General features: G+C 40.1%; 5 protein-coding genes across 6 annotated transcripts in view; all 5 read right to left on the reverse strand.

The window, feature by feature from the left end:
• Nucleotides 1–312: 312 nt before the first annotated feature.
• On the reverse strand, nt 313–3,472 carry mrpl42 (mitochondrial ribosomal protein L42). The gene is made up of 5 exons (XM_057855898.1): nt 3,316–3,472; nt 3,060–3,111; nt 2,900–2,984; nt 1,068–1,231; nt 313–991 (listed from the first exon to the last, which is right to left on the reverse strand). The coding sequence occupies exons 1-5, from the start codon at nt 3,392–3,394 to the stop codon at nt 946–948; spliced, it is 426 nt and encodes a 141-aa protein (XP_057711881.1). The 5' UTR covers nt 3,395–3,472; the 3' UTR covers nt 313–945.
• Nucleotides 3,473–5,327: 1,855 nt separating this feature from the next.
• Nucleotides 5,328–13,451, reverse strand: pwp1 (PWP1 homolog, endonuclein). Its single transcript, XM_057855564.1, has 15 exons — nt 13,266–13,451; nt 11,082–11,140; nt 10,847–10,992; nt 10,690–10,775; nt 10,527–10,623; nt 10,336–10,446; nt 8,380–8,510; nt 8,242–8,312; nt 6,493–6,589; nt 6,360–6,421; nt 6,188–6,296; nt 6,032–6,122; nt 5,836–5,957; nt 5,655–5,760; nt 5,328–5,573 (listed from the first exon to the last, which is right to left on the reverse strand). The coding sequence occupies exons 1-15, from the start codon at nt 13,329–13,331 to the stop codon at nt 5,479–5,481; spliced, it is 1,449 nt and encodes a 482-aa protein (XP_057711547.1). The 5' UTR covers nt 13,332–13,451; the 3' UTR covers nt 5,328–5,478.
• A 4,126-nt stretch (nt 13,452–17,577) lies between these two features.
• ano6 (anoctamin 6) lies at nt 17,578–41,629 on the reverse strand. The gene is made up of 20 exons (XM_057856090.1): nt 41,344–41,629; nt 37,173–37,243; nt 33,801–33,929; nt 27,347–27,412; nt 26,990–27,280; nt 26,812–26,925; nt 26,631–26,746; nt 26,423–26,557; nt 24,977–25,082; nt 24,858–24,918; nt 24,623–24,768; nt 22,733–22,810; nt 22,429–22,657; nt 22,194–22,363; nt 22,031–22,128; nt 21,821–21,951; nt 18,444–18,649; nt 18,171–18,367; nt 17,995–18,100; nt 17,578–17,924 (listed from the first exon to the last, which is right to left on the reverse strand). Exons 1-20 carry the CDS (start codon nt 41,432–41,434, stop codon nt 17,706–17,708), a joined length of 2,760 nt encoding a protein of 919 aa, XP_057712073.1. The 5' UTR covers nt 41,435–41,629; the 3' UTR covers nt 17,578–17,705.
• Nucleotides 41,630–46,208: 4,579 nt separating this feature from the next.
• Nucleotides 46,209–60,384, reverse strand: ints13 (integrator complex subunit 13). 2 transcript variants are annotated; one of them, XM_057853569.1, is made up of 17 exons: nt 59,999–60,384; nt 59,670–59,915; nt 59,518–59,592; nt 59,248–59,450; nt 59,102–59,182; nt 55,137–55,227; nt 54,928–55,056; nt 51,528–51,612; nt 51,366–51,458; nt 51,202–51,291; nt 50,961–51,139; nt 50,717–50,881; nt 47,900–48,054; nt 47,592–47,822; nt 47,391–47,521; nt 47,171–47,303; nt 46,209–46,354 (listed from the first exon to the last, which is right to left on the reverse strand). In XM_057853569.1, the coding sequence occupies exons 2-17, from the start codon at nt 59,892–59,894 to the stop codon at nt 46,318–46,320; spliced, it is 2,103 nt and encodes a 700-aa protein (XP_057709552.1). In that variant the 5' UTR covers nt 59,895–59,915; nt 59,999–60,384; the 3' UTR covers nt 46,209–46,317. The 2 variants fall into 2 exon arrangements, with proteins under 2 accessions (XP_057709552.1, XP_057709551.1); XM_057853568.1 differs by having other exon boundaries at nt 59,670–59,920.
• Nucleotides 60,385–64,457: 4,073 nt separating this feature from the next.
• si:dkey-14d8.1 (zinc finger protein 502) overlaps nt 64,458–71,278 on the reverse strand; it is a 12,593-nt gene continuing 5,772 nt past the window's right edge. Inside the window, exons 6-7 of the mRNA XM_057853732.1 lie at nt 69,595–69,718; nt 64,458–69,515 (exon numbers count right to left, since the gene is read on the reverse strand). Of these exons, the coding sequence (XP_057709715.1) occupies nt 67,891–69,515; nt 69,595–69,718 (1,749 nt within the window). The 3' untranslated portion in view covers nt 64,458–67,890. The remainder of the gene's footprint in view (nt 69,516–69,594; nt 69,719–71,278) is intronic.

Here is a 71,278-nt window from a genome sequence, read left to right on the forward strand (position 1 = left end):
CAGGGAGCAGTTGGATTCAGCCATGTGAAATGAGGCAGACCAGAGGGCAGTGTATCTACCCTAATCAATAAAATTACATGCAAACACTTTCAAAATAAACCATTACAACGACACTTTCATTCAACAAAAACGCGAAGCAAAAACATTGGAAGATTTTTTTCTAATCGAATACTCGAGTTAATCCATTAATCGTTGTAGAACGAAAATTAAATATTTCAAATATATATTTTGCCTTTTGTCATCAGTTCGTCCGGGTCTCCCTTCAGGAAGGTGGCAATGTGCATAAAAACGCAGAGACACGTCAGATGGCTTTTTGCTGGAACTTTTATTAACAATGGGGGACTCACAGCTACTCAACTCAGTGCTGGTCATACTTGCTCAAAAACTGGATTTCACTAATGTTATAAATTACTTTGTTGTCAAAAAATCTAGGCGCATCACCGTTTGAGGGCTTGAAACCCCAGGGATGTGGAGGGGGCAGGCACAGGATGTTTAGTTATACTGTTTTGTTGCTTAGCAGGCAGGCATAGCACTCTCAGTTGTATTGTACTGTAGCCTACATGGGACTATAGATGGGAATTGTTTTTTTATATTGTGTCACATCACATTACGTTCTGTTGAATTTAACTGTCCATTTCAAATTAAATAATTTGAAAATTTACACTGTCATTGCTTGCAAAGCGTTAAAGTACTGCGTATGTTGTCGTGACGAACCGGTGGCGTGGGTGGGGTGGGGGGGCTATAATGATCTCTTGTCCCCGGGCCCCTACAAGTCTGTTTATAGCCCTGCTCACAATGATTGCTATGATATATTTTCAACAAATAAACACCTTTAGAGGATCATTTCAGACGACTGAACAACAAAGGAACTCAACGCAAAATCATGTGCACAAACCAGGTAGTTCATTATAGAGAAAGACATTCATAAAATCGACATAGACACAACTATCTGTCTTTTGGTGGGTTCTTCTTAATGCGCCTCATGCGATACCTGAAGATCACGAGGAAAAATAACAGTGAGCTCCTTTAAAATGACTTCATTTTCAATAAATGGTGCAGCGACTTACTGTCCAAACGGATACCAGCGGTGTTTTGTGGTGAAAAACATCTTGCTCAGCTCTTCCACACTGGGACCCTTTTGGTTCCTCGGCATCTCCTTGCTGAGGTGTGCCTTCAGCACTTGCTCATGAGTCTCGGGGGGGTTGCAGAGCGGGTCAGGCCGCTCGATGGGCTGCAACAGAGCAAATAGAAAGTGCATCAGATAATAATGCAATGACTGCAATGTTAGTTACAGTGGGGCAAATAAGTATTTAGTCAACCACTAATTGTGCAAGTTCTCCCACTTGAAAATATTAGAGAGGCCTGTAATTGTCAACATGGGTAAACCATGCATGCTAAACAAGCTTTTCACACACTGTAGCTGGTATTTTGGCCCATTCCTCCATGCAGATCGCCTCTAGAGCAGTGATGATTTGGGGCTGTCGTTGGGCAACATGGACTTTCAACTCCCTCCACAGATTTTCTATGGAGTTGAGATCTGGAGACTGGCTAGGCCACTCCAGGACCTTGAAATGCTTCTTACGAAGCCACTCCTTTGTTGCCCTGGCTGTGGCCCCATTCATTCTTTCCTTTACACAGATCAGTCGTCCTGGTCCCCTTGCAGAAAAACAGCCCCAAAGCATGATTTTTCCACCCCCATGCTTCACAGTGGGTATGGTGTTCTTCGGATGCAATTCAGTATTCTTTCTCCTCCAAACACGAGAACCTGTGTTTCTACCAAAAAGTTCTATTTTGGTTTCATCTGACCATAACACATTCTCCCAGTCCTCTTATGGATCATCCAAATTCTCTCTCGCGAACCGCAGACAGGCCTGGACGTGTACTGGCTTCAGCAGGGGGACACGTCTGGCAGTGCAGGATTTGAGTCCCTGGCGGCGCATTGTGTTACTGATAGTAGCCTTTGTTACTGTGGTCCCAGCTCTCTGTAGGTCATTCACTAGGTCCCCCTGTGTGGTTCTGGGATTTTTGTTCACCGTTCTTGTTATCATTTTGACGCCACGGGGTGAGATCTTGCAAGGAGCCCCAGATCGAGGGAGATTATCAATGGTCTTGTATGTCTTCCATTTTCTAATAATTGCTCCCACAGTTGATTTCTTTACACCAAGCGTTTTACCTATTGCAGATTCAGTCTTCCCAACCTGGTGCAGGTCTACAATTTTGTCTCTGGTGTCCTTCAGCAGCTCTTTGGTCTTGGCCATAGTGGAGTTTGGAGTGTGACTGACTGAGCTTGTGGACAGGTGTCTTTTATACCTCCACTTTATCTCCATTGCTGATTTCAATTATTATTATTAGTAGTAGTTTTTGTTTTATTTTTATGTTTGTTTTATTTTTATTTATTTATTTTTATTCCGTGATTAAATGCGATCTTTTGTCTTGGTTTTTACGTTGTGTTGATTTAAATGTGATTTTTATGATCTTCATGTGATGTAAAGCACTTTGAATTGCCTTGTGTTGAATTGTGCTATATAAATAAATTTGCCTTGCCTTGCCTATACCGATAATGAGTTAAAACAGGAGCCAAGATACAGGTAACGAGTGGAGCCCCGTTAGATCTCGTTAGAAGAAGTTAGTGAAGAAGTGTCTTTGACAGCCAGAAATCTTGCTTGTTCGTAGGTGACCAAATACTTATTTTCCACTCTAATTTGGAAATAAATTCTTTAAAAATCAAACAATGTGATTTTCTGTTTTTTCTTTCCACATTCTGTCTCTCATGGTTGAGGTTTACCCATGTTGACAATTACAGGCCTCTCTAATCTTTTCAAGTAGGAGAACTTGCACAATTAGTGGTTGACTAAATACTTATTTGCCCCACTGTATGTAGTATGGATTGTACTCATACCTGGGTGAGCTCATATGGAATGTCCACGGGAGGATGATAACAGACAACTGTCTTCCCATCTGAAGTCAAACCGATCTCCACGTCACTATAGCAAGCACAACACATATAATAAAATACAGTATACTGGAGTAATAATACAGGACAACATCACTGAACAAACCTGCAGTCATCAATCGATCGATTGGACGCATCTCGAAATTGAACCAAGCAAGCTGCAAAGTAGAATGCGAAATAATAGTTTTAATCTAAACTTTTTGTCTCTTCAATCCATATTTAGTAGCAAAATGTAAATATATATCTTTTCAGCCAGTCAATCATGTCTGTTTATGCAAATGTCAAGGTTAGCTAGTAAGCTTTACTCGCCATGATTTAGGCAAACGGCATGTATTTTATTGAAAATCAAAATTTGTAAATACCTTGAGGAATCCGTAATCTATTACATTTGTAAACGCATGTTATGAGGCTGCTTATTTTGCTTAGGTGACCCGACGCCATGCTAACATTTTCCGTGTTACGTTACTATGTGTCCGGGTTTACTCGCGCAGCCTTTAGAATGGTTCCGGATGACATTTGTTCCGTCAGAGTGGGTTTTCATAAATTAAGTAAAAATATTAAAAAATGTTATATATATTGTTATAATAATAAAATTGAAATAATTCATTTGACGTGCTTTGAATGTATGAATATCTAACTACATCTTTTTTTCTATTAGGCTGCTTATTTTGCTAAAGTGAGCCGACGCCATGCTAACATGTTCCGGGGTACGTTACTGTGTCTGGGTTGACTCAAAAAGCCTTTACAATGGTTCCGCATGACATTTGTTTCGACAGAGCAGTTTTTAATGGTTACCATAAATTAGAAAATGTGATATATTATTATAATTATAAAAATTGAAATAAATCATTTGACGTGCTTTGAATGTGAATGTATAACTACATATATTTTTCATGAATTTACGCTGTTGTCTTAAAGGTAAATAATGACCATTTTATGGTAATGTAAAACTGATATTTTCTAAAGCAGAGTTTTTTGTTTTTTTTTAAATATTTAAAACCGAGACAAATAACTTTTTTTTGTATTTAAACTCCACTGTCTTGACCGCTTCAACCAATTTGATTACACTTACAGTGGTACGAAAGTCACTTGTCAAAATCACACAGATGAAAAAAAATGTCTGCTTTAACTAAAACCACCCAAAAATTTATAGGTTTTCCTATTTTAATGAGGACAGCATGCAAACAATGACAGAAGGTGAAAAAAATAAGTGAACTCTCTCCCTAAGTGGACTTAAAGGGGACATTTTTCACATTAGGCTTCATCTTTGAGTTGGCGTTGGTTTAATTAGTTGGTGGAGTTGATTAAAAAAAAAAAAAAAAATCAGTGCAGTTTTTCAGTTATTTGTTAGTTTCAGGGCTCTGGAGTGGCTAAGCTATTTTTAGTCAATGGTGCCCGCTTAGCATGCCAGTAAAAAGACGATATTACCAGAACTAACATAGTCAAATAAATGCAAATCATTGTCCGAAATACCCATGCGGCCAAAACAATGTCACACCAAACTGCCGTAATTCATTTCATTCTAAAGCAGGACTATTTTTTTTCAGATGCGTAATGCGACCACGATAGAAAGCGCTCAGTCTGCAGTAAAAACAAAAACAAAAGACAATGTGATATCACTCAAATGTTGCTGTTCATACTATAATTATTGTGGAGGAAAAATGGAACAGCGAACCAACATCAACACCTTGAATGGTGGAGGGAGCGTCATGATTTGGGGCTGTTTTGCTACCTAAGGGCCTGGACAACTTGCAATCATTAGTGGAAGAATGAATTCAAAAGTTTTGCAGGAAAACCTGAGGCCGTCTGTCAGACAGTTGAAGCTAAAAAGAGGATGGATGCTGCAACAAGACAATGATCCAAAACAAAGAAATCTATTTCAGAATGGTTTCAGAAGAACAAAATACACGTTCTGGAGAGGCCAAGTCAAACTCCAGACTTAAGTCCCATTGAGATGCTGTGGCATGACCTAAAGACAGCGATTCATGCCAGACATTCCAGGAATCTGACTGAACTACAGCAGTTTTGGAGCGAATAATGGGCCAAGATTAGTCCTGATCGATGTGCCAGACTGATCTGCAGCTACAGGTAGCATCTGGTTGAAGTTATTGCTGCCAAAGGGGGGACCACAAAATATTAAATGAGATTGTTAACTTACTTATTATTTCCCCCTTCTGTTATTGTTTGCATACTATCCTCATTAAAATGTATGGCTGGTGTTAGTTAAAGCAGACAGTTTTTTTTATCTGTGTGATTTTGACAAAGATCAGATTGGCTAGTGATTCTATGCAGAAATGTGAGAAATTCCAAAAGGTTCAGATACTTTTTCATACCACTTTAAAAGAATAAAATTCACCACCACATAAGAAAACATTACAAAATATGAAGTTTGCATATTTAAAACCTGTATTTATACACTGGATATACAACATAATTGACATCTATTGGGTAAATATCATCATGTCAGACAGATGTGGACTGTGAATTAAAAAGTATAAAGATGTAATCCGATTGTTTTAGCGTCACTATGAGGTATCCATCTGTGTTGCAGAAGCAGCGCTGGATGTTTGAGGTCCCGCGTTCACCACCAAGCGCTCCCGACTGCCGAACACCGCAGCCACTGGAGATAAAAAATATCGCAACCATTTAGAAGATCATGAAAGGTTACAAAAGACTGATTTGGAGTTTTTCTTGGTCATACCTGCTGCAACATCACTAATATCCCAAACCCGCAAGCCATCTTTTTGTCCCCCGAAAGCAAACGTGAAGGGCCGATCGGGGCAACACGACGCACAGAATACAACGCCCTGCACATGCATAAAAACATATTGAGTGTCACACTTCTCATTTGTATCATTTAATTCATTCCACAAAATTCCTACCATTTTCATATCCCGTGAATGCACCAGATTGGGTTTGTCGCCCAAAATGTCCCAGATCTTGACATGCCTGTCTGCCGACGATGTGACTAAGCAGCCTTTAATTTGGCTGCTAAGATCCAAACCTAAAAATGCAAAGTCACAAAAAGTTGTTTAAGTGGAAACAGTACTAATAATTCATGGAATTTTTCATGCGTACCCGAAACCTCTTCGTCGTGCGCCTTAAGCGTGAAAACGGGCTTATCTGCGCGAGCATCCAGACAGTACACAAAGCCATCTTCTGTGCTGGCCTGAAACGACCAAGAATCAGCAGAGATGTTCCTAATATTTGGACCTGAAAAAACTCGTCACCTACCAGGAAGTTACACGGTGAAAAGTGGTTCCAAACCAGGCGTTCAACTTGACCGCTGAATCTCCACGTGCGGCAGCTGTCTGGGCTGCGGCAGTCATACAGAAGCGCTGTCCTGCGAATACGAACCAGTGCGGGTTTAAAACCTGTTTGTTGACACATTTAACATAATACGTACTTGTCGTATGATCCCGACAGGAGCGTCTGTGCCTCAAATGGATGAAACGCCAGCGTCTGAACCTTGAATTTGACAGAAACAGCTGGAGTTAGCCATGGTGATTCTATAACAAACACATAAATCTGCATCATACTTTATCAGTGTGTCTGTGCAGGGTGGTGGCAGGTTTGCCTTGAGACAGATCCCAAAGGATAACGGTGTCATCTGCTGATCCGCTGGCTAAGACATTTCTGAGAAATACAATATTCAAAAATAAGAGAAAATTCACGTCATACAGTGTTGGCCAAAAATATTGGCACCCGTGCAATTCTGTCAGATAATGCTCAATTTCTCCCAGAAAATGATTGCAATTACAAATGTTTTGGTAGTAATATCTTCACTTATTTTGCTTGCAATGAATAAACACAAAAAAAGAATGGGAAAAAAAAATCATTGTCATTTTACACAAAACTCCAAAAATGGGCTGGAAAAAAGTATTGGCACCCTTTGAAAAATCATGTGATGCTTCTTTAAGTTGTGTAATTAACAGCACCTGTTACTTACCCGTGGCACATAAAAGGTGATGGCAATAACTAAATCACACTCCAGTTAAAATGGATTAAAGTAGACTCAACCTTTGTCGTGTGTCCTTGTGTGTACCACATTGAGCATGGAGAAAAAAAGAAGACCAAAGAACTGTGAGGACTTGAGAACCAAAATTGTGAGGAAGCATGGGCAATCTCAAGGCTACAAGTCCATCTCCAAAGGCCTGAATGTTCCTGTGTCAACCGTACACAGTGTCATCAATAAGTGTAAAGCCCATGGCACTGTGGCCAACCTCCCTAGATGTGGACAGAAAAGAAAGATTGTGCGGATGGTGGATAAAGAACCTCGACTAACATCCAAACAAGTTCAAGCTGTCCTGCCGTCCGAGGGTAGAAGAGTGTCAACCTGTACTATCCGTCGGCGTTGGAATGAAAAGGGACCAAACTTCTGACCCAGAGACATAAAAAAGCCAAGCTGGAGTTTGCCAAAACTTACCTGAGAAAGCCAAAAATGTTTTGGAAGAATGTTCTCTGGTCAGATGAAAACAAAAGTAGAGCTTTTTGGGAAAAGGCATCAACACAGAGTTGACAGGAAAAAGAACGAGGCCTTCAAAGAAAAGACCCTACAATCAAACATGGTAACGGTTCCCTGATGTTTTCGGGTTGCTTTGCTACTTTTGGCACTGGACTGCTTGACCGTTTGCATGGCATTATGAAGTCTGAAGACTACCAACAAATTTTGCAGCATAATGTAGGGCCCAGTGTGAGAAAGCTGGGTCTCCCTCAGCGGTCATGGGTCTTCCAGCAGGACAATGACCCAAAACACACTTCAAAAAGAACTAGAAAATGGTTTGAGAGAAAGCACTGGAGACTTCTAAAGTGGACAGCAATGAGTCCAGACCTGAATCCCATAGAACATCTAAGGAGAGATCTGAAAATGGCAGTTTGGAGAAGGCACCCTTCAAATCTGAGAGACCTGGAGCAGTTGGCCAAAGAAGAATAGTCTAAAATACCAGAAGAGCATGGTCTAAAATTCCAGAAGAGCACTGTAAGAAACTCATTGATGGATACCGGAAGCGGTTGTTCACAGTTATTTTGTCTAAAGGTTGTGCTACCAAGTATTAGGCTGAAGGTGCCAATACTTTTGTCTGTTTGGAGTTTTTTTGTAAAATGATAATGATTTCATTTTTTTTCCAGTCTCTTTTGTGTTTTTTCATTGCAAGCAAAATAAATGGAGTTATTACTACCAAAGCATTTGTAATTGCAATCATTTTATGGGAGAAATTGAGCATTATCTGACAGAATTGCAAGGGTGCCAATACCTTTGGCCAGCAGTGTATTTACATATATTGACTGACCGGATGAGCTTGTTCCAGGCTAAATCCAATACTGCGTCGGTGTGTCCCTCCACCGGATCTGCCGATGCGCCCTATAAATCCAACAAAAGAGCAACTCAACTCAAATTTGAATTGCGGATATCGGCGCAATGCAACTACCTTTTTGCTCTTTTTCTTCTTCTTGGCTTCCTTTTTGTTGCCCAGCGAGAATGCCGGTTCTAGGCAGTCCACCACATCTAAGTCCCACACGTCGATCTGCGGCGTCATGTTGCCCACGGCGGCATAGTTTGCTGGATACACAGTGAAACTATATACAACCCATCGCAAAAAGTATGGAATCACCAGTCTCGGACGAGCACTCACTCTGACATTTTATCATGTAGAAGAAACTCAGAAAAAAAGCTTGAAAAAATAAGGAATTAGTCAAAAAGTGCAACTCTTTAGCACACATCATCACCTTGTCAAGAGTCAAGAATCTGCATTGGACAAGGTGATGATGCTGGAACTTTTGTTTGGTGCTGTTCCAGTGATTTACAAAAATGACTGCCTAAAGAAAACATCAAAATTCCCTCAGTCCTTGATGATATGGGGCTGCATGTCAGGCAAAAGCACTGGGGATATGGCTGTGGTTAAATATTCAATAAATGCATAAGTTCACATTGAAATGTTAGACAGCTTTCTTATCCCTTCAATTGAAAATATGTTTGTCGTTTTCCAAGATGACAATGCATCATGCCACAGAGCTAAAACTGTTCAAGCATTCCTTGGAGAGAGACTCATCCAGTCAATGTCATGGCCTGCAAATTGCCCAGATCTGAACCCTATTTATAACCTGTGGTGGAAATTGAAAAAAATGGTCCACAGCAAGGCTCCGACCTGGAAGGATGATCTGGCAACTGCAATCAAAGAGAGTTGGCACCAAATTGATGAAGAACACTCATCAAGTCCATGCCTCAGAGACTGCAAGCTGTCATAAAAGCCAGAGGTGGGGCTACTAATGCTAGAGATTTAAACTACATTCAAATAATTTAATGTTGTGAATCAACCATTAAAGTTGTTAAAATTGCGCCCGTTATTCCATAATTTCCCTCATGTCTACTTTCGACATGTGAAAGTTTTAAAACTGTTTCATCATTTAAAGATAGATTCAAGTCAAGATTTTGCCGATTTAGGGGTATTTTAGATAAAAAGTAATTCGGTTCTCTATAACAGAGCCTTTTAGAGAAGTCTACTGCTTTAAGATGGCGCCTGTTTACTAGCGCGGGAAAATCTGTCATTTCACATCTAGTCTAGATATATGTGATATCTAACATAGCCGTATGTTGCCGTATGTTTGTAGCAACTACCAACTGGGCGCTGTTTGTCGCGGCTGACGGCCGCAGTCAGGTATTATTGTATTTTTTTACCTAGCGGCATTAACTGCACATGATATTTACTCTCGGTCCGTTCCTCATTGCGTCCTGAAGGCCGCGCTGACTGAGTTTTATTTCCGCTTTACCTGGTATAATTCAATAATTGGAATTTGGATGTTTGTGAATCGTTCTCGACTCTTCCATGGCCGAATGGCGAATATTCTAAGAATCGGAAATTTCGCACGCCTCTAACTAGAGATGTGTTTTGTTATTTCTTTGTTTCTCATGATTCCCTTTTTTTCTCAGAATGGAGTGATTCCGTATATATATTTCCCTGCACTTGCTCTATAAAAGTAACATTTACTGACACCACAATGTTTTTATTCATTTTTATTAGTATTTCTGAATGCTAAAGAGTAACCACAGCCATCTCCCCAATGCCTTTGCCTGACATGCAGCCCCATATCATCAAGGACTGAAGGAATTTTGATGTTTTCTTCAGGCAGTCATTTTTGTAAATCTCACTGGAACAGCACCAAACAAAAGTTCCAGCATCATCACCTTGTCCAATGCAGATTCTTGACAAAGTGATGATGCGTGCTAAAGAGTTGCACTTTTGAACTAATTCATTATTTTTCCAAGCTTTTTATCAGTTTGTTCTACATGATAAAGTGTCGGAGTGAGTGCTCGTCCGAGGCTACTTTTTTGCTTGGGGTTGTACTTGCTAACAGATCAAATATAACACTGCGGCTTCTATTTTTACATCGTGTTTCCTCAGGATTCGGATCAAAGTTGAGCCACTCGATGCTTAGCGGGTACGCCGGCAGCAGAATGTCATGGTGCACGTATAGAGAGTCCTCCTCGCTGTTGTACACTGGAACGAAATTATATATATTTGACGATATATTTTAAAAACTATTAGATTATTCTCGTCGACGTCTTGCTTTAAAATACCATAGACCTCCAGATTGCAACAATCCCTGTCAGTCTTCCCGCATAAGATGAGGTTGTCAGTGGGCTTTATTTGGAAGTCGTCTCGCTCATATTGATCCTGAACATGTCATTATGTTATACTATAAAATACCATGCTTTCACATCGACTGAGAGTCTAACTCACAGTGTTTTTGAGCGTGATGTAAGGGTCCTCTTCATTTGAACAGAATACGGTGAGACCGGCCAGACTGTCCCCAAGGTTGGCCGTTGCTACGGTGCAGACAAACGAGATATAAAAAAAAATGTACAAACATTTTAGTGATCAATTTCAAATTTCTTGCCTATATCCTCTTCATCGTATTTATCCAGCCCATATTCTGCAAGCTCATCAACAGCATCATCGTTATTTTCTCCAGGAACATCCCCGCCATCATCATCAGCTACAATACCGCCATCCTCATCTTCCTCTTCTTCAGCTACTTGTCCCCTGATGTAAAAAATAAAATAAAATAGACACAGTTCAGGATATAATCAAAATATGAATTTGATAACTACAAAAAAATAACATCAACGCACCCCAGCTCTTCTCTTGCCTCATTGATGATGCGTTGCAGCTCCTCCTGGCTCAACTCAACCTAATAAATTTAAGAAACATCATCACTGACGGATAAAATGTTTGTAAAGCCTCGTTCAAAACAGTTGTCATACTATCTTGTTGCAAGGGCGTAGGTTTGCATAGGGATGGTAGGGACATAACACTAGCAAATTTTCAGGATTCTCAAATTATCACCAACTTTTAAGCAACCTCATTTGGAATGAGGTTGGAATTCGCCCCCCCGGCCAAGCCACACCGAGAACGGCGCCAGCCGGACGAAGTGGTGCTCCGCTGTTTACCGCTTCCGTGCGCCCCCCGGGAGGACGGATATTCCGTGCGTTCATTTCTGATGTTAACCCTTTGTACCGACTCCAAAAGTTTGAAGAAGACTCACTGAAAGCAGGTTGACAATTTATTTGTCGACAATGGTCAAAAAACAAGGCAAAAACAGACAACGGAGGGACAATTCCAAAACGATTCCAAAACAACGCTACATACAAAATGTTTTCGACCAGCAAATCTCCAGTGTTTTTTAAATCCGTGGTGTAGTAGGCCGGGCCGAAGGTGTGTCCAGGCGTTGCTTTTGGGACCTTCCCTCTGTGGCCGGTTTAGATTCGTGTGCGGATGGGACGTGGTTTCCACAGCGACCGACGCTGGTCTTGACGTCCCAAACGCCCGCTATCAACTTTGTTATCCGGGCTGGCGCTACTTCTTTTGGGACAAAGCGCGCTGGTCTTTGTCCTGATTGCCAGAGTTGGTGCGTCAATCTTGCTCGTGACGTACACGTTGGGCTTCTGTGATAAGATGGCGTTGTGTATCTATTCTGCTTCTTTAAACTATGGTGCGCTATTTATTTTATATTAGGTGTGTTAGAGTAGTGCAGCAGTAAATATGAGAAATGATACTATTCCCCGATTAATTATATTACGTGCGTTCGACTAATGCAAACAGTTAGACGGTGCCTACAAGAAACTGTACCATTTTTCCTTTTCCCCCTCATGAGCGCCAATAAGGTGATTCACTTTACTGTGTTCAAGGGCACGGAGTGAAGTCTGCCTTAACTATAGTTAGATGAATGTGTTAGAGTAATGCAAACAATTATATGGTGTGTGCGAGAACGGTACCTATTCCCTTCACATTATATGATGACTTCAGTTATATAAGTCATTTAGATTGTTTTCCTATATGTTGTAAGGACAGAATTGATCCTACCATTAATAAGTGAATTACAGTACTTTCAATATGTTCAGATTTACACTGACCCCTTTTCACTTGCTGAATGTGCCAGTCTATTTTTTTCCCCTCAAACGCACGTTTGATTGGCTGATGACTTGAAACCCCATACACACACACACACACACACGCATTCACAGCCCAACAGAAATACAACATGCGCCCCCCCCTTCCCTTCAAAGACGAGGGATATTAGGGTTTTTTTCTGCCAGCAGCAGCCACTGTCAGTAATGTAAAAAGATGTCAACATTGTGGAGGTGGGGAACACGCCACTAATTTTGCTACTGTTACAGTGCTTCAAGTCGATTTTACTCACTGAGATTCCTTGAAATAAGAAAAACAGCTAGCTGAAAATAAGCTTAACCGACTTATTTTAGGCAAAAAGTTTGTAGATTTAATCTTAAAAGAAAAACTTGTTTGTCAAAAATGTTCTTAATTCAAGAATATTGTTCAAAACATTATTTGAAAGAATTTTTCCTGATTTAGGTGAAAAATGACCAGCTTTGAGATGCATGGGCTCAATACGAACAAATAGTAGTATTTACTTAAAGTGGAAGAATCTGACGCATTCATCTATTAACTAGACTTTATCACTCAAGAAAAGAGGGTAAATTTGACTAGATTTAACAAGAATTATCAGATTAAGATGTTATAAATTTGCAGTGTGAAAATTAGTATAGGTCACAGATTTATTTTTGCTTTAATCATTTAACCTATAAATCAATTAGGTTCGTATTGGTGAGAAATGTAGCCCTGACCCCCATTTGGTCTTATTAATGTCCTGTCCCCAGAAAAAAGATGTACATTCAGGTTATGCTGTTATATCGTCCCTACCAATATTAAGCCCAAACCTCCGCTCTTGTCTTGTTGACACATTAGCACCCGACAGGCTAACGGGAACGAGCGCATCACTTAGCTACTTCATCACTTACTTTGTCCGGCGATTCCTTGGCAGCCCCCCGCTTCACCCACCCGACACAAGTAATCTGAGAACTCATGTTGTATGCAAGACTCTTTTAAAAGTGCGGACTAAGTACCAAAACTAATTTAGTTGTCAAAAAAACGCACACGGAACTGCCAGCAAGCCATGTGGATTTTGCGCACATTGATGACGTCAGAACACGGCAAGGCCGCGCCTCCCTGTCATTAATGTGGTTATTTTTAGCTAAAGAACACTGAATTATCGTTTAGCAATGCATTTTTCAGTGTGCTGAATCCATCCTAACATATAAAGTTTGAAAATAATAATACAACAATAAGAGCAGGGTTCTTGCACCGTTTTAAGTCAAATTTAATGCTTTTTAAGACCTTAAGAATATAATTTGAGACCAAAACATGTCGGAACAATATCTGATGACGAAAAGAACTAATTTCAGTTCACTGTAACTGGTATTTTTCTCCTCTCATGTGTGACTCGATGGCTTTGACCCCCATTGTCAAACAAGTCTTTCTGCAGACTTTGAACTAGGAGTGAGAACTTCTGTGTACTTTTCGAGACAATACGATTAGCTTAGCAAGGGTCACGATAATGATCTCACTATATCGCGATATAACAATTATTCATACATTCACATTCAAGAACTACTAATAAACTGCTGTGAATTGGCGGCCAGTGAGCTACACTATTCTAATAGAAGATATTGATAGCAACCCTGGCATCTAACGCATCTTCTGGAAATTTAATACCTAGCGCAATTTTCCATTAAATTTAAGACAATTTAAGACCCTGATTATCCAGATTTTAGATTTGAGACATTTTCAGATTTTTTTAAGGACCCTCAGGAACTCCGAAGAAGCATTTCCTCTTATGCCTTGAAGGAATCTGACCTTCGAGCCAGACCGCCGAACCACCGGACCCGGGCCGGCAGGACACCGGCAATCCGGCCAGAAGGGCAAACTCAAACATTTAGTTTATATTGAGTGTGTTCGAGTAATACAAACAGTCAAACAGGTCTACTGGTAGTTCCCAGGGTTTCTAAAAGTACAGTAGGCGCTAGAGCCTTTAGCTACCAAGCTCCTGTCCTATGGAATTTGTACAAGTGAGCTCTGATTTTTAAATGTGTACACCGCACGTTCAAAATCTGTATGTTTTTCGTGCATTGCGTTTTTTTTCTCCGTTCGGATTTTGTCACCGTTTCGGCAACGAGACTATGTGCGTTACTACGTTGGTTGAATGACACGGGAGTGGGAAGAAGAGAAGAGTGTTGTGACGCTGTTGCAAACTCGATGCTAGGCTCAGTGGCTCCAATATTTCCTGACTGTAGCCAACAGCCTACAATCTATGCCCATATATGTGACAATATTACCAAAATATTCATATTATTTTTAAACACCGTTATTTTTTGTTTTTTTTTGTTTTTCGTATGGCACGTTATATAAAACTTTGTTAGCTTAGTCACCAATTTGTAACGGCATAAGTCACTATTTGTAAGATTGCGAACGGCCTCGAGTTAACAGGTATGTTAACCTTTTGTACTGACTCTATTTTGAAAGGTTTAAAGAAGGCTCACCGAAAACAGGTTGACACTTCAGTCAGGTCGACAGCGATCAAAACGGCAAGGCGAAACAAACACTCAGGCGAGGAGGCAAGGTCACCCTTTCAAACGTCAACAAAAGGTTCCTGAGAAAAATGACGATTACTTAAACATTGCCTTTTGAAGGTTCTCGTGGGGTGGGCCGTGGGCAGGAAGAAGGGTGTGTTAGGGATCATTATCGGTTTATGGATTGGACAGGAGGATTCAGGAGTTAAGGTTGTCCGGGCAACGAGAGTTGTGGATTTTGCCACCTCAGCGTCAAAGGAGCTCTTGGAGTCTTATCAGTTGGATATCGGGCGTCCTCCAGTGCTCCTTGTATTGGGACACACTGTCCCGCCATTTGTTCTGGACTGTCCGGGAGAACTGATTGCAAGAGTTGGTGCGTCAATCTTACTCATGACGCACACATTGGGCTTCCGTGATAAGAAGACTTTGTGTATCTTTTATATTTATATAAAATATATATATCATATATAATATAGTATATTATACCTTATATTCTGCTTGTTTTCCTGAAACTATCATATAAGTGCTATTTATTTTATATTGAGTGTGTTCGAGTAATACAAACAGTCAAACAGTAAATACGAGAAACAATACTATTCCCTGAGTGATCATATTAAGTGTGTTAGAATAATGCAAACCATTAGATGGTTCACATGTTCACATCTCCTTCACCCTCTATACTTCAAAATGACATAAAACACATTTTTTCTTAATAAAAACAATTTAATAGCTCTGTATAAAAGACATATATTCATAAACAGGAGCAAGAGGCCGTTTATAGTGGTTATAGTACCATCATAAAGCGTGGCAGCAGAGGTATTGCAGATAACGGTTTTAAAACATGCAGTCAAAAATCATTTGCAGTGCAGCGGTCACACAATAGAGCCCCGTCCGCAAAGAAAAAGTGCATCACAATTACTGGGGATTTCATCATTTTGAAGGAAACGCAATGAAACTTTGGCAAAGTGACTTTTTCTGTAAACGTTCAAAATTGTGACCTATTTAACACTTTTTAAAAAATTTTTTTAATCGCTAAACCTTTTCTCACAGATTTTTTCTGTGTGTTTGTACTGTGAGATAATTGGTGACTTGTAAAGTAAAAATAGTGATTTCTTTGGCTTTCAATAATACTGAAATATGTCTAAATTGAGAACAGTAAATCTTATCTGACTTAGCATTGTATTCTATGTACAGTGGGACAAATAAGTGTTTAGTCAACCACTAATTGTGCAAGCTCTCCCACTTGAAAATATTAGAGAGGCCTGTAATTGTCAACATGTGTAAACCTCAACCATGAGAGACAGAATGTGGAAAAACAACCCAGAAAATCACATTGTTTGATTTTTAAAGAATCTATTTGCAAATCATGGTGGAAAATAAGTATGTGGTCAATACCAAAAGTTCATCTCAATACATTGTTATGTACCCTTTGCTGGCAATAACGGAGGCCAAACGTTTTCTGTAACTCTTCACAAGCTTTTCACACACTGTTGCTGGTATTTTGGCCCATTCCTCCATGCAGATCTCCTCTAGAGCAATGATGTTTTAGGGCTGTCGTTGGGCAACACAGACTTTCAACTTTCCACAGATTTTCTATGGGGTTGAGATCTGGAGACGGGCAAAGCCACTCCAGGACCTTGAAATGCTTCTTACGAAGCAACTCCTTTGTTGCCCTGGCTGTGTGTTTGGGATCATTGTCATGCTGAAAGACCCAGCCACATCTCATCTTCAATGCCCTTGCTGATGGAAGGAGATTTTCACTCAAAATCTCTCGATACATGGCCCCATTCATTCTTTCCTTTAGATCAGTCGTCCTGGTCCCTTTGCAGAAAAACATCCCCAAAGCATGATGTTTCCACCCCCATGCTTCACAGTGGGTATGGTGTTCTTCGGATGCAATTCAGTATTCTTTCTCCTCCAAACACGAGAACCTGTGTTTCTACCAAAAAGTTCTATTTTGGTTTCATCTGACCATAACACATTCTCCCAGTCCTCTTCTGGATCATCCAAATGCTTTTTAGCGAACCGCAGACGGGTCTGGACGTGTACTTTCTTCAGCAGGGGGACACGTCTGGTAGTGCAGGATTTGAGTCCCTGGCGGCACTTTGTGTTACTGATAGTAGCCTTTGTTACTGTGGTCCCAGCTCTCTGTAGGTCATTCACTAGGTGCCCACGTGTGGTTCTGGGATTATTGCTCCCCGTTCTTGTTGTCATTTTGACGCCACGGGGTGAGATCTTGCACGGAGCCCCAGATCGAGGGAGATTATCAGTGGTCTTGTATGTTTTCCATTTTCTAATAATTGCTCCCAAAGTTGATTTCTGTACACCAAGCGTTTTACCTACTGCAGATTCAGTCTTCCCAGCCTGGTGCAGGTCTACAATTTTGTCTCCGGTGTCCTTCGACAGCTCTTTGGTCTTAGCCATAGTGGAGTTTGGAGTGTGACTGACTGAGGTTGTGGATATGTGTCTTTTGTACAGATAATGAGTTAAAACAGGTGCCATTAATACAGTTAACAAGTTGAGCCTCGTTAGAAGAAGTTAGACCTCTTTGACAGCCAGAAATCTTGCTTGTTTGTAGGTGACCAAATACGTATTTTCCACTCTAATTTCGAAATAAATTCTTTAAAAATCAAACAATGTAATTTTCTGTTTTTTCTTTCCACATTTTGTCTCTCATGGTTGAGGTTTACCCATGTTGACAATTACAGGCCTCTCTAATCTTTTCAAATAGGAGAACTTGCACAATTTTTGGTTGACTAAATACTTATTTGCCCCACTGTATTCCAGCACATGAGTAGTGTTTCTCCCTATTGTCCAACATGCTCGCTTTTTTCAAAAATCCAGTTCAATTTCCTCTTTCGCCGGCTTGCCGTCCCCGTTCTTTCCCGCGACGTCATGGGCGGGCTTCAGGCGCTTGGTGACGAGTTTGAGGTTTGTCTCATGCAGGATCACCTGGGTCAGGTATTTCTCCCGCTTGATTTGTTCTTTGACGGCGTACGGCACGTCCGGGATGACGTAGGAAAGGACGAATTTGGTCAGGTAAACGATGTGCTGTCAAAGTACATACGGGAGTAAATCAAAACGGTTTTGTGAGCGTGAAACCTGCTGCATATGATCTTACCTCGACAACAATTATAAACGCCATTTTGGCAGCGATCACATGCCAGTAGTAGATGTTGTGCTCATACTCTTTTGGATGCCCGGGAGGGTAGCGGAAATCTCGATACCTGGGGAAAAAAAGTTTGTTACAATGGTAAGAAGTCTTTAGAGAGGGTGGAGGTTGTTTCCGTTTTATACCTGCAAGTGGTGATGTTGTACGGCGTGCTCAGCGGCCTGCTGTAGTCGGAGAAATCGCTGATGTTGAAGATGGATAAAGAGCTTTCGATGTAGCCTCGCATGGTTTGAGAGTCGTGTTGTCCATACGGGTACACGGAGAACGACCAGTAGTAAACCAACCGTGGGATCATATCGGAGGTGAAGGCGATGATCATAGCCTGCGCTCAGTACCGAAGAATCCACGATTGGTTTCGTATAATTTAGGACAGCAAACTAGCCGACACGGGAGCTCACGTTGGTGGCGACGGCCAGGATCGCGACGCCTTGTAGAATGGGCTGCCAGGCACCGATGTCCTGGGCCTTTTCCGGTACGATACGGCGGAACTGCGTGGTGATTTTCCAGGCGTCCACGCGAATTTCGAATAAGTTGTTGACAAGCGCCAGGACGGGAGCCAGGGGGAAGGAGGCCACGAAGAGGGTGACGAAACCAAACTGGATGACTATGCAAATTGGAAAAACGTAGGAAAAGAAATATGCAGTGGTGATAAAAAGTATCTGAACATTTGGGAATTTCTCACATTTCTGCATAAAATCACCATCAAATGTGATGTGATCTTTGTCAAAATCACACAGATGTATCTGCCTGAACTAAAACCACCCAAACATTTACAGCTTTTCCTATTTTAATGAGGACAGCATGCAAACAGTGACAGAAGGGGAAGGAATAAGTAAATGAACAATCTGCCGATCCAATTGTTGTTGTTTTTTTCTCCCGATTCAATTCCAATCATTCCCGATAATTTTTCCCGATCATATACAGTGCATTTTGGCAATGCATTAAGAAAAAAATGAATAAAACTCGGAAGAATATATACATTCAACATACAGTACATGAGTACTGTATTTGTTTATTATGACAATAAATCCTCAAGATGGCATTTACATTATTAACATTCTTTCGGTGAGAGGGATCCATGGATAGAAAGACTTTGTAATTCTTAAAGGATAAATGTGACTTTGTATATTGTGACTAAATATTGCCATCTAGGGTATTTGTTGAGTTTTCAGTAAATGATACTGTAGCCATCTGTTCTGCCCAAATGCATGATGGGAAGTGCATCCATGACTGTGCTTAGTGGTACCAATTGATATATCTTCTCTGCGTTGGGAAATAACATAGGGTGTTAAGAAAAAGATCAATTACTACCTTTCATCCCCACATTGCTTCCCACGATGTTTCTAATTGTAGGGAGAGGGGTTGTAAGGCTTTAGCCAATTAAACAAAGGCTCCAAAGGCTGCCAAAATTCACTCTACTCATTTTACGCTGTCTTTTAGCTTTATATATATATATATATATATATATATATATAGGTAAAACGGCGCCATTCCAGATTGAATGCGACAATGCGTGAGTGGGCAGTGCAGCGCATGCATTAATTGCGTTAAAATTAACATGATAAATTAAAAAAAAATTGTTACCGCCGTTAACGGGATCAATTTGATAACCCTACCTTAAGCCTAAACTAAAGACTCTGGATGAGTGTAACATATTATGTCTGTAACGTTAAATACAATTAGAAAATGATTTATTTAAAAAATATATAAAAAAAAAAAAGGCATGTCCGGTATGTTTTTGCCGATTCCGATACTTTGAAAATGACGTGATCGGCATCCCGTTCGATCGGGACATCTCTAATTGAAACCATTTTATTACCAAACAATTTAAGTCAGGTGTGTGCCCAATCACTAACGAATGGTTTAAAGCTGCCCTGCCCACTATAAGACACACACCTAGTAAAAATTTGTCTTGATGTGAATCATTGTCTGATGTGCATCATGGCTCGGTCAAAAGAATTTTCCTCCGACCTGCGATCAAGGACTGTTGATTTGTATAAAGCTGGGAAAGGATAAAACACCATTTCTAAAAGTCTGGATGTCAGAGAAGTCGTCAACAAATGGAGAGTTTTGGCACTGTTGCTCCTCTCCCAAGTGGTTTAGATACCTTTTCATACCATTGTATATTCTGTTTTTTTTTTCTTTCATCAGTGTGATTTTGGCAAAGATCAGATCACACTTGATGGTGATTTTATGCATAAATGTGAGAAATTCCAAAAGGTTCTGATACTTTTTCATACCACTGTATATCCTGTTTTTTCATCTGTGTGATTTCAACAAAGATCAGATCAAAATTGATGGTGATTTTAGGGGAAAATATGAGAAATTCCAAAAGGTTCAGATACCTTTTCATACCACTGTATATTCAGTTTTTTTCATCTGTGTGATTTTGACAAAGATCAGATCACATTTGATGGTGATTTTATGCAAAAATGTGAGAAATTCCAAAAGGTTCAGATACCTTTTCAGACCACTGTATATCCTGTTTTTTCATCCGTGTGATTTTAAAAAAGATCAGATCACAGTTGATGGTGATTTTATGCAGAAACGCGATAAATTCCAAAATGTTCAGATACTTTTTTTTATACCACTGTATATTCTGATTTTTCATCTGTGTAATTTTGACAAAGTTCAGATCACAATTAATGGTGATTTTATGCAGAAATGTGAGAAATTCCATAAGGTTCAGATACTTTTTTGAGCCACTGTATATTCAGTTTTTTCATCTGTGTGATTTTGACAAAAATCAGATCACATTTGATGGTGATTTTATGCAGAAATTCCATAAGGTTCTGATACTTTTTTGTGCCACTGTGTATTCAGATTTTTCATCTGTGTGATTTTGACAAACATCAGATCACATCTTTTGGTGATTTTATGCAGAAATGTGAGAAATTCCAAAAGGCTCAGAAACATTTTCATACCACTGTATATTCTGATTTTTCATCTGTGCGATTTTGACAAAGATCAGATCACATTTGATGGTGATTTTATGCAGAAATGTGAGAAATTCCAAAAGGTTCAGACACTTTTTCATACCACTGTATGTTCAGTTTTTCCATCTGTGTGATTTTGACAAAGATCAGATCACATTTGATGGTGATTTTATGCAAAAATGTGAGAAATTCCAAAAGGTTCAGACACTTTTCCATACCACTGTATGTTCAGTTTTTCCATCTGTGTGATTTTGACAAAGATCAGATCACATTTGATGGTGATTTTATGCAAAAATGTGAGAAATTCTGAAAGGTTCAGATACTTTTTCATACCACTGTGTATTCAGTTTTTTCATCTGTGTGATTTTGACAAAGATCAGATCACATTTGATCGTGATTTTATGCAAAAATGTGAGAAATTCCGCACGGTTCAGATACTTTTTCATACCACTGTATATCCTGTTTTTTCATCTGTGTGATTTTGAAAAAAATCTGATCACATTTGATGGTGATTTTATGCAGAAATGTGAGAAATTCCAAAAGGTTCAGATACTTTTTCGTACCACTGTATATTCAGTTTTTTTCATCTGTGTGATTTTGACAAAGATCAAATCACATTTGATGGTGATTTTATGCAGAAATGTGAGAAATTCCGAAAGGTTCAGAACTTTTTCATACCACTGTATATCCTGTTTTTTCATCTGTGTGATTTTGACAAAGATCAGATCACATTTGATGGTGATTTTATGCAAAAATGTGAGAAATTCCAAAAGGTTCAGCTACTTTTTCATACAACTGCAAGTTACTATGTCGAGGTTGTATTCCTTCTCACTTCTTACCCATTTCAAGATATTCATAGAAGAGTCCCAGTTTGGACATGGGTTGGAGCTGGTAGTCTTGTTCCCAGCGAGGGATTGCCTTCTGTGACGACGAACGCGTGCAGTAGCGAAAGATCAAATTTTTCACCCATCTGCGAAACGCAAAGGTGATGTTTAAGTTGAGCCCGGATTGAATTTTTGTCTCTTATAGAGTCATTTTTGGGCTCTTACGGTAATAAGACCTCTTGGATGTTATTCCAGATGGCTTTACCACCCATGATGATTGACAGCTGAGTAGTCAGTTCGATCAGACAACCGCCAGGATCACACTGATAAAAAAAAGAACATACATTACAGCTAAAAGAGCTCAGAGTGGACACGCATCAATCCTTACCTCTTCGTTACGATATTTTCCCACAAGGTACACAGGTTGTCCGGGATATCCGACAGCTTTCCCTTTGGCGAAGGCGATGTAGAAACAAGACGAGTAGTAGTTGACGAACTGGAAGAGGAACATCTTGAGTGTCAGGCTGTTCTCATAGTCCGTTTTGGTCCTTGGCAGCTCTGTTAGGTGAAGAATTGTTCATAAGTCAGCCTGAAATTCCTCACGTTACATTTTAGCAACTCACCAAAATTGGTGATCCAGATGGCGACCCGCTCGTATAGCGTGTTAAGAATCATGATGACCACGAAGCTGATGATCGAGGCCGTGACCGACGTGGCCATCTGCGGCGTCACGTACTCCTTGAGGGGCTCCAGTTCCTTCAGGTCCTGCGCTCGCAGCCTAGCCGAGAAGGCGAAGAACGCGGCCAGGCGGTACACGGTGATAGCCACGATGGATGCCAAAATCAGTAATATCTGAAAAGGCAATTATCAAAACGTCACTGTGATAACTTTTGCTTTGAAGGGACATCTTGGGAAGAATTATTTTACCCAGAATAAAACCGTGCCTATTCCAATGGACACCCGAACGCATCGTCCGCAGGCTGTGTATGGCACTTTTTCCTTCACCTAAAACACACAACCACAAAACTGCTGTAACTTTGACCCAGCAGGGCCAAGAACCAAAAGTGGTACAGTATTTGCCATGTGGCAACTTTTTTTTACCATATGGCATTTTTTTGCCATGTGGCAAAATGGATTTTGCCATGTGTCATTTTTTTGCCATGTGTCATTTTTTTTTGCTACGTGGCAATTTTTTTGCCATATGGCAAAACTGATTTTGGCGTGTGGCATTTTTTTTTGCCATGTGGCAAAATTGATTTTTCCATGTGGCATTTTGTTTTGGTATGTGTCAAAATGGATTTTGGTTTGTCGCATTGTTTTTTGGGGTATATGGCATTTTTTCGGGGTATATGGCAGTTTTGCAGGCAATGCACGTCCATACCCTTTACGGCTATGCACATCCAAATTTTCTATTCATTTTAAATGATTTTTGACTATACACTTTACATTAAAGCACATTTACATTCAACTGACAACCAAGGCAGGCTATGCCATTGACGGCTAACCACGTTTAAATGTTTCATTCATATTAAATTTTATTCATCTTTATTTTATCAGGCAGTCTCATTGAGATTAATATCTCTTTTACAAGAGAGGCCTGAGCACAAAGAAACATTCACAAATATCAAACAACACAAAATACACTAACGGAAATGGCAGAAAAACATGTGTGGCTGTGATTTGGAACATACACTTAAATGCCACTTGGCAAAATCAATTTTGCCACATGCCAGAAAAAATGCCACACGGCAAAATCCATTTTGCCACATAGCAAAAAAATGCCACACGGCAAAATCCATTTTTGCCACATGGTAAAAAAATGCCACATGGCAAAAAAAAATGCAGCATGGCAAAATCCATTTTGCCAGATAGCAAAAAAATGCCACATGGCAAAAAAAAAAAAGGCCGCATGGCAAAATCCATTTTGCCACATAGCAAAAAAATGCCACATGGCAAAAAAAATGCCGCATGGCAAAATCCATTTTGCCACGTGGCAAAAAAAAAAGCCACACGGCAAAATCCATTTTGCCACATTGCAAAAAAATGCCACACGGCAAAATCCATTTTGCCACATGGCAAAAAAAAAATGCCACATGGCAAAAAAAATGCCACATGACAAAATGGATTTTGCCACATGGCAAAAACAATGCAACATGGCAAAATCCATTTTGACACATGGCAAAAAAAATGCCACACGGCAAAATCCTTTTTGCCACATGGCAAAAAAAAAATGCCACATGGTAAGATCTATTTTGCCACATGGCAAAAAAAATGCCACATGGCAAAAAAATGCCACATGGTGGCAAAAAAAAATGCCACATGGTAAAATCTATTTTGCCACATGGCAAAAAAATGCCACATGGCAAAAAAGATGCCGCATGGCAAAATCCATTTTGCCATATGGCAAAAAAAAAAAATGCCACACGGCAAAATCCATTTTGCCAAATGGCAAAAAAAATGCCACATGGCAAAATCCATTTTTGCCAAATGGGAAAAAAATGCCACACGGCAAAATCCATTCTGCCACATTGCAAAAAAAATGCCACACGGCAAAACCCATTTTGCCACATGGCAAAAAAAAAAAAGCCACATGACAAAATCCATTTTGCCACATAGCAAATACCACTTTTAGTTCTCGCTGTCTCTCCCCACATGGCAAAAAAATGGCACATGGCAAAAACAATGCAACATGGCAAAATCCATTTTGACACATGGCAAAAAAATGCCACATGACAAAATCCATTTTGCCACATAGCAAATACCACTTTTAGTTCTCGCTGTCTCTCCCCACTTAAGCAAAACTGAGAATACACTCACCCCTGTGATTGGATTTTTCCTCTCGTATATACACTTGGCCTCATATTCTGGCCGAGGCGGCTCCTCCTGCTCCAGGAACTCCACCGTGTCCCACTGGTATTCCAGCTCAGCCTGGTAACGCTTCCAAAATTCCAGGAACAGCGTCACTGCAGCGAGGATATGAAGACAAACACTGATTGGAGGCACGTCTGAGTAGTGTTTGGAGAAAAAAAAAAAACACGATAGTGTGACTTACCCCAAATTGACATGAAAACCGCAAACACTAGGGTGCCAAAGTTGTCAAATATGCACAGTTTCTACAAAACAGAAAGCAGTAACTTTAGCTTAAGATCTCTGACTTAATACTAATCGTACCTTTGAAGCTTCACAGGTGCTGTTTAACCGCCAGTATTTGCATTCCTGGTCGCACTGCGGGCACATCACTATTTTGCCTCCAATCTCAGGATCACATACTTCTATGCTACAAATAAACACGACAGTCAATGACACTAAAACATGACCATTCGCTATCACTTGCAGAAGAGATTAAAACCATATACAGTGGTATGAAAATGTATCTGAACCTTTTGGAATTTCTCACATTTCTGCATAAAATCACTTTCAAATGTCATCGGATCTTTGTCAAAATCACACAGATGTAAAAACAGTTTGGTGCTTTAACTAAAACCACCCAAACATTTATGTTTTCATATATTGATGAGGATAGCATGCAAACAATGACAGAAGGCGGGGAAAATAAGTAAGTGAACCATCTGCCTAAGGAGACTTAAAGAGCAATTGAGACCAATTTTTACCAAACAATTTAAGTCAGGTGTGTGCCCAATCACTGATGAGTGGTTTAAAGCTGCCCTGCCCACTATAAAATACACACCCGGTAAGAATGGCTCGGTCAAAAGAGCTGCCCGAAGACCTGCGATCTCGGATTGTTGATTTGTATAAAGAGTTCAGCGCTGAATACTCAGAGGTAAAAAAGAACCCAAGAGTGTCTGCTAAAGACTTAACGAAATCACTGGCACAGTCCAATATTTCTGTGCACACATCAACTCTATGTAAAACTATGGTGTTCATGGGAGGACTCCACGAAGAAAGCCACTGCTGTCTCAAAAAAAAAACATTGTTGCTCATTTAATGATCGCAAAAAGGCACTTGGAAACTCCACAAAAGTTTTGGCAACATGTTTTGTGGACTGATAAAACCATGGTTGAATAGTTTGGGAGTAACACACAACGTCATGAAACAACAACAACATCAACACCTCATCCCCACCGTGAAGCATGGTGGAGGGAGCATCATGATTTGGGGCTGTATGCTGCCTCAGGGCCTGGACAACTTGCAATATTTAATGGAAGAATGAATTCAAAAGTTTTGCAGGAAAACCTGAGGCCGTCTGTCAGACAGTTGAAGCTAAAAAGAGGATGGATGAAAAATATGGCATATTTTATAGATGGTTTGAATTGCGATTAATTGCGATTAATTACGATTAATTAATTTTTAAGCTGTAATTAACTCGATTAAAATTTTTCATCGTTTGACAGCCCTAATATATATATTTAAAAAAGGCATGTCCGATATTTTTTTGCCGATTCCGATACTTTCAAAATGACGTGATCGGACCCGATCGATCGGGACATTTTTACCTGTAAATGTTTGGGTGGTTTTAGTTCGAGCTGACACTGTTTTTTCATCTGTGTGATTTTGACAAAGATCAGATCACACTTGATGGTGATTTTATGCAGAAATGTGAGAAATTCCAAAAGGTTCATATACTTTTTCACACCAATGTACATGTGTGATTTGTACCTCCACGTGCTGGTTTCTTGCGTTTTGTATCCGTATATGAAACAACTCAGGCCCACAACAGCAGCTATAGCCAGCATGATGGTATAAAAACCCAACCAGGCAAAGTAAATACCAATTTTTTCACCATAGTACTTCCTGTAGAAGAAAGAAAATATGACAACAGTGTTGGAAAATGTGCTGATCTCATTTCCTATTCTGACGACGTTACCTTATGAGGTTGAGCGGTTGCATCTTGTAGAAGCTTTTGGGGTGGGCCCATTCTTTGTAGAGGCGAAACCTCTCATTGGGGCAGTCTTGTTCTTTGGACTTGACGTTGAACCTGCACTAGATCAACAAATAAAACATGATGAACATCCAAAGAACGTTCACTGGTGACGATCAACACTTACGTCATGGAGAGGGTAGGCAGCCTTGTAAACGCCACCGTCCAACAGTTTTCGGATGCCGAACTTCTTCACTCTGCCTCTTATCTCATACGGGGCTCGACTTAAAATATAATAAGCCTGAAAGATAGAATCGTTGGAATCCCGCGATATTATAAAGAGTCATTTTGAACCGCGAGCTCACCATCCTGCTCCGCATTGAGGACGTGAAGAAAGTATCCTTGTCCTTGACGTAGAAGTACTCCAGGCGGGCCTTCTCGAAGGGGGCGGTGAAGAACTCGGCCTCCTTGGTGATGAGGCTCTCGCTCGGGTAAAAAGGCTTGGTGGCTATGGACAGCCACTGCCACCATGGCGAGCGCTTCGACAACAGGTCGTTGGGCTGGATGGGGAGCTGAATGTGCAGCACCTCGGCGTACGTGCACAGCGTGTCCCACGGCATGTGCACTTTGACGAATACCAGGTTTTCGTCCACTACCTGGATGGCAGCTCCATTTAAAATCGAGTATATTACGGCACACAATTTGAAAAAGAACCCACTTACAGATGGTGTTGCCTCCAACTCCATTCCCATTTTCATCAGACTAGCTTCAAAGTACTCCCGCCGTCTCTGTAGAGGATGAAGATGCTTTCTCGTTACTAAACTACTTGACATGACCTCAATCTTCTCAACTTCCTTCTAAGCCAGGAAGTTTTCCCATCATTCCCATCAGAAGGCTTAACACATACAGTCCCTGACAAAAGTCAGGGGCTGTACTAAGCTGCAGAATTTGTCCCTTTTTATGGTTAGGAATGTAAGAGGCAGTTTGGTCGATATTTCAGACTATTTACAGTGGGGCAAATAAGTATTTATTTAGTCAACCACCAAATGTGCAAGTTCTCCTACTTGAAAATATTAGAGAGGCCTGTAATTGTCAACATGGGTAAACCTCAACCATGAGAGACAGAATGTGGAAAAAAACAGAAAATCACATTGTTTGATTTTTAAAGAATTTATTTCCAAATTAGAGTGGAAAATAAGTATTTGGTCACCTACAAACAAGCAAGATTTCTGGCTGTCAAAGAAGCCCCACTTGTTAGCTGTATTTTTGGCACCTGTTTTAACTCATTATGTGTACAAAAGACACCTATCCACAACCTCAGCCAGTCACTCCAAACTCCACTAAGACCAAAGAGCTGTCGAAGGACACCAGAGAAAATTGTAGACCTGCACCAGGCTGGGAAGACTGAATCTGCAATAGGTAAAACGTAGGGTTGTTCCAATCACGTTTTTTTGCTCCCGATCCGATCCCGATCGTTTTAGTTTGAGTATCTGCCGATCCTGATATTTCCCAATCCGATTGCTTTTTTTTTGCTCCCGATTCAATTCCAATCGTTCCCAATAATTTTTCCCGATCATATACATTTTGGCAATGCATTAAGAAAAAAATGAATAAAACCCAGACGAATATATACATTCAACATACAGTACATAAGTACTGAATTTGTTTATCATGACAATAAATCCTCAAGATGGCATTTACATGATTAACATTCTTTCTGTGAGAGGGATCCACGGATAGAAAGACTTATGACTTTGTATGTTGTGACTAAATATTGCCATCTAGTGTATTTGTTGAGCTTTCAGTAAATGATACTGTAGCCATGGCCAAATGCATGATGGGAAGTGGAACCATGACTGTGCGTAGTGCTACCAATTGATATATCTTGTCTGCGTTGGGAAATAACATAAGGTGTTAAGAAAATTATCAATTGCTACCTTGCTTCCCCGCATTGCTTCCCATGATATTTCCAATCGTAGGTAGAGGGATTGTAAGGCTTTAGCCAATTAAAAAAAGGCTCCAAAGGCTGCCAAAATTCACTTTACTCATTTTACGCTGCCTTTTATCTCTCTATATAGGTGAAACGGCGCCATTACAGATTAAGCACGACAATGCGTGAGTGGCTTGTGCAACGCATGCATTAATTGCGGTAAATATTTTAACGTGGTACATTTTAAAAAAAAATAATTACCGCCATTATTGGGATAAATTTGATAACCCTACCTTAAGCCTAAACTAAAGACTCTGGATGAGTGTAACATATTATGTCTGTAACGTTAAATACAATTAGAAAATGATTTAATTAAAAAATATATATATATATTAAAAAAAGGCATGGCCGATATTTTTTTGCCGATTCCGATACTTTGAAAATGACGTGATCGGACCCGATCGATCGGGACATCTCTAGTAAAACGCTTAGTGTAAAGCACTGGTCTCAAACTGACTCCATAAAGGGCCAAGTGGCTGCAGGTTTTCTTTCCAACCAATGAAGAGGACATGGGTAATCAGTTAAACTTGTTTCAACAGAAAAATAATTGGTTAAACTGTTTCCGCGGTATCGGTTGGAACCAAATCTAGCACCCACTTGGCCCTTTGTGGAACTGGTTTGACACCTATTGTGTAAAGAAATCAACTGTGGGAGCAATTTTCAGAAAATGAAAGACATACAAGACCAGAGATAATCTCCCTCGATCTGGGGCTTAATGCAAGATCTCACCCCGTGGCGTCAAAATGATAACAAGAACGGTGAGCAAAAATCCCAGCACCACTAGGGGGGGAGCTAGTGAATGACCTACATAGATCTGGGACCACAGTAACAAAGGCTATTATCAGTAACATAATGCGCCGCCAGGGACTCAAATCCTGCACTGCCAGACGTGTCCCCCTGCTGAAGAAAGTACACATCCAGGCTGTCTGCGGTTCGCTAGAAAGCATTTCGATGATCCAGAAGAGGACTGGAGAATGTGTTATGGTCAGATGAAACCAAAATAGAACTTTTTGGTCGAAACACAGGTTCTCGTGTTTGGAGGAAAAAGAATACAGAATTGCATCCGAAGAACACCATACCCACTGTGAAGCATGGGGTGGAAACATCATGCTTTTCGGCTGTTTTTCTGCAAAGGGACCAGGACGATTGATCTGTATAAAGGAAAGAATGAATGGGGCCATGTATCGAGAGATTTTGACTGAAAATCTCCTTCCATCAGCAAGGGCACTGAAAATGAGACGTGGCTGGGTCTTTCAGCATGACAATGATCCCAAACACACAGCCAGGGGTACAAAGGAGTGGCTTCTTTAGAAGCATTTCAAGGTCCTGGAGTGGCCTAGCCAGTCTCCAGATCTCAACCCCATAGAAAATCTGTGGAGGGAGTTGAAAGTCCGTGTTGCCCAACGACAACCCCAAAACATCACTGCTCTAGAGGAGATCTGAAAGGAGGAATGGGCCAAAATACCAGCTACAGTGTGTGAAAAGCTTGTGAAGAGTTGCAGAAAAGATTTGGCTTCCGTTATTGCCAACAAAGGGTACATAACAAAGTATTGAGATGAACTTTTGGTATTGATCAAATGCTTTTTTTCCACTATGATTTGCAAATAAATTCTTTAAAAATCAAACAGTGTGATTTTCTGTTTTTTCCCCACATTTTGTCTCTCATGGTTGAGGTTTGCCCATGTTGACAATTACAGGCCTGTCTAACATTTTCAAGTCGGAGAACTTGTACAATTAGTGGTTGACTAAATACTTATTTGCCCCACCGTATGTTGCCTTCCACCCTGCAGATCTCTTAGGGTGCAGACAATTAAAAAACCGTGTGGCATTTGCCAAGGGCCACAGCCTGTCAAAAGGATGGACGCTGGAAAAGTGGCAAAAGGTGGATTTTTCAGATGAATCTTCCATTGAATTACACCACAGTTGCCGCAAATATTGCAGGAAACCTACTGGAGCCTGCATGGATCAGAGATTCACTCAGTGAAGTTTGGTGGTGCCAAAATCACGGTCTGGGGTTACATCCAGTATGGGGTGTGCGTGACTGGTGATTCCATACTTTTTGTTAGGGGTTGTAGTATGACTAATAATCAATGCATGTTCCAACTAGTTCAATGCATAAAGATCATGGGAATTGGACAGTCCCTGATCAGATTTCTCAGTGGGTATACTTGTCCTTCTTTCAGGGGGTCACAAGGAGGGTCACGATTACAGATGGTAGAAAAGAACGCCATTGTTTCTGGTCTTTGTAAATCTCACTGGAACGGCACCAAATAAAAGTTCCAGCATCATCACCTTGTCCAATGCAGATTCTTGACTCACCACTGAAAATAAACTTCATCCAGTCATTCACAGTCTACTTTGAGGCAGAGATTAAAGTATGCGATGGAGCACTATCCTGCTGCAGAATTTGTCCCTTTTTATGGTTAGTAATGTAAGAGGCAGCTAAGATTTGTTGATATTTCAGACTATCTATGTTGACTTTCCACCCTGCAGATCTCTTGCACACCCCCATACTGGATGTAAACCCAGACCTTGATTTAGTCACCACCAAACTTCACTGTTTTCTGAGTGAATCTCAGATCCACGCAGGCTCCAGTAGGTCTCCTGCAATATTTGCTGCAACTGTGGTGTAATTCAATGGAAGATTCATCTGAAAAATCCACCTTTTGCCACTTTTCCAGCGATCATCCTTTTGACAGGCTATGGGCCTTGGCAAATGCCACACGGTTTATTAATTGTCTGCACCCTGAGAGATCTGCAGGGTGGAAAGGCAACATGAAAAATCTGAAATATCAACACATCTTAGCTGCCTCTTACTTTCCTAACCATAAAAAGGGACAAATTCTGCAGCAGGATGGTGCTCCATCGCATATTTCAATCTCTACCTCAAAGTAGACTGTGAATGACTGGATGAAGTTTATTTTCAGTGATGAGTCAAGAATCTAAATTGGACAAGGTGATGATGCTGGAACTTTTGTTTGGTGCCGTTCCAGTGAGATTTACAAAAACCAGAAACAATGGCGTTCTTTTCCACCATCTGTAATTGCATGATATGAACATCATTGAGCATGTCTGGGGTATGATGAAAGAGGAAGCATGGAAGACGAAACCCAAGAATGTTGATGAACTCTGGGACACATGCAAGACTGCTTTCTTTGATGTTCCTCATGACTTCATCAATAAATTGTATGAATCCTTGCCGAAGCCCATGGAAGTCATAGAAAATATTAAATTTGGATCTCACAGCACCACTACTTAATTCACTTATGTTACGTAACATATTTTTGTATTTGAAATACATTTTTTGTTCAATTTTCACACTACTTTCTGTAGGCGACAAAACTTTTGTCTTGCCAAAATTTGAACTTTATGTCTTCATTAAATGATCAATCTTTTTTCAGTGAAACAAATATATTTTTGTAAATTCAACATCATTAAGGAGGGTCTTAGCTTTCATATGAGCCATTTCTGAAACCAATTGAATAATTCAAAGTCAGGTTATTACGGCCTGAGCACCAACAGGTGCGAAGGCCCTATTGTTCTGCAAAGGATTATTGTTATTCTTTTTTCATGGCAAATGAAAATGGCCCATTTGGAGGTCTTAACATGCTCAAAAACTCACCAAAATTTGCACCAACATGCGGATTCGCGAAAATTTTGATAATTTGCCAAAATTGTGAAAAAATGGCTCAGCCGCACCCCCTGGAATTTTTAGAAATGGCCTCTCCATTTAGGTTTTTTTTAACGTAGAGCAATTAAATTTGGAGAGTCGATACCTTGTGCAAAAATGCTTCAAAAAGTCTCTTGCACCCAAATACCAAACCCAACAGGAAATCGGGTATTTTGGATTGAATGTTGAAAAACATCCCATTTTTGTCAAAAACCAGGGTGCACGTTTGAGACCATTGCGCCGAGGCAGTTAGTTGGATCCTCCTCAAAATTGGTGAGACTCTTCATGAGACATATGAGATGTTAAGTTATCAAAATGGTTAGTTTTCATTCACGGGCCTGATCTGGGCGGAGTACCAAAGTAGGCCTTTTTTGGGGTTTAGGGTTAAGGCTTCTTCAGGGCAAATGAAAATGGACAATTTGAAGTTCTGAACATGCTCGAAAACTCACCAAAATTTACACATATCAAAATGGTGATTTTTCAATCACGGGCCTGACCTGTGCGGGGCATTTTTTTTGTGTTAGGGTTTAGGGTTAGGGCTTAGGGTTGACACTCTGCTACTACTTCTGTGGGAGAAAAAAATACTAAGTACTTTTCAATGATATATATTAGGGATAAAACTACTTCTGTGGGAGAAAAAAATACTATGTACTTTTTAATGAAATATATTAGGGATAAATTGGTTCATCTGATGACAGCAGTGAAGAACTGCTTTGACTCATTAAGGCTGTTGCTTCACACTCTGCTACTTCATGTATTTCATTGTGCCAAAGTCGATGGGGTGCCAAAGTCGGACAATTTTTGGACAAAACACCAAATTCAGAAGATGACTAATAACTCCCCCATACAACGTTCAATCTTTCTCATATTTGGCATGTACGTGATGTATCCCAGCCTGAACTCGACTTCATTGAAATATCACCCATTAGGCCTGGCGCCCCCTGCTGGGAACAGGAAATGGCATTTTTTACAAGACCAACTAATCCTGGAAGGGAAAAAAAACCTAATGATCCCCCCCAAAAAATCACTGAAAAGAAATTAGAGGAATCGACACAGGACTCCCTAGGGCCCGTTGAATCCTGCTTGCAGGGCTAGTTAGCAATTGTTTCTACAAAATGGATAAGCGACAAGAGTTTTCTCCGGGACTGTACAATGAATACCGTCGCTGTTTGTTTTGGCTGAAGCACACCCTTAAATAAGCTGGGAAAACGAATACGTGACTGGATACGATTCCCAAACTGCTAACTTGCCAGAAAGAAAACTCATTGTTGCGTTACTGCAGGTGTAAACAAGCAGGAACAACAAGGTAGCGATGAAAAAAGAGCAATGTCATGATAAATATGAATGTCTGCTTCACTTTTAAGATGAAGCAAACTTAAACTCCCTTTGCAAATAGTCCACGTCAATAGTGATAAACCATTATGTACAAAGAAAACAATGTCTTTGTATTGAGTTTTAATATTTGTTGGCATTTTAACGGGTGAAGTACAAAAGTACAGGTTTAGCCAAAAAGTACCTTTCTGCGTGCGAATGTGTGTCGCTTCTCAAACTCCTTCTTGTCCTCATCTTCATAGACCAGGATGAAGTCGATCCGCCGGACGCCGTCGTTGAAGAAGAGAGAGTCAGGCTTGTCGTCGAACTCGGCCTGCGGGCGAAAGCGCGGATCGTGAGGCAAGTCGACCGACTCAAACTCATATTCCGCTTCTTTCATGATGTTCGGCGAGGAGAGGACGGCTGCACCGTGTGCGGCGTCGAGAGCGTGTGCGAGGTTTTAAACGTCGGTATGTATCATGCAGGTGATGTGGGAAGAACAAACATTACGCCATTTGACCTCTACGGCTTTCGACAATATGGTTTGATTATACCCGTGGCTCTAAGTCCCAAAGCTAGTAATGTCTGATCGTAGCTTTGCATGTCATGTAAAAGTCTGAATGTTTTCCATATTCTGACCAAAACTTCACAATTTTGAACCTAAATTTCACTGTCTCCACTAGACATTTGCCGGAATTAGCTATTTTCTATGTCCGTTACTTGCAACAGCAGCATTTACCTCCGGTTGTTGCTCAGGGAGTCAGCTGTGCTAACGATGGCTGGAGGAGGTATAGCACCAGAACGTTTCCCCATCGAAGAAAACGAAGTCGTTAGTACGGGAATACTTCGGCTACAGAAAACTAACAGACGGCTGCGGCTGAGAGGAAGAGGGCCCAACAGACATGGTTGGCTGCCAGAGGAGGCAATACCTCCAATATGATTTAGCATTGACTTGACCACCCGTCACTTTATACAAAATGAAAGATTTGTAAACGCTGTTATGAACATTTCCCACCAGCTATGAGAGGTAACTCCAGCGTGCTTAGTGTGTCTAGTGGTGGTAAAAGAAATACAGAAATTGGGCAATAACTCATTTATTTTTGTTCTGATGATAATAATTTTGAGCTGTAGCTGAGGGTTTAGGCCAGGGTTCCCCAAACTTTTTCCTGTGAGGGCCACATAGCTTTTCCCTTCTCTGATGAGGGGCCGGGTCAGTTTGTAATAGAAAAAGTGTGATGATTGCAGGAGTGCCTAAATGTAAAAATTCATTGTTTTTCAGAAAGCCACTGTCAAATAACCCTTTCTGGATTCTTCACGGAACAAAAGTAAATAAAATAAATAATAATAATAATAATAATGTAATATAATTAAATATAATATAATAATAATTGATAATAACACTATTAATTAAATAGATAATAACCAAATAACCCTCTCTGGGTTATTCACAGAACAAGCCAGGAAATAAATAACACTATTGAGGGAAAAAAAAAAATATTCGGGGCCAAACCAAATGTGGAGGCGGGCCATATCCGGCCCGCGGGCCGTAGTTTGGGGACCTCTGGTTTAGGTTCACCTGAAGGATGGCATTTACTTGAATTTTATTTAGAATATTTCATTATACAGTGGTATGAAAAAGTATCTGAACCTTTTGGAATTTCCCACATTTCTGCATAAAATCACCATCAAATGTGATCTGACCTCTGTCAAAATCACACAGATGAAAAAACAGTGTCTGCTTGAATTAAAACCACTCAAACATTTATAGGTTTCAATATTCTAATGAGGTTAGGATGGAAACAATGACAGAAGGGGGAAAAATAGGTAAGTAAACCCTTTAATATTTTGTGGGCCCCACTCTTTGGCAGCAATAACTTCAACTAGACGCTTCATGTAGCTGCAGATCAGTCCGGCACATCGATCAGGACTAATCTTGGCCCATTCTTCTCTACAAAACTGCTGTAGTTCACTCCTGGGATATCTGATATGAATCGCTGTCTTTAGGTCATGCCACAGCATCTCAATGGGGTTCAAGTCTGAACTTTGACTTGGCCACTTCAGAACTTCTGAAACCATTTTGAAGTTGATTTAATTCTGTGTTTTGGATCATTGTCTTGTTGCAGCATCCATCCTCTTTTTAGCTTTAACTGTCTAACAGACGGCCTCAGGTTTTCCTGCAAAATGTCCTGATAAACTTTTGAATTCATTCTTCCATTCATGAAGTTGTCCGGGCCCTGAGACAGCAAAACAGCCCCAAATCATGATGCTCCCTTCACCATGCTTCACGGTGGGTATGAGGAGTTGATGCTGGTGAGCTGTTCCAATTTTCCCTCCACACATAACGTTGTGTTTTACCCCCCAAAAATTCAACTTTGGGTTCATCAGTCCACAAAATATTTTGCCAAAACTTCTGTGGAGTATCCAAGTGCCTTTTTGTGAACATTAAATGAGGTACATTTTTTTGTTTTTTTTTTGACGGCAGTGGCTTTCTCCGTGGAGTCCTCCCATGAACACCATTCTTGGCCATAGTTTTACATATAGTTGATGTGTGCACAGAGATATTGGACTGTGCCAGTGATTTCTTTAAGTCTTTAGCAGACATTCAAGGGTTCTTTTTTACCTCTCTGGGTATTCTGCGCTGAACTCTTGGCGTCATCTTTGGTTGACGGCCACTCCTTGGAAGAGAAGCAACAGTGCCAAACTCTCTCCATTTGTAGACAACTTCTCTGATGAACATCCAGAGTTTTAGAGATGGTTTTATATCCTTTCACAGCTTCATACAAATCAAGAATCCTTGATCACAGGTCTTCAGACAGCTCTTTTGACCGAGGCATGATGCACATCAGACAATGCGTCTCATCAAGACAATTCTTGCCAGGTGTGTGTTTTATAGTGGGCAGGGCAGCTGTAAACCACTCATCAGTGATTTGGCACAGACCTGACTTAAGTTGTTTGGTAAAAGTTGGTTTCAATTGCTCTTTAAGTCTCCTTAAGCAGAAGGTTCGCTTACTTATTTTTCATTGTTTGCATGCTATCCTCATCAAAATATGAAAACCTATAAATGTTTGGGTGGTTTTGGTTAAAGCAGATACTGTTTTTACATCTGTGTGATTTTGACAAAGATCAGATCACATTTGATGGTGATTTTACGCAGAAATTTGAGAAATTCCAAAACGTTCAGATACTTTTTCATACCACTGTACTCATGTTCTAATTTGCTCACATGTTGTTTTGGAATAATAAAAATCCTGTTCAATGGAAAAAAGTTTTTTTTAACCCAGATATGTCAAATAACACATTTTAGAGCTGTAATTGAAATACTGTGATATTTTTGCCCAAGGTTGTCAGAATCTGCCTAGTCTTCACCCAGTCTCATTCATTTCCAAGATCTAAAGCAAGTGACCTCATAAATGCCCTAAAATCAATAGGAAGTTACTTCACCCACCCTCCAAATAAACAGTTAAGTGTCCATCACAGCAAAGCTTCCCATTGCAATTTCTCCAGAAATGACATTTACTAGTATTACATAAACAATAAAAATGATACTTCATACACAAACGAGACAAGCATCACTCACCAGTTGCACTTTAACTACCGTCAAGCCTTCTGGAATACTGTGATATGTTGGTAAAAACTCCTCAGGGTAAACTGTGCAAGAAAAACAAAGGTTGAATAAGGAATTATGGAAACTTTACATAATCTTTTAGGTGGTGCGTGGCTGCCATGTGTATTGTGCCGTACACTAGGATCAGGGAGGCCTCTTAATCAGGAGGTAGAAACAGATTGAATGACGATTGTTTTATTGTCTGTCAAGTGATGCCAATATTGATGATGTCAATAATACCATACAACACCCCTTAGAAACTACATCACTAAATGTCCAAATTGAGTACTGCTTGTCATTTTCCCTCCAAAATGTCATGTGACTCGTTAGCGTTACTAGGTCCAGGTGTGACAACTTTCACGAAGGGGAGTAAAATGGTAAAAATGGTAAATGGACAGTACTTATATAGCGAATTTATCTGCATGGTTGCCATGCCCAAAGTGCTTTACATTAGCACACATTTACCGATTCACACACACATTCACATGTGGGGCTGCTGCCATGCAAGGCAAATCAGAGTTCAGTGCCTTGCCCAAGGGCACTTCGACAGTGGGCAGTCGTAGCCGGGAATCAAACCACTGACCTTTCGGTCCAAGGACAACTCCAGCTACCAACTGCGCCACGGCCGCCCCCAAGTGACATTGACAATGACGCAACAAGGAGTGAAAAGAAACTGGGAGCAGAGACAAGGGGTAACGAGACAACGAGGAACAGATGGGTGACACAGAAGGATGCAGATTGGCGGATACACTAGGAGCAGGCACAACAGGTGAAATCAATGGGTAATCACAGGAATACACAAGAAGGGAACCAACACAAAACCTAACAGTTGGCAATCTTCATGTAGCCTCGGCCATCTTCATGTAGCGCAATAATATGTCTTTTAAGATCCTCAAAGAGTTCTTTGCCATGTGGTGCCATGTTGGAACTTTCAGTGACCAGTATGAGAGAGTGTGAGAGCTGCATTACAAATTTGAACTCACCTGCTCCCTATGCACACCTGGACCTAGTAACACTAACGAGTCACATGATATTTTGAAGGGAAAATGACAAGCAGCACTCAATTTGGACATTTCGGGATGTAGTTTCTAAGGGGTGTACTCACTTTTGTTGCCAGAGGTTTAGATATTAATGGCTATATTTTGAGTTTTTTTGAGGGGAAAATAAATTAACTCTTTTATATAAGCTGCACACAGACTACTTTTCATTGTGTCAAAGTGGCATTTTGTCAGTGTTGTCCCATGAAAAGATATACTTAAATATCGGCAGAAATGCGAGTTCTGTACTCACTTTTGTGATACACTGTAATCACACGTAACAACAATGCAACTTTTATGAATTCTCGCTGTGTTATTTATTTTAGCACGGGCCGGGGAACACGTTTCGACATGCAGTTATGCCTGTTTCATGCCCTCCCCCTTCTGAATAGGACTTCCTGTCTGTCTTCCTACAGGGAGGGTCGCACTTTTTCGTGTGCTTTCATTTAGATACTCTTTTCAGTTTAAATAATGCTTCAAAGTGTGGCTGTGAATAATTGATGATCCATTAAAGCAAAGCGCACTAATAGATATTTTGGGTTTCTCTGAGGAAGGGATCAATAACTTTCTTCTTGTTTGTGTAAAATGAAACTTGATACTGAGCATCTACACATGATCGATCATGTTTCTGACAGCGATAGACTTCCAAAACCAAGGGCGTCGGTTTGGTGTCAACATTGGTAGGGATGATATAACAGCATAATTTGCATGTACACTTTTTGCCTGGGATGGGACATTAATAAGACCAAACAGATTAGGTGAACAGGGGTTTTGCGCATATTGTGTTGTGTGAGGTTATGCAGCACCCGTCACTCTCTAAGTAGATTCTTGCTAATGTTTTTCGGGTTCTATAGTTTCCAGCAGAGTTCACTCCATTTTTCACAGTTTAATTAACCTTAACAGTAGAAAACACAAACAGAAGGGCATTTCTCTCTAAGCAGCTTCCTACTGGAGTTTTGCAAGTTCACACAGTTTAATTTTATGTTAACTGTGATGTAGTTTCAGTAGCAAAATTTGTGGTGTGTTCCCTACCTCCACGACTTTGGTGCATAGTCGGAGTTTGACTTTTGGGGCAGGGGGGGCACAATATATTGATGACCCCGAAACACAGCGTCAGCAATAAAATTAACTTACAAGAATATTTATAATAATAATTTGACAATGAGCGTTGTTTGTTTCCCATCATTCTTGAGGGGGATTCTAAATCAGGCTGCTTAGGCAATACTTTTTGCCAATATCGTCATCCATTGAATTTGGTACGCCTGCCGGTGTCGTGCCAATGTAGTTACCCAGTCAAAAATTGTATCCCCTGGGCGGAGAAAAAAAGTTGCTTCAATCAAAATATATATTTTCAACCAAAAAAAAAGTCGCTTCAATGAAAAAAAAATGTGTTTGAATGCAAAAATAAATTTGAAACTCGAAAAAAAAAAAAAAACTCAAAAAAATGCAAGAGAAAGCTGTTTTATTTTTATTTATTTTTTTGATTGAAGCAACTTTTTTGATTGAAGTAATGTTGATTTGTGTTTGGGCCATATTTTGGCTAGGACATTTTTGGCTTTATTATGAAATGAAAAAAATAAGTTGCTTTAAAGAAAATAAAGATTTTCAGAAAGAAAATCACTTCAATCAAAAAAAGAAAAAATTCAATCAAAAAAACGTTTTTGAATGCGAAAAAATATTTGAGATTGAAAATTTTGCATTTGAAGACTTAATTTTTCATTGAAAAAGTTTTCTTTGATTGAAGCAATCCTTTTGTTTGGGCCATATACGATTAGGAAATTTGTGTCTAGATCAGTTAATCCCCCCCCAAAAGTTGCTTCAATAAAAAAAATAAAATAAAATTAAATCAAAGAAAAAAGTCATTTTTAAATTTTTTGTTGTTGTTGAAAATTATATACAACGCAAATGACCATCTAAGGTGCTCCAAAAATAATTTTGACCCATTATAAACATTTTTTTTGTTTGTTTGCTCATTTCATTCATTTTTTTGCAGTTTTATTGCTTTACAACTTTTATATATATATACGTATATATATATTTATATATTTTTTATTTTTATTTAAAAAAAAAAAAAAATTATTGAAGCAACTTTTTTTGATTGAAGTAATGTTGTTTTGTGTTTGGGCCACATTTTGGCTAGGACATTTGTGCCTTTATTATTCAATCAAAAAATAAGTTGCTTCATACAAAAAAAAAATATTTTCAAAAGAAAAATCATTTCAATCAAAAAAAAAAAAAGAAAATTTAAATCAAAGAAATAAGTTTTTGAATGCGAAAAAATATTTGAGACTCAAAAATTTGCATTTTAACACATTATTTTTCATTTAAAAAAAAAGTTTTCTTTGATTTTAGCAATCCTTTTTGTGTTTGGGCCATATTATGGGTTGGATATTTGTGTCTAAATCATTCAATTCCCCAAAAAGTTGCTTCAATCATAAAAAAAATGTTTTCAATCAAAGGAAAAAAATCATTTGAAAAATGAAAAAAAATCATTAAAAAAAAAAAAAAATATATATATATATATATATATTTTTTTTATTTTTATTTTTTTTTAAATAATACGCAAAGCAAAATACCGTCTAAGGTGCTAGTCACATGATCTGTTCAGAGAAAAAAATTTGACCCATGATAAAAACATCTTTTTTTGTTGTTTTATATATACAGGATAGTCAATTACATGCAATGATACTTTTCCGACACTAGCCATAAACCCCCCCCCCCCAAAAACTCCACTTATGACTTCAATCTCTCCCACTTCTAAGATTTGTGTGGTTCCACTCAAGGAATGGAAGTAACAACAAATGAGCGGTTGCTAGGCAGAACAACAACATCTAAGGAAATGTCAGAAGGCCCATGTGACATCCCTTTAGGACACGATTTTATGAAAAGCATGGGGACACGCCCGCACTTGGGTAAAAATATGTTTGATTTGCAAGGAACTCATAAAAAGAGTAGTGGAAGCCACTACAAATGCTTCTGTGAAATGGTTTTAACATACTTTTGCTCAGGAATGACTCACGGATCATGGACGGATGGACTTTCACATGCCATATGTGCGCACGTTTCTCGGTAAAAAAAACAATCGAAGTGTAAAAAAGTCTCCTCACCGACGTCTTCGGCTATCATTTCGAGGCGGGCATCTCCCTCCAGTTCCTCGGCGTCAGACAAGGACTCCATCTCCAGGATGTCGTTCTCCATTTTCGCCCGGCCAAGCCAAAGTTTTCGCTGATGTCAACCCTCCTCCTCCTCCGGTAGCTTGGTGGTCGATCCCAAAAGTTTAACCGCACAGTCTCAAGTACATTTTTCTCTTAATTTCGCAAATCGGATCAACCGCGGAGAGCACTTTGGTCAAAGTTTCGAATCAAGAGGTTCAAGAAGGGTGGGGTCGAAGGAGGGGGCGGTACCACGTTCTATTTTCCACCGGAAATACAGATTTACTTATGTTATGATGACGTCAGAGCAAGTTAGAAAATTCTCAGTTAAATCCAAGAACGTAGGTTTGCCACTGTAGGGACCAGGGGTGAAAGTGGTTAGAATTTCTTGCTGGAACTCCCTGACGTGAAGGTCACCATGGAGCCTGAAATTTTATTAATTTATTTATGTTTTTATATTTCTTTTCTTTTTTTTTCTTTTTTTCAAAACTAATGAAATGCAAAGAAAACTGTTTTGGTCAGTAATTTCTATAACACATACAAAAACAGATTTTCATTAAAAATTGTATTTTTTCAATGATTCGAGAAACAAAAACAGCAATAACTGACAACCTCCATCTCCTGATTTTTATTTTCCCCCCATTTCCTCACATATTAAATGCCAAATTTTAACTACTTAAGAACATAGGATGTACAGTCCCTGACAAAAATCTTGTCATCTATCCAGTTTGTAGAAACAATTGCTAATAACCTGAATTTAATTATTCAATTGGTTTCAGAAATGGCTCATATGAAAGCTAAGACCCTCCCAAATTACGTTGAATGTACAAAAATATATATGTTTCACTGAAAAAAGATTTATCATTTAATGAAGACATAAAGGTCAGATTTTGGCAAGACAAAAGTTTTTTCGCCTACAGAAAGGTAAAATTAGGGGTGTCAAACGATTAAAATTTTTAATCGAGTTAATTACAGCTTAAAAATTAATTAATCGAAATTAATCGCAATTCAAACCATCTATAAAATATGCCATATTTTTTCTGTAAATTATTGTTGGAATGGAAAGATGAGACAAGATTGATATATACATTCAACATACGGTACATAAGTACTGTATTTGTTTATTATAACAATAAATCAACAAGATGGCATTACCATTATTAATATTCTGTTAAAGCGATCCATGGATAGAAAGACCTGTAGTTCTTAAAAGATAAATGTTAGTACAAGTTATAGAAATTTTATATTAAAACCCCTCTTAATGTTTTCGTTTTATTAAAATTTGTAAAATTTTCAATCAAAAAATAAACTAGTTGATGCCAATAAATACTTAAACAATGCTCACGGGTGCTGAAGCCTATAAAATCAGTCGCACCCAAGCGCCAGCAGAGGGCGACAAAACTCCGAAAAACACAACAAGTACACATTTCACTGTGCTGACATTTTAATGTTTGAGCGGCGCATGTGCGTTAATTGCATCAAATATTTTAACGTGATTAAATAAAAAAAATAATTACCGCCCATTAACGCGATAATTTTGACAGCCCAAGTTAAAGGTGGCAAAAGGTGGATTTTTCAGATGAATCTTCCACTGAATTACACCACAGACGCCGCAAATATTGCAGGAGACCTACTGGAGCCCGCATGGGTTCGAGAGTCCCTCAGAAAACAGTGAAGTTTGGTGGTGGCAAAATCATGGTCTGGGGTTACACGGAAGGCAACATAAAGAGTCTGAAATATCAACAAATGTTACATTCCTAACCATAAAAAGGGACAAATTCTGCACCAGGATGGTGCTCCATGCCATACTTCAATCTCTACCTCAAAGTTCCACAAGGCAAAGAAGATCAAAATCCTCCAGGACTGGCCAGCCCAGTCACCAGACATGAACAGAATCAAATGTTCCAGTGAGATTTACAAAGATGACAGCCTGAGGAAGACATGAAAATTCCCTCATTCCTCGAGGATATGGGGCTGCATGTCAGGCAAGGGCACTGACGAGATGGCTATAGTTAAATCTTAAATAAATGCACATGTTAACATTGAAATTTTAGACAGCTTTCTTATCCCTTAAATTTAAATATGTTTGTCATTTTTCAAGATGACAATGCATCATGCCACAGAGCTAAAACTATTAAAGCATTCCTTGGAGAAAGACTCATCCAGTCAATGCCATGGCCTACAAATAGCCCAGATCTCAACCCTATTGAAAACCTGTGGTGGAAATTGAAAAAAATGGTCCGCAGCAAGGCTCCGACCTGCAAGGATGATCCGGCAACTGCAATCAGAGTTGTCACCAAATTGATGAAGGATAGTCATCAAGTCCATGTCCCAGAGACTGCAAGCTGTCATAAAAGCCAGAGGTGGTGCTACTAAATACTAAGGATGTGTTTTGATTATTTCTTTGTTTGTTTCTAATGATTCCATATTTTATTTCCTCAGAATGGAGTTATTCTATACTGTATATATTTCCCTACACTTGCTCTATAAAAGTAACATTTACTGACCACCACAATATTTTTTATTCATTTCTTTTAGTGTTTCTGAATGCTAAAGAGTTACACTTTTGAATTAATTCATTATTCCCCCCCCAAGCTCTTTATCGGAGTTTGTTCTACATGATAAAATGTCTGAGTGAGTGCTCGTCTGAGACTGGGGATTCCATACTTTTTGCTAGGGGTTGTATTGGAAGTTTTTTCAGCCAGCAGCAGCCACTGTAAGTAATGTAAAAAGACATCAATGTTGTGGCGGTGGGGAACACACCACTAATTATGCTACTGAAAGTCCCACCAGCATCAGAGTAATCATAACATTAACTGTGCGTAAACTTGCTAACTGGCAAAACTCAAGTAGGAATCTGCTTAGAGAGAAGTGTCCACCTGTATGTGTTTTCGACTGTTAAAAAATGTCTAAAAATGTCAATTATGATTACGCAATAAAATCATATCATTTACTTTATTTTCCAATGTGTTCTGAACCTATAGATCAATTTACACTCTTACAGCCACTTTCATACGTAAAATGCAGTTCAAAGTGCTTCACATTAAAATACATACAGTGCCTTGTGAAAGTATTCGGCCCCCTTGAATCTTGCAACCTTTCGCCACATTTCAGGCTTCAAACATAAAGATATGAAATTTAATTTTTTTGTCAAGAATCAACAACAAGTGGGACACAATCGTGAAGTGGAACAACATTTATTGGATAATTTAAACTTTTTTAACAAATAAAAAACTGAAAAGTGGGGCGTGCAATATTATTCGGCCGTTTACTTTCAGTGCAGCAAACTCACTCCAGAAGTTCAGTGAGGATCTCTGAATGATCCAATGTTGTCCTAAATGACCGATGATGATGATAAATAGAATCCACCTGTGTGTAATCAAGTCTCCGTATAAATGCACCTGCTCTGTGATAGTCTCAGGGTTCTGTTTAAAGTGCAGAGAGCATTATGAAAACCAAGGAACACACCAGGCAGGCCCGAGATACTGTTGTGGAGAAGTTTAAAGCCGGATTTGGATACAAAAAGATTTCCCAAGCTTTAAACATCTCAAGGAGCACTGTGCAAGCCATCATATTGAAATGGAAGGAGCATCAGACCACTGCAAATCTACCAAGACCCGGCCGTCCTCCCAAACTTTCTTCTCAAACAAGGAGAAAACTGATCAGAGATGCAGCCAAGAGGTCCATGACCACTCTGGATGAACTGCTGAGATCTACAGCTGAGGTGGGAGAGTCTGTCCATAGGACAACAATCAGTTGTACACTGCACAAATCTGGCCTTTATGGAAGAGTGGCAAGAGGAAAGCCATTTCTCAAAGATATCCATAAAAAGACTCGTTTAAAGTTTGCCACAAGCAACCTGGGAGACACACCAAACATGTGGAAGAAGGTGCTCTGGTCAGATGAAACCAAAATTGAACTTTTTGGCCACAATGCAAAACGATATGTTTGGCGTAAAAGCAACACAGCTCATCACCCTGAACACACCATCCCCACTGTCAAACATGGTGGTGGCAGCATCATGGTTTGGGCCTGCTTTTCTTCAGCAGGGACAGGGAAGATGGTTAAAATTGACGGGAAGATGGATGCAGCCAAATACAGGAACATTCTGGAAGAAAACCTGTCGGTATCTGCACAAGACCTGAGACTGGGACGGAGATTTATCTTCCAACAGGACAATGATCCAAAACATAAAGCCAAATCTACAATGGAATGGTTCAAAAATAAACGTATCCAGGTGTTAGAATGGCCAAGTCAAAGTCCAGACCTGAATCCAATCGAGAATCTGTGGAAAGAGCTGAAGACTGCTGTTCACAAACACTCTGCATCCAACCTCACTGTGCTCGAGCTGTTTTGCAAGGAAGAATGGGCAAGAATGCCAGTCTCTCGATCTGCAAAACTGATAGAAACATACCCCAAGCGACTTGCAGCTGCAATTGGAGCAAAAGGTGGCGCTACAAAATATTAACGCAAGGGGGCCGAATAATATTGCACGCCCCACTTTTCAGTTTTTTTTTTGTTAAAAAAGTTTAAATTATCCAATAAATTTTGTTCCACTTCACGATTGTGTCCCACTTGTTGATTCTTGACAAAAAATTAAAATTTTATATCTTTATGTTTGAAGCCTGAAATGTGGCGAAAGGTTGCAAGGTTCAAGCGGGCCGAATACTTTTGCAAGGCACTGTACTTACAGTCTGTGTACAATTGTACATTCACTACATTGGATGACCTGTAAACTTTTTTTCTCTGGACTAGTTGGGTGATTGTGTTAATGTAAAATGTAGTGTGCGCATAAAGATATATCAACTGAACACAGCGCTGTCTATTGTCCACTTTTATTGCAATATATTCTTTCAACATCCGCATGATGGTTTATTTACAAAAATGGTTTTAAAAAAGTTAGAAACACAGCTGCTTGTTGGAAAAGCATCATCTGGAGGCCTTGCCGTTTTCATGAATGTCCATCCTGCAAGCAGAGGAAATGTCAATTCAACATTTGAAGTAGTGCTGCAACGATTAATCGATTAACGAGTAATTTGATGAGGAAAAAAAGATTCAAATTATGCTGGTTTGTTTTGAAAGTGTTGTGTTTTTTTTTTATTTGGGTGGATACACTGCCCTCTAGTGGCAACAGTGAATAGGCCATAACTCGTCTAACATTGCTGAATTCAGTTGCTCCCTGTTAAGACTAGTGTTGCACCGATACCATTTTTAGGCCCCGATACCAATACCTGGCTGTGCAGTATCGGCCGTTACTGTTGTTTGAAATATATACAGTGGGGCAAATAAGTATTTAGTCAACTTCTTCTACCGAGGTCTAACGAGGCTCCACCTGTATTAATGGCGCCTATTTCAACTCATTATTGGTATAAAAGACACCTGTCCACAACCTCAGTCAGTCACACTCCAAACTCCACTATGGCCAAGACCAAAGAGCTGTTGAAGGACACCAGAGACAAAATTGTAGACCTGCACCAGGCTGGGAAGACTGAATCTGCGATAAAATGCTTGGTGAAATTGTGTGTGAAAGTGAAATTTGCGTTTCATTCTCTTTTGAAAGTGTAATCTTAGCAAGCCAAAATAAATATTGCAAGCATAAACACTTGTTTATTTGTTTTACATATACAAAAATGTATTCTGCAACATTAAATGTTCGTAATCTGAACTAACTCGAACTAACTAATTGATAGATTAATCGATTACCTAAATGTTTGATCGCTGCAGCCCTAATCTAAAGCGTATTTAAGACGATTATTTCAATTGAAGTGGATTCTCATCTCACCCGTTTTCATCTTTGAGATGCTGGTACAGCTCAAACTTGCTGTTGACCGAACGCGCTCTCCCTATGAACTCCCGACGCTTTCTGGACTTGGCGGTGATCCGATTAGTCCACAGAGAGAGCAGCGAGACAGGACCTGTGGAGACACAGGGCATGAAATTTAAAACTGGCCAGCAATCTGATGAGATTGTGTTGAAAAAAAAAAAAACGGTGATTTTGCTACCTTTGGCGCCCTCTGGTGACTCCACTTCATCAGTGTTCAGGCGAGGTTTCTTGTTTAGGGGTTCGGGAGAGTCTGGCGAATCTTTGATGACTTCAGACTCCAAATCCTCTTTATCAGGTAGGATTTTTATCCTAGTAAAAAGCAGAGTCAAGTTACTCGGACTGTCCGGTTTGTGTTCACACGCGCGTAAACGTAATTCACCTTTCTGAGTCCTTCCAGCTTTTATCCTCCAGATCCTTGCCCCCGTTTTTCTCTGCCCGGTCTTCCCTATCCTCCCTCTTCCTGCCTCGTTTCTTTCTTTCTTCTTCCTCGGGAGGTTTACTGCGGCAGGCGATGATGCAGTCGAGAACCCTCTGGTGCCTGTCGGTGGCTCCGGCGTGGGTTTTCACTAAAGTCTCCAGCTCGTTCCACATTATGCGGTACTGTTCGTCTCTGCGTTGCGGGGGGACGAATATCAACCTATATTTCCTGCTTGGTTATGTAAAATGCTAAATTCTTCCCAAACTGACCTCTTTGGTCCTTTCCCTCTGGAACCCACGGTGGAGATAGGAAGCGGGTCATTCTTTCTCTCCATATCCACCAGGTTGTAGACTGTCTTCTGGCAGGTGAGAACGTCTTCTTCAGTGAGAGCCTCTTTCACGATCAGGTTAGCCAGAGGAACAACCTTAGCATTCGAGAAAAACAAAACAAACTAGAAACTGCAATTTCTGGAGAAATTACTCTGGGTCTTTGCTGTGTGGAGATAGAGATCTTAGCCTCGCCCAGGTTGGTTTGGGGACATTTCGGGGACAATATCAGGTCACTTCCTGTTGATCTGGGAACATTTGGGGGCGTGGCCTGGTCATACCAAGTTGTTTGGGGGCGTGGCCTAGTCATTTGGGGACATTCAAGGGGCATGGCCTGGTATTATCAAGTCGTTTGGGGACATTTGGGGGGCGTGTCTGATTGATATCTGGTCATTTCCTGTTGATTTGGGGACTATTTTTTTTTGCCATTGACAATGAAGGGGAAAAAATTTGGACGTCCATGGCCGTCAATGGCATCGACTTACGTAGGCGTCAATGAAATCCAAGTACACTGGCATCAATAGAATGGACAAACGTGCCCATCAATGGCATTAAACAAAGTCAATGGAATTGGGAAATTTGGACGTCCATGGCCGTCAATGGCACCGACTTACGTAGGCGTCAATGAAATCCAAGTACACTGGCATCAATAGAATGGACAAACGTGCCCATCAATGGCATTAAACAAAGTCAATGGAATTGGGAAATTTGGACGTCCATGGCCGTCAATGGCAGCGCCCTCCATCAGCGTCAATGGAATCGGGGACATTTGGGGCACGCGTCCTATTGATATCTGGTCATTTCCTTTGGGGATATTATAGGGATTCTATGTCTTTGAAAATAAATGGGAAAAAATTTGGACGTCCATAGCTGTCAACGGCATCGACATCCATATGCGTCAATGGAATCCAAGTACACTGGCATCAATAGAAATGACATAAATGGCCGTCAATGGCATCTGTCTAAATTGGCCTCATTGCAAAGGTAATGCCATTGTAAATGAATGAGAAATTAGGACGTCCATGACCGTCAATGGCATCGACTTACATTTGCCTCAATTGAATCCGAGTACATTGGCATCAATAGAGCCGACATACATGGCCGTCAATGGCATCAATGCAATGTAAATTTCATTGGAAATTTCATTAAAAGTGAATAGGGATATTTGAATGTTGCATCCCATTTAAAATGAATGGGAAAATTTTTGGCAAATTTCCGCGGAACTGTAAATTTTTTGTATCTAAAATATAATTTTTGACCAAATCACATCATTTGGACATCAAAAATTCCGGGACAGTGAGCAGCATAAAAGTTGTATACTGAATTTGGAAAAAATTTATGGTTCCCGGAAATCTGCCAAAAACTTACCCATTCATTTATAATGGGCCATGGACGTGCAAATTTCCCATTCACCTCCAATGGCATCAACTTTGCATTGAGGCCAATTTAGACAGATGTCATTGACGGCCATGTATGTCATTTCTATTGATGCCAATGTACTTGGATTCCATTGACACATATGTGAGTCGATGCCATTGACAGCCATGGACGTATAATTTTTTCCCCATTCATTTACAATGGCAAAAAAAAAAACAATGTCCCCAAATCACTGGTACATGACCTTATATCAATAGGACGTGTCCCCGAAAATGTCTGTGACTGACGTATATGGTGATCCCATTGAGGGCCATGGACATCCAAATGTTTTCCCATTCATTTACAACGGCAAAAAAGCCAATGTCTCCAAATCAAAAGGAAATGACCAGATATAAATACGACGTGTCCCCCAAAATTCCCCAAATGACCTGATATGACCAGGCCGCGCCCCAAATTGACCTAATATGGCCAGGCCACGCCCCCAAATGACCTGATATGACTAAGCCACGCCGCCCAAATGTCCCCAAATGACCTGATATGACAAGGCCACGCCACCCAAATGACATTATATGACCAGGCCACGCCCTCCAAATTTCCCCAAATGACCTGGTGTGACCAGGCCACGCCCCCAAATGACATGATTTGGCCAGGCGATGCCCCTAAAAGTACTTATATGATTAGGCCACGCCCCACAAATGTCCCCAAACCTGATATGACCAGGCCACGCCCCCCAAATGTTCCCAAATGACCTGATATGACCAGACCACGCCCCCCAAATGTCCCCAAATTACCATATATGACCTAGACACGCCCCCCGAATGTCCCCAAATGACCTGGTATGACCAGACCACGCCCTCAAATGACCCGATTTGGCCAGGCGACGCCCCTTAATGTACTGATAGGATTAGGCCACGCCCCACAAATGTCCCCAAACCTGGTATGACCAGGCCACGCCCACCAAAAGTCCCCAAATGATCTGATATGACCAGGCCACGCCCCCAATTTTCCCTGAATGACCTCGTATGACCAGGCCACGCCCCCCATGACCTGATATGACCAGGCCACGCCCCTCAAATGTTCCCAAATGACCTGATATGACCAGGCCACGCCCCCCAAATGTCCCCAAATGACCTGATATGACTAGGACACGCCCGCCTGAATGTCCCCAAATGACCTGATATGACCAAGACGTGTCCCCCAAAATGTCCCCAAATCAACAGGAAATGACCTGATAATGTCCCCGAAATGTCCCCAAACCAACCTGGGCGGGGCTAAGATCTGTATAGCCACACGGCAAAGACCCAGAGTAATTTAACCAGAAATTGCAGTTTCTAGTTACATGCTGAAGGATTGATTGGGAATATTGAGGAAAGAGACGCTCACTGCCTGCATGTTGAAAATAGTGGTCTGGGAAATGATCATGGGCCAGTAACGCGTGTGACGTTCAAGTTGCGCTTTGGCACGCTCCGCCGGCAGTCTGGCGGATGGATGATGGGAGGCCTCAGAAATAGGAGTCAGGCGGTTTTCTTTCATAAACTCGCCGAAATCCTGAAAAGGACAAATCGAATCGGCAAAAAAAAAAAAAAAAAAACAAGAATATTGGTTTGGATTTTCGGAATGAACGTACAGTGATGCGGTAATCTGTGACTCGGCCGCCGCAGCCCTCGCTGATAGACGGCGGGTCCTCAAGTGTGGAGCGGTTGCTGTTGAGAACATGCAGGAAGATCTCACCGCCGTGGCTGCTTAGCATGTGGCTGATGATCTTCGACCCGGACTTCCTCGGTTGCTCCAGGAGCACTGATCGACCTGGACAGAAGTTGAATCATTGACAGTGAGCGTCTATCAACGCAGCCAATGTGAAAACTTACCATTGAGGAGAAAGTTGGTCAAACACGATGAAGGACGACTGTTGACGTCGGTGGGGGAGATGCGATAAGCTCCTGTGCAGTAGTGCAGTTCTAAAAGGTGGGTATAAAAACATGATGAATTTTCTATATGACGTCATCATCCCTACGTTTGGCTTTGAACGCACCTATGGAGATAGTTCTCGGCGTGCACCACTTGAGCGTCACTGTTTCTTTTAGTCCATTTTCCCGCGTGCTAGTGCCGGCCATATGCAAGTCTCCTGTGTAGCCAAATGACGCAATTTTAAAAATGGGCATTCTAGAGTTCTAAAACGTTTCGCGTCACCCACCGCTTTTAAAAAATTCAATATGGGCGTCCTTGTGATGAAGGAGTTCCACATCGTAATTGGCTGACGTGTTGGCGTGCTGCTCTTCCTGTCCGGAGCGGAGACACAAACAAATACATCCACTTAAATAACAGGAAAGAAATTCTCACACACTGCTGATTTCATGTTCTGGTCATGGAAGGTGTTTTTTTGTTGTTTTTACTCTGGAAGGAAAAGGGTTGGGAGGCTAAGTACGGGTAGTCCCCGGGTTACGACGTACCCAACTTGCGTGATTTCGACTTTACGACTTCTAATCTTTTTTTTTTTTTTTTTTTTAAATAATGTTGACTTTTGGTTGGTGATGCATGCTTTTATTTTGGCGCCGGAAGCGTCGAGCAGGTAGTACTAATGGCACACAATAACAGCGCATGTAGAGTGGTATGAAAAACTATCCGAAACTTTTGGAATTTCTTACATTTCTGCATAAAATCGCCATCAAATGTCAACTGATCTTTGTCAAAATCACACAGATGAAAAAACAGTGTCTGCTTTAACTGAAAACCACCAAAACTAAAGATGTCCCGATCGATCGGGTCCGATCACGTCATTTTCAAAGTATTGGAATCGGCAAAAAAATATCGGACATGCCTTTTTTTTAATATACAGTACTGTGCAAAAGTTTTAGGCAGGTGTGAAAAAATGCTGTAAACTAAGAATGTTTTCAAAAATGGAAGTGTTAATAGTTTATTTTCATCAATTGACAAAATGCAGTGAATGAACAGAACAGAAGAATTTTGTAAATTGATAAAAATAAACAATCATTGTTTATATTTTTGAAAGCATTCTTCGTTTACATCATTTTTTCACACCTGCCTAAAACTTTTGCACAGTACTGTATATATATGTTTTACTTAAATCGTTTTCTAATTGTATTTAACGTGACAGACAAAATGTCTTACATTCATCCAGAGTCTTTCGTTTTGGCTTAAAGTAGGGCTATCAAATTTATCGCGTAAACGGCGGAAATTAATTTTTTAAATGAAAATATTTAATGCAATTAACGCATGCGCTGCACGACCCACTCACGTTTGGTCGCGTTCAATCTATAATGGCGCGTATTTTACCGAAATATATACAGCTAACAGGCAGCGTAAAATGGGTAGAGAGAATTTTGGCAGTCTTTTGAGCCTCTTTTTAATTGGCTAAAGCCTTAAAACCCCTCTCTCAACAATTAGAAATATCGTTGGGTGCAATGTGGGGAAGAGCGGTAGTGGTTGGTTTTCCTTAACACCCTATGTTACTTGCCAACGCAGAGAAGATATATCAATTGGTGCCACTACGCACAGTCATGGTTGCACTTCCCATCATGCATTTGGGCAGAACAGTTAAATGGCTACATTATCATTTACTGAAAGTTCAACAAATACACTAGAGGGCAATATTTAGTCACAATATACAAAGTCACATTTGTCCTTTAAGAATTACAAGTCTTTCTATCCGTGGACCCCTCTCACAGAAAGAATGTTAATAATGTCAATTCCAATCATTCCCAATAATTTTTTCCGATCATATACATTTTGGCAATGCATTAAAGAAAAATGAATAAAACTCGGACGAATATACACATTCAACATACAGTACATAAGTACTGTATTTGTTTATTATGACAATAAATCCTCAAGATGGCATTTACATTATTAACATTCTTTCTGTGAGAGGGATCCACAGATAGAAAGACTTGTGACTTTGTATATTGTGACTAAATATTGCCATCTAGTGTATTTGTTGAGCTTTCAGTAAATTATACTGTAGCCATGCCCAAATGCATGATGGGAAGTGGAACCATGACTGTGCGTAGTGCTACCAATTGATATATCTTCTCTGCGTTGGGAATTAACATAGGGTGTTAAGAAAAGATAAATTGCTACCTTGCTTCTTCACATTGCTTCCCATGATATTTCTAATCGTAGGGAGAGGGATTGTAAGGCTTTAGCCAATTAAAAAAAAGCTCCAAAGGCTGTCAAAACTCTCTGTACTCATTATACGCTGCCTTTTCGCGCTATCTATAGGTAAAACGGCATCTTAATAGATTGTACGCGACAATGCGTGAGTGGGTTGTGCAGCGCGTGCGTTAATTATTTAACGTGATGAATTAAAAAAATTAATTACTGCCGTTAACGCAATAAATTTGATAGCCCTACTATAAGCCAAAACTACTCTGGATGAGTGTAACACATTATGTCTGTAACGTTAAATACAATTAGAAAACGATTCAATTAATAAATATATATATATTAAAAAAAGGCATGTCCAATTATTTTTGCCGATTCAGATACTTTGAAAATGACGTGATCGGACATCTCTAACTATAAATGTTTGGGTGGTTTTAGTCGACGCAGACACTGTTTTTTCATCTGTGTGATTTTGACACAGATCAGACCACATTTGATGGTGATTTTACTCAGAAATGACAGAAATTCCAAAATGTTCAGATACTTTTTCATACCACTGTACATGCTAATCGCTTGTGTGGTTTATTGCTGCATCATTTGATTTGCTGTTATTGAAGATTGACTGATTTATTTTCAGTTTATTTCAGTTTCATTCTGCAAGTGTTGATGTCATGAATAAAGTCAGTAAACCACACGAGGTTTAGCTCGCCGTCTAGCTAAGACTTAGCTCCAACATCTTGGCAAGGACAATACAATGAAGTATAATACACGTTTTTGAATAGTTATTTTGAGATTTGGAGGGTATTTAGGGGTACTTAAGGGGTTACGTGGAACTCGTTTGTAATCCGGGGACTACCTGTTTTAAATTTATTGTGTTAAAGGATAACACAGTGGGAGATTAGGAACTGTAAGTGAAGAGTGAAGGAGGAACAGACAGACACTGAACAGATTTAGGAGTGAAGAAAAGACAACTCTGGTCGCAGTGATTGTATTCATGTTACGTACAACTTGTGTGAATTGTACCGCGGTACAGTGAGACCAGAGTTGCCTGTCCTTAAACGTGTCGCACGTCATACAAATGAATGTTTGCAAGAAAAGTGTCTACAACACACACACACAACAGAAAGAGACACGACACATGACTCGGACCCTTCCTCCTCACGTGCGTGTGTGTGTGAGAATCGAGTACTAACCTGTTCGCAAACATTTAATGTGGGCTAGCAAAACAGAAAATACAGCATGAAACCAGCAGCAGGGTTCAGTCGCATCGACATGCAGGTGAGATGACCAAAACGCAAAAAAGAAGAAAAAAGAAGAGCGTGAAGTGAGCCGACTGAGGTGAGGAGGGAAGAGAGAGAACTCAAAGCAGACGTGAGTGAAGCGATGCATGCGGCTGATGGACATTTTTACAAAACAAAGACGGGCTCGGATGTTTATGCGAGTTTGAATGAATGCTTCGAGTTCACGTTTACCTTCATGGGAATGTTAGTGATGGTGGTCGAGGCCAAATCGAAGTGTTGTTGCACCAGAATGTTGAGCTTGGTGGCTAAGTGTCTTCCAGCCCGCACGCTGTGAACCTCACTGGTCAGCAGAGACGACACCTTTGAGCAGCCACAAAAAAAATGTTGCTACATCTCGATTTATCGCCGTCAATACTAGCAAATATACTAAGCACACTTACTTCTTTCTTGGGCCTGTCCGACACCAGCGTGTCGTCGCCCTGAGGGTAAATGTGAATGAGGACTAATTCACATTGCTGGATGCCCATCAGCCTGAAACAGCCATTGTGGTGCTATTTGTTAAACATGTACGAAAAGAAAACATCTACAGTGTATCACAAAAGTGAGTACACCCCTCGCATTTCTGCAGATATTTAATTATATCTTTTCATGGGACAACACTGACTAAATGACACTTTATGAAAAGCAGTCCGTGTGCAGCTTATATAATTCAGTTAATTTATTTTCCCCTAAAAATAACTCAAAATATAGCCATTAATATCTAAACCCCTGGCAACAAAAGTGAGCAAACCCCTTAGAAACTACATCCCAAATGTCCAAATTGAGTACTGCTTGTCATTTTCCCTCCAAAATGTCATGTGACTCCTTAGCGTTACTAGGTCCAGGTGTGCATAGGGAGCACATGTGTTCAAATTTGTAGTGCAGCTCTCACACTCTCTCATACTGTTCACTGAAAGTTCCAACATGGCACCACATGGCAAAGAACTCTCTGGGGATGTTAACTCATTCACTCCCAGCCAATTTCACAGGAGCAACCCCCTTCGCTCCCGGCCGTTTTACTGGATTTTGACTGATTTTGCAAGGCCCACAGAAACTTCTGTTCTATTGCTATATAAACATGGAACCCACCAAAAGAAAGATTAGACTGTCTCGTTTCAGCAGGAAAAAAAAAGTTAATATCGTTTTCTATTCTTTAGAAATCAGCTTAGAAAATAGCTTAGTTTGAGCAATTTTCCAATTTCTGATGAAAAAACAGAGAAGTTTAGATTTTTGTAAAAGCATACATTTCAAACATAACTTTGACTTTAACACAGCTATTTTTTGCTTTTGTGACAACCCAAACATCCGAATAATGTTTTCCTTCTACAAAATAACATAGACAACAAGACAAATAGAGCTTTTGATAGCAAAGTAACAATTTATTTACACATAACTAAAATACTGAACTGAGAGATGACGCTGTTGTGGCAGACGGGGTAAATTTTTCCCTCATTGCCGCCTGGCTCATCAAGATTTTTTTAATCTTTCTTTTGTAGTGACCACCTCCTCATAACAGAATTAACCTAGGGAACTTGTGTGGAGCATGTGCCTTGTGTTTTATATCGGTCTCCACATTTTTCTCACACTTCTTCTTCCAACTTCCGTTTCCTGACTATTTCTCTTCATTCATTTCCTTTCATGGTCCGATATGAGTTCTTACCAAATGCACTACTGCCCTCCAGTGGCCAGTTTTATTGCTTTAAAATGGATTTTCAGCATTGTGCTTTGGAGCAAAGTTGCATCAGAACCGAGAGATGTTTCTTATGAAAACAAACTTAAAAGACATATAAATACATTTTTGGGACACTAAAACAATTAAAAATCGAACGTAATTATACGTTTTTGGGGAGCAAATGAGTTAAAAACGTATTGTTGCAATACATCAGTACTTCTCAAATAGTGGGGCGCAGAGCAATGCCAGGGGTGGCGCGAGCGACCTCGGGGAACATGCTTTTTTTTTTTTTTTTTTTTTTTTTTTTTTGTCCGTACTAGAATAAAGTGTACTTGCACATCCACTCCGTGGGTGGAAGTGGCGCTCTCATTTTCAAAGTGCGCGCAGTATTTTTGAAGTAAGCAAGAGCACACGGAAGAGACTCATGAAGAGCTGGACTCACGCAGCAACCCACTGTTTTCTCCGGTTCTCACGTATCCACCAGAGAAGTGCCGTTTTCGGCTTGGGATCGTCACGACCACCGCCCTCACCTACGGTTCTCCCTCGGCCGCCGAGAATGCGCTTTTTTCGGGCCATTTGCCTTTTGGCTTTGACTTTTAAGATAGTGGGAAATGAGGAAAGACCACTGTTACTGAGTCTAAAAATGATTATAGCGGACAGTCTGAAGCCAAATCAATTAAGACGCCACTTAAAGACATTAGAACTCAATCTCATTGATAAGCCGCTTGATTGTTTTTCAGCGAAAATGTGCCGAATATTGCCACTTGTCACAATCGTCCCGCTTTGTCAGTGTTATATCAGTAAACCAGTGAGCACTGTAGTGAATCATGTGATACTGTGTGCAGCGAAAATAAAAACTTTCCTTCTGTCCAAAGACACTTTTTTCCACCCCTTCTATTCAGTTTTGTTTTTTTCGGTCAAATTTTTTGGCATGTTGTCCTCAAGAGTAAATGTTTCCAATCAATTTGAATTTGTTATTATTTACTGATTTTATTACATTTTATTTTTCAGTATCAAATGGTCAAAAATGTACCTTGAGTGTATTTTTACAGTTTGGATGTGACTTTTTTTTTTTTTAAATTCAGGCAAATTGATGCGCGTTAAGTCTTTTCTGTTACAAACAAAACAATTACTAAAGTTATACTTTGTGATAAGTTGATCTATGCTACTTTTTTTTTTAATAGAAAAAAAGGACACAATGTTAGACTGAGGCGTATTCATAATAGTAATATTATAGGCAAATGATACTATTTACAGTGGGGGCAGAGAGTTGGGGGGGCGCGAAACATTTACGTCTTCTTTGGGGGGGGCGTAACAGAAAATAATTGAGAAGCTCTGCACTACATGAAGATGGCCAAGGCTACAAGAAGATTGCCAACACGCTGAAACTGAGCTGCAGCACAGTGGCTAAGATCATCCAGTGTTTTAAAAGAGCAGGGTCCACTCAGAACAGGCCTCGGGTTGGTCATCTAAAGAAGCTGAGCGCACGTGCTAAGCTTCACATCCAAATGCTTTCTTTGAAAGATCGTCGCAGGAGTGTTGTCAGCATTGCTGCAGAGATTGAAGAGGTGGGTCAGCCTGTTAGCGCTCAGACCATATGCCGCACTCTACATCAAATTGGTGTGCATGGCTGTCACCCCAGGAGGAAGCCTCTTCTGAAGAAGGTGCACAAGAAAGTCCGCAAACAGTTTGCTGAAGACTGTAGAAATATATTTCCATTTATTCACAATAATCACACGTGAAATATCCCACTTTTCTAACATATTCACACAGGCCCCTTTTGTCTTCTTACCAGTGTATGTAATTTGATCAGGGCGGGAGGGTTGTACATTCCAAGCAAGTTACCCGAGAAGGGGGAAAAAGGCTATGCACAGGGAGGCTGGGGAGACTTTTTCTTTTTGTCTCCTGGTACCAGTAGGTCTTGTCTTTTCTGTTTGTCTGTCTTTAAGTGTAAATTCTTTGTTCTTTTTCATTCCCGAATTCTGTGTCATCCTCTCCTGTTCGTTATAAGAATACAACAACATTTAACAAGGATAAATCGACTCTTTTCCTTCAAGACATGGATTACTGGAACCATGTCCTATGGTCTGATGAGACGAAGATTCATTTGTTTGGTTCTGATGGTCTCGAGCATGTGTGGCGGCGAACAGGTGAGGAGTACAAAGATAAGTGTCATGCCTACAGTCAAGCAAGGTGGTGGGAATGTCATGGTCTGCTGCAGGTGTTGGAGAGTTACATTCCATTGAGGGAAACATGAACTCCAACATGAACTGTGAAATACTGCAGCAGAGCATGATCCCCTCCCTCCAAAAACTGGGTCGCAGGGCAGTGTTCCAGCATGACAATGACTCCAAACACACCTCCAAGATGACCACTACTTTACTGCAGAGGCTGTGGGTAAAGGTAAACTTTCACTAAGGGTTGTACTCAGTTTTGTTGCCAGGGGTTTAGATAATAATGGCTATATTTTGAGTTATTTTGAGGGGAAAATAAATGAACTTTATTATATAAGCTGCACACAGTCTACTTTTCATTGTGTCAAAGTGTCATTTTATCAGTGTTGTCCCATGAAAAGATATACTTAAATATCTGCAGAAATGTGAGGGTGTACTCACTTTTGTGATACACTGTACAGCAGATATGATGTTGATATATGACAGGTTTTTGTGATATAAACAAATGATATAAAATAACCTGTCTGATCCTGCTGCCAGCTTGTTTTGCTCCAAAATGGTCTCCTGAATGCAGTCCTCCAACATGCGCACGTGAGTGTCACTGGGAAATGTAATAATCTGTTAGTACTTTTCATTTTTTTGATAGATGATAACGACATCGTCTACCTTTTAGCATTTGTTAAGCAGATAATACGACCACGGTTGGCCACTCGGTCAGCCGTGTCCATCAGAGCTATGCGCTTCTCGTGCTGGAGCTCGGTGATCTTGCACAGCGACTCCACGGCTGCTACCAGCCCATGAAGAATGCTGCAGCACTCGGGGTCCTCGCGCGGGTTGGGTGGCCCCACCGTGGCCAGAGCTGACATGAGCTGTCAAACAAGTAAACAATGGAAATGTAACTACATAATCTGCATTTTGTAAAGCGACGTAACTCACATCATGAGTGCTCTGGCAATCACGTTTCCAGCTATTCAGGAAGTGGAACTCCGAGTCACTCACAATGTAATTAATCTGTAAAGAAATATAGATTTTAAATGAAAGAGTCTGTCCTTTTTTTTTGTGGTGACGAAGCACAAAAGCTCACTAACCAATTTATCCAATGGGTAAATGTCATAGAGGATGCGGCAGTATTCCATGGAGCATTCTACAGCGCACGTCCACAAGGATTTGGACACGGGGGCCAAAGGGATGACTCCCTGACCTCGGCTTTTGGTCAGCACATCACATTCCACCTGCTGACGACTGGACTCAGCCATGTAGGGACAATGGTCCACCACGAAGACTGTCTTGTGAGCCACTGAGAACATCTTCATCTTGAAAGTGTGCAATGAATACTGAACTGCAACAACAACACGAATGCATGAATGCAAAATATAATGTAGCATGTCTAGATTTAAACTATTTTGATTTTACTCACGTGAGAAAGAACCCTTCTCAAAAGACGTCCGATTGAAACATGACGTTACAGTTAAACTAGATTTTTCACGTATTATAACTGTAAACCAAGTGGGAAATTGATCCACTATTCCAACAGCAGGCTACATGCTAATGTAACAACATAATTGGCGATCGTGTTAAAAATCCGTGGCCGTTCAAATCTTACTTTGTCACTTTTTCTTTTTCACATTTATGAAAAGAGCTTAGTGAGTACTCATCAGCTGTCAAAATCTACTCATTTCATGACACTCCATTATGCTAGCTTCCAAACAGGACCGAGGCATGATTGCTAATGCTAACACATTAAAAAATCCCATCATAAAACAGCTCGTATTGTTATTAGCGGAAATACGAAGAGTAGTGGTCCGTCACAAATTACTTTCCCCAAATATAACCAAAGGTTCTGCGCGTGGAAGTTCCTACCAGAATACAAGTTATTTACACAAAAAAATATATTTATATATGTATAACAATGCGGCTGTTGTGTGCAGCCGTCATAGATAATATAAACTCATTTTTTTCTTTATGGTTAGTAAAACTCATAATTTCAACTGTTTTTTTTTTTTTTTTTTTTTTTTTTTTTTTTTAATTTGGCTACAAAAGCACAAATAAATAAATACTGTAAACAAGTTCTAAACATACATAGCCCACATATAGTGTATATACATATATACTACATATTTATATATATACTGTGTACACATACATATAATCTACAACATATATATATATTAGAGCTGTCAAACGATAAAAAATTTTAATCGAGTTAATTACAGCTTAAAAATTAATTAATCATAATTAATCTCAATTAATCGCAATTCAAACCATCTTTAAAATAGGCCATATTTTTCTGTAAATTATTGTTGGAATGGAAAGATAAGACAAGATAGATAGATAGATATATTCAACATGCGGTACATAAAGACTGTATTTGTTTATTATAACAATAAATCAACAAGACGGCATTAACATTATTAACATTCTGTTAAAGCGATCCATGAATAGAAAGACTTGTAGTTCTTAAAAGATAAATGTTAGTACAAGTTATAGAAATTGTATAATAAAACCCCTGTTAATGTTTTCCTTTTAATAAAATTTGTAAAATTTTCAATCAAAAAATAAACTAGTAGCCCGCCATTGTTGATGTCAATAATTACTTACACAATGCTCATGGGTGCTGAAGCCTATAAAATCAGTCGCACCCAACTCCACAGAACACAATTAACATGTGGGCATTTCACTCTACTGTCATTTAAATCTGTCTGAGCAGGGCATGTGCGTTAATTGCGTCAAATATTTTAATGTGATTAATTAAAACAATTAATTACCGTCCGTTAACGCGGTAATTTTGACAGCCCCAATATATATATACAGTGCCCTCCATAATTATTGGCACCCCTGAAAAAGATGTGATTTTTAGCTTCTAATATATATATTTTTAAATTCAAATAATATGGGACCTAAATGGAAAATAAAAAAAGAGATAAATCCAACCTTCAATACAGGTGCATTCATTCAGTGGGGAAAACATCCCACAAGAAAAAATTATTTGACATCAAAAATGAATAACGTGTGTAATTTGTTGCCAAAAAGCTCAATCTGGGTCTCTCACAAAAATACACACGGTCCCAGGCTTCAACTGGGACCCTGTGCTTTGGTCAGATGAGACCAAGATTGAGCTTTTTGGCAACAAACACTCTGAGTGGGTCTGGTGTGCCACGAAAGATGCGCATGCTGAAAAGCACCTCATACCCACTGTGAAGTATGGGGGTGCTTCAGTGATGCTGTGGGGCTGTTTCGCTTCCAAAGGCGTCACTGGCAATGACTTAAGACAATGACCTAAACATATGGCCAAATCTTAACAGAAATGGTTCACCGGACACAAAATCAAGCTCCTCCCATGGCCATCTCAGTCCCCAGACCTTGTTTTGTTGGCAAAAGGGGGTTGTACAAAGTATTAACACCAGGGGTGCTAATAATTGTGACACACATTATTTAATTTCAAATATTTTTTTCTTTATGTGGGATTTTTCCCCACTGAATGAATGCACTTGTATTGAAGGTTGGATTTTTCTCTTTTTTCCCCCCATTAAGGTTCCATATTATTTGAATTAAAAAAATATATATTAGAAGCTAAAAAAGACATCTTTTTCAGGGGTGCCAATAATTATGGAGGGCACTGTATTTTTACAGAATGGATGTGGTTACTACAGTATATTTACAGTGGTGGTAGAGAGTTGGGGGTGGGGGCGCGGAACGTTTACGTCTTCCTGGGGGGGGCGTAACAGAAAATAATTGAGAAGCACTGATCTAACAAATCGGAGAAAATTCGACAGTAACAAAAAATACAAGTGATAGTTATGAGGTCAATATCCGTGACTTTTTTTTCACAGACGCCAATTTTTTCATGGTGACGTAACTTATTTAAAACTTTAAAATATGCGAGTGAATAATTTTTTTAAGTGTTTTTTTTTTTAACTAAGTATTAGACATTAATTAATGATTCTAAGCTGAAAATTACTAGAGGTGCACGATAATTATCGGTCCGATAATAGTAATTATGACGTCATCCCAATAAATCCAATAACAATATGTTATCGGGCCTATTAATCATATTTTTGGCTCAGTGTCGGATTGGGATGTGTGCATTTGTTTCCACTCCTGTTTTGCCAGTATGCAAAGTTTTCTTACTGCTCTAGAGGCCGTATTTTTCCTTCACTGAGTTATAAACCTTACTATGGCAATTAGCAAATGTTTGCATTTTACAGTGTTATGTTTACAAGTTCTTGAGAGGCCTTTTGGTTATTTATAGGCTTGCTGCTCTATAATTGCCAGGTTAAGAAAGTAGTTTCATGGACCAAGACGACAAAAATCTCCTCTCCTGTTGCACCAGATGTTTTATCTGCTCACAAAGCGCAATTCCTATTGGGTTTATTTTTGCTTTAGATCAGTGCCTATTGTTCAGGGGAACACATCGTCAATGATATTGACTGATTGATTGAGATTGACTCAAATTATATTTATTTGGAACAATTAATATGGGCACTTTATTTGAAGTTAAAACTGTTCTTGTCTTTGTTTTATACATTATAATAATGTCCATTTCATCATGAAAATTCTGGTTCGGTCAAAGGCAAATCTATGCTGAATCAACCACTAGTATTTTTTACCTACAGGTGTTCAAAAACTCAGGTGAATATACATTGAAAAATTATATATATATATATATATATATATATATATATATTAGGGGCGTCAAATGATTACAATTTTTAATCGAGTTATTTACAGCTTAAAAATTAATTAAACGTAAATAATCGCAATTAATTGCAATTCAAACCATCTATAAAATATGCCATATTTTTCTGTAAATTATTGTTGGAATGGAAAGATAAGACACAAGATGGATATATACATTCAACATACGGTACATAAGTACTGTATTTGTTTATTATAACAATAAATCACAACAAGATGGCATTACCATTATTAACATTCTGTTAAAGCGATCCATGGATAGAAAGACTTGTAGTTCTTAAAAGATAAATGTTAGTACAAGTTATAGAAATTTTATATTAAAACCCCTCTTAACGTTTTCGTTTTAATAAAATTTGTAAAATTTTCAATCAAAAAATAAACTAGTAGCCTGCCATTATTGATGTCAATAATTACTTACACAATGCTCATGGGTGCTGAAGCCTATAAAATCAGTCGCACCCAAGCGCCAGAAGAGGGCGACAAAACTCCGAAAAACACAACAAGTACACATTTCACTGTGCTGTCATTTTAATCTGTTTGAGCGGGGCATTTGTGCGTTGAGTCAAATATTTTAACGTGATTAATTTAAAAAATTAATTACCGCCCGTTAACGCGATAATTTTGACAGCCCTAATATATATATATTTTAACGGTTATCGTATCGGTATCGGTCTTGAGGAGCAGTAAGTTATCGATATCGGTTTCAAAAAATGGATATCGTGCACCCCTAAAAATTACACACATTTCGAATAATAAATACGATTACTTTTCATGGCTAGGTTGCGCGACGTCTGTAAACGGGGGTTTCCAGGGTAAAATGGACAAATTCAAAATAGTTCGGGTACTTAATGCGCCATGAATCTGCTATGGCAGCATATAGACATATTGTTCTATCAAACACAACAGTTATTTTGGCTTAAAATATAGCAGTTTATTTTAAAGAGTACTTATTTGTGGTTTTGTATGCAATAAAAAAAAGCTCCCCAAGTTGAAATTGTGCGTTTTATTAACTGTAAAGAACCAAATGAGTCCATATCATCTATGACACATAGCCACAAAAGCTATATTGTTTTCCAAGATGTCAGATGTCACTTTATCTCCTCGGCAACAGACAGTCCAGTATGATGATTAAGTTACATACTAATGTATGTACTATGTGGCCCTGTACTGCTGGCTGGTCATAATGGCCAGAGGTCTCCTGGGGAGGGAAAGGAAGTGACTCACTTCTTGTTGACTGTCCACTTGCTTTTAAAAAATGGCCTACAGTCTGGCCCACATCATAGCGTACTACACATAAAAGCTTAATTCAAACCATGACATCTAAGAGTGTCTGACCTCAATGTTCCCTCTATTACTGCTACCTTTCCAAAAGCAGTCTTTAATCGAGAGTAACATATGCAAGGGAGCGTCAATTAAACTGGACTTAGACTGGCTTATCCTGAAAGTCCCAAAGGACTGAGGAAAAAATATTCAGGTCATTAGGATAAAACATTATAAGTGTTAGGAGAGTGATTGCCTCAGGGCTAGGAAGAATGATTAATGACAGACGTCATCATTGGATATTAAGATAAATGAGCAAGTGACAAAAAGTCAATAATGTAATCACAAATATTTTTATTCTAAATAAGGTTTACATGTGTGTATAACAATTTCACCACGTTTACATAAAAAAAAAAAAAAAAAAAAAATCTTAATTCTATAACAACATTGAAAACTAGAATCAGGTAACACGAGTCACTAAAGAACACCCGTCTAATAGAAAGCAAGCTACAGCTATTTCAAGTTATTTCTGCATAAAATTACCATCAAATGTGATGTGATCTTTGTCAAAATCACACAGATTAAAAAAAAAAAAAAAAAACTGTCTGCTGTAACGCAAATCACCCTAACATTTATAGGTTTTCATATTTTAATGAGGATAGCAAGCAAACAATGACCTGCCCACTATAAAACACACACCTGGTAAGATTTGTCTGATGTGCATCATGGCTCGGTCAAAAGAGCTGTCTGAAGACCTGCGATCAAGGATTTATATAAAGCCGGAAAAGGATACTAAACCATCTCTAAAAGTCTGGGAGTTCATCAATCGACAGTCGGAGTTGTCTACAAATGGAGAGAGTTTGGCACTGTTGCTTGTCTCCCAAGGAGTGGCCGTCCACCAAAGATCACACAAAGATTCAGCGCAGAACAGGGGCGTACCGGGGTGGGCAGTGCCCACCCACAGACACGCTCTGCCTACCCAAAGAAAACTGGATGTAGTACTAACAGCAGTCTGGGCACTGCGTATGGTATCCCATTCATATGGTACTGATGTGTTCTAAGCTTTATGTTGTGTTCTAAGTTATAAAAATGTTGGTTTTGTTCCTAGGTGGCGCTACACACATTTTTCACAGATTAAAAATTTTTTTTTTTTTTTTACATTTTATCAAAGTTTTCACCAGTGTTCACCTGGCTGTTGAGTTTGGTGAGTTTTGAAGCTTTCTGAGGGGGTCAAAGTAGGGCTCAAAGCCTCGGCGGGACAAAGAATGACTGCTAGGGGGCGCTACATAGTGTATTTAGAATTTGTCTTTACACGGTATCAAAGATTGCACCCACCCACAGCTGGCATCCTGGTAACACCACTGCCGCAGAATATTCAGAGGGGTAAAAAAGAACCCTAGAGTGTCTGTTAAAGACTTACAGAAATCACTGGCACAGTCCAGTATCTATGTGCACACATAACCTATACGTAAAACTTTGGCCAAAAAAGGTGTTCATTGGAGGACTCCACGGAGGAAATAAAAGAAAAAAAACCATTGTGGCTTTCTCAACAAGGCACTTGCACACTCAACAGAAGTTTTGGTAAAATATTATGTGGACTGATGAAACCAAAGTTGAATTGTCATGTGTGGAGGAAAAATGGAACAGCTCACTGTGAAGCATGGTGGAGGGAGCATCATGATTTGGGGCTGTTTTGCTACCTCAGGGCCTGGACAACTTGCAATCATTAATGGAAGAATGGATTCAAAAGTTTATCAGGATGTTTTGCAGGAAAACCTGAGGCCGTCTGGCAGACAGTTGAAGCTAAAAAGAGGATGGATGCTGCAACAAGACAATAATCCAAAACACAGAAGCAAATCAACTTCAGATTGGTTTCAGAAGAACAAAATACACGTTCTGGAGTGGCCAAGTCAAAGTACAGACTTGAACCACAATGAGATGCTGCGACATGACCTAAAGACAGCGATTCATGCAGGACATCCCAGGAATCTGACTGAACTACAGCAGTTTTGTCGAGAAGAATGGGCCAAGGTTAGTCCTAATTGATGTGCCAGACTGATCTGCAGCTACAGGAAGTGTATGGTTGAAGTTATTGCTGTCACAAAATATTAAATGTGATGGTTCACTCACTTATTTCCCCCCTTCTGTCATTGTTTGCATACTATCCTGATTAAAATATGAAAACCCTTAAATTTTTGGGTGCTTTTAGTTAAAGCAGACATTTTTTTTCATCTGTGTGATTTTGACAAAGATCAGATCATGTTGGATGGTGATTTTATGCAGAAATGTGAGAAATTCCAAAAGTTTCAGATACTTTTTCATACCATCGTATGTTCCAAAAAAAAGCAAGAGCAAAACTCTGTCAAGAATCACATGCAATGGTATACTACAAAATACTTTTACAGTTTAGGTGTTAGAGGAAAACAAAGTGTGAACGACTGAAAAATCCAGAAAAAGAGCCACATTACAGATGAAGAGTCTCTTCTGAGTTGTGAAGTTTTTGAGTTGAATCCATTCGGCGTCCACACTGATCATACAGAAGACTGGTAAAACTTATTTTCCAACTGAAATGAATGGTTGAACCATTTATCAGTTCTAAATTCATCTTCAAAATAGCTGTAATGTGTATTTTTTAGGGCTGTCAAAATTATCGCGTAAACGAGTGGTAATTAATTTTTGTAATTAATCACGTTAAAATATTTGACGCATTTAACGCACATGCCTCGCTCAAACGGATTAAAATGACAGCAAAGTGTCATGTCCATTTGTTACTTGTGTTTTTGGTGTTTTGTCGCCCTCTGCTGGCGCTTGGGTGCGACTGATTTTATGGGTTTCAGCACCATGAGCATTGTGTAATTATTAACATCAACAATAGCGAGCTATTAGTTTATTTTTTGTTAGAAAATTTTATTAAAATGAAAACATTAAGAGGGGTTTTAATATAAAATTTATTACTTGTACTAACATTTATCTTTTAAGAACTACAAGTCTTTCCATCCATGGATCGCTTTAACAGAATGTAAATAATGTTAATGCCATCTTGTTGATTTATTGTTATAATAAACAAATACAGTACTTATGTACAGTATGTTGAATGTATATATCCGTCTTGTGTCTTATCTTTCCATTCCAACAATAATTTGCAGAAAATATGGCATATTTTATAGATGGTTTGAATTGCGATTAATCACGATGAATTAATTTTTAAGCTGTGATTAACTCGATTAAAAATTGTAATCGTTTGACAGCCCTAGTATTTTTACGAGGAAAAAAAATACGTCTAGTAACATTAAGCGGAACTTTAAAGAGGTTTTTCTCAAGTCAAGTCCATTTCATTGTGGAGTCGCTCATATCTCAAGGCACCACATATTCATCGATGGGATCCTCCTCCTCGTCCTCCTCGTCAAACTTCCTCTTGAGGGGATTTTTCTTCTGCTTCTGCCTGTTCCTGCGTTTGGCGGCGAAGTCCGGGTTGGCCTCGCGCAGGTGCACCTGCTCGTGGTTCTTCAGCAGGCCCGGCACGCTGAAGCCCTTCCCGCACGTTTCGCACGTCCACGGCTTCTTGCACGAGTGAGTCCGTTTGTGGACGTTGAGGTGAGACGCCAGCTTGTACGTCTTGCCGCACTGGGAGCAGCTGAAGGGCCGTTCGTTGGTGTGCAGCCGGATGTGGACTTTCAGATTGCCTACTTGCGTGAAGCTCTTCTCGCAGATAGAGCAGCGGTACGGTCTCTCCCGGGTGTGGATCCTCAGGTGGACCCTCAGGCAATATTTGCTGGAGAACTTCTTTTGGCACACGGGGCACGGGATCTTGGTTTTGGGCATGTGGTCCTGCTGGTGTCGTTTCAGGTCCGAGAGGTACACGAAGGTTTTCCCGCACTGGGAGCAGAGGTACTGGCGGTCCCCGATGTGGTAGCCCATGTGTCGTTTGAGCAGGCTGGGCACCAGGAAGCACTTGCCGCAGCGCTCGCACATGTGAGGGCGATCTCGGGTGTGCCAGCGCTCGTGGTTGGCTAGCTTGAATGCGGTGGGGAAGCTCTTGTTGCAGTGCTTGCACGGGAACGTCATTTGGCTGGTGTGGCACTCCATGTGCCTTTTGAAGTAGGTGGACTGCGTGAAGCCCTTGTTGCAGATGTTGCAGTAGAAAGGCTTCTGGCCGCTGTGCGCTAGCATGTGCTTGGCGAGGCTCTGCAGTTTGGCAAAGCACTTGCCGCATTGGCCGCAAGTGTACGGCCGCGCCGTGCTGTGCGTCTTCAGGTGGTTGTTGAGGAACGCCTGCGTGCGAAAGCTTTTGTTGCACGACGTGCAGGCAAAGGGCTTCTCGCCCGTGTGGATGCGCTCGTGGTCCACCAGCTTGGACTGGTAAGGGAAGCTCTTGTCGCACATGCTGCAGTTGAACCTGTCCGGCGGGGGCCTGATTTGCTTCTTTCTGCGGATGCTCGGCCGAGAATAATCTTCATCGCTAAGCCTGTCCAGGGGAAGCGGCGGCAACGCCGGGAGGGAAATCGTGTTGGTAGCGATCTGCGACACCCACTGGTGGAGTGTGACACGCTGCGTTTGGACCTTTTGGCCGTCTTTCGTCAGGGTGGAATCCGTTTTCATGGGCACAGAAACGACCTTAAACGGGATGGACTTCACAGGAGGTCGCGGCGTTTCCGTCTTGTCTGCTCCCTCTACTCCTTTCATTTCAGCTATATTCACTTCAGGGACTGCCGTCTCCGCAGCGTCGCTTCGGTCGGTGTCTTCAACCTGCAAGGCTGTGACTAAAGCCGACGCGTCGTCAGAGTCGTCTGACGTGTCGTCTAAGTCTTCTTGGACAGTGAGCGGAGGAGGGCTCGCAATCGGAGGCGTGACTACGGGTTGCTGCGAAGGAGGGCTCACCACAGGCGGCGGTGGCGGTTGCGGAGCCGGAGGCTGGACAGGTTTGAGTAGATAGGAGAGGGACGAAAGGACGCAGTCCCCCACTGAAGACGAGATGGTTGCTGGAAACAGAAGTTTTGGTTATGCGCCTCAATAATAACAGAAGATAATTCACTACTGAAAACACTCGCGTATTCATACCTTTACCAGACAGGAGCCCCTTGGACTGCTGGAACACGAGGAGAGCTTTGAGGTCGTCACCTTCAGGGATGATGCTCCAGCCCACCTCCTGCATAGTGGGCTCGGATGAAATCATCGCACTGAGCTGAGGTGGCAAATAAATCAGGCAAATGTGAACGATTCATTTTGCGTGGCATGTTAAGTTATGTCAGCACAATGGTGAAAGTTTGAGATGATTCTCAAAACATTTTCTACAGTGTATCACAAAAGTGAGTACACCCCTCGCATTTCTGCAAATATTTAAGAATATCTTTTCATGGGACAACACTGACAAAATGACACTTTGACACAATGAAAAGTAGTCTGTGTGCAGCTTATATAATAGAGTTCATTTATTTTCCCTCAAAATATAGCCATTAACATCCAAACCCCTGGCAACAAAAGTAAGCCCCTTAGAAACTACATCCCTAAATTTCCTAATTGAGTACTGTTTGTCATTTTCCCTTTCAAATCTGTAGTGCAGCTCTCACACTCTCTCATACTGGTCACTGAAAGTTCCAACATGGCACACACATGCCAAAGAACTCTCTGACTAGGAGTGGGAACCTCTTGGTACCTCACGATACGATACGATTTGTGATACAAAGCTCACGATAACGATGATCTGACTATATGGCGATACAACGATTATCGATATATTGGTTGGAAAATCATTCTAAGATATTCTACAAACAACTAATAAACAGAAAAAAACAAGCTTCTACTGTGAATTGGATTGATTTTAACACCAGTAGACGTCCAATCCATTTGAACTTCAAACAGATTGAACCTCTATGGCCGGTAGTGGCAGCCAATGCCAGGCAATGAGGTATGTTGGGCCATTTAAGGTCATTTACCTGTTAATTTTCAGTTACTTCCTGTTGATTTTAGGGTATTTTATGGGTCACTTTCTGTTAATTTTGAGTTACAGAACAGGAAGTGACCTGGGAATCACCCAAATGAATTGGCAGTGACTCAAACTCAAACGGAAATGACCTGTAAATGCCCTAAAATGAACAACAAGTGACCTGTAAATGCCCTGAAAATTGGACAGAATGACTGTGAATGCTCTAATTTCGAAAAAAAACGAACGTTCCCAGTCTAATTGGATTGGGCGTTGAGCACCGTAACTGAGACACTATTATGGTGGACGATTTTGGTAGCAACTTGTTTAAGTTTTATTTTTTTTTTTTTAGACAATGACACCGTTTTAAAACGATATCTCGATTCTTGGCAGGAGCATATCGATAACCTTTTGGGATGCAAAGTATCGCGATATATCACCATTTCGATATTTTGTCACACCCCTATCTCTGACGCTCTTAAAGACGTATTGTTGTGCTACATGAAGATTGCCAAGGCTACAAGAAGATTGCCAACACTCTGAAACTGATCTGCAGCACAGTGGCTAAGATCATACAGCGTTTTAAAAGAGCAGGGTCCATTCAGAACAGGCCTCGGGTTGGTCGTCAAAAGAAGCTGAGCGCATGTGCTGAGCGTCACATCCAAATGTTTGCTTTGAAAGGTTGTCGCAGGAGTGCTGTCAGAAGTATTTTGTATTTTCACGTGGCCATGCTGATAATTACAACATTCAAAAATGTAAATAAAATATAAAAGGTGCATAAAACTAAAAAAGTGCTTTAATTGAATCATTAAATAGCAACAT

Source organism: Corythoichthys intestinalis, chromosome 13 (genome assembly GCF_030265065.1).
Source record: "Corythoichthys intestinalis isolate RoL2023-P3 chromosome 13, ASM3026506v1, whole genome shotgun sequence".
Classification (NCBI taxonomy): Eukaryota; Metazoa; Chordata; class Actinopteri; order Syngnathiformes; family Syngnathidae; genus Corythoichthys; species Corythoichthys intestinalis.

Bases quoted from the DNA above. Each gene is read 5' to 3' on its own strand.
- mrpl42 (XM_057855898.1), bottom strand. From the start codon at position 3,394: ATGGCGTCGGGTCACCTAAGCAAAATAAGCAGCCTCATAACATGCGTT. The intron at 3,112-3,315 runs GTATTTACAAAT...TCTACTTTGCAG, and splicing joins TAGATTACGGATTCCTCAAG to CTTGCTTGGTTCAATTTCGA. The intron at 992-1,067 runs GTAAGTCGCTGC...CGTGATCTTCAG, and splicing joins CGCTGGTATCCGTTTGGACA to GTATCGCATGAGGCGCATTA.
- ano6 (XM_057856090.1), bottom strand. From the start codon at position 41,434: ATGGAGAACGACATCCTGGAGATGGAGTCCTTGTCTGACGCCGAGGAA. The intron at 26,926-26,989 runs GTGAGCTCGCGG...TCTATCTTTCAG, and splicing joins CCTCAATGCGGAGCAGGATG to GCTTATTATATTTTAAGTCG. The intron at 22,364-22,428 runs GTGAGTTGCTAA...TTCACCTAACAG, and splicing joins CATCTGGATCACCAATTTTG to AGCTGCCAAGGACCAAAACG.
- ints13 (XM_057853569.1), bottom strand. From the start codon at position 59,894: ATGAAGATGTTCTCAGTGGCTCACAAGACAGTCTTCGTGGTGGACCAT. The intron at 48,055-50,716 runs GTGAGCGTCTCT...TCGAATGCTAAG, and splicing joins CTATTTTCAACATGCAGGCA to GTTGTTCCTCTGGCTAACCT. The intron at 46,355-47,170 runs GTGAGATGAGAA...CTCTGCTTGCAG, and splicing joins CATCTCAAAGATGAAAACGG to GATGGACATTCATGAAAACG.
- pwp1 (XM_057855564.1), bottom strand. From the start codon at position 13,331: ATGAGTTCTCAGATTACTTGTGTCGGGTGGGTGAAGCGGGGGGCTGCC. The intron at 10,776-10,846 runs GCAAGAAATTTG...TCTGCACCGTAG, and splicing joins ATACGATGAAGAGGATATAG to CAACGGCCAACCTTGGGGAC. The intron at 6,590-8,241 runs GTCAGTCAATAT...TGTATTTCTCAG, and splicing joins GCCTGGAACAAGCTCATCCG to AAATGTCTTAGCCAGCGGAT.